The sequence below is a fragment of the Glycine soja genome, chromosome 2 (assembly GCF_004193775.1).
Source record: "Glycine soja cultivar W05 chromosome 2, ASM419377v2, whole genome shotgun sequence".
In the NCBI taxonomy this organism is placed as follows: Eukaryota; Viridiplantae; Streptophyta; class Magnoliopsida; order Fabales; family Fabaceae; genus Glycine; species Glycine soja.
In genome coordinates this window covers 185,061-257,149 of record NC_041003.1, presented here as the reverse complement: position 1 = coordinate 257,149, position 72,089 = coordinate 185,061, and the positions used below count along the sequence as shown (strand labels likewise).

At 31.0% G+C, this 72,089-nt stretch overlaps 7 protein-coding genes and 1 long non-coding RNA gene across 9 annotated transcripts; 3 read left to right on the top strand and 5 right to left on the bottom strand.

Moving 5' to 3' along the window:
• Nucleotides 1-2,017: 2,017 nt before the first annotated feature.
• Nucleotides 2,018-4,597, bottom strand: LOC114377447 (calmodulin-1-like). The gene is made up of 4 exons (XM_028335960.1): nucleotides 4,420-4,597; nucleotides 3,845-4,002; nucleotides 3,606-3,686; nucleotides 2,018-2,475 (listed from the first exon to the last, which is right to left on the bottom strand). The coding sequence occupies exons 1-4, from the start codon at nucleotides 4,493-4,495 to the stop codon at nucleotides 2,338-2,340; spliced, it is 453 nt and encodes a 150-aa protein (XP_028191761.1). The 5' UTR covers nucleotides 4,496-4,597; the 3' UTR covers nucleotides 2,018-2,337.
• Nucleotides 4,598-9,050: 4,453 nt separating this feature from the next.
• On the bottom strand, nucleotides 9,051-14,300 carry LOC114377441 (2-methyl-6-phytyl-1,4-hydroquinone methyltransferase, chloroplastic-like). The gene is made up of 3 exons (XM_028335947.1): nucleotides 13,566-14,300; nucleotides 9,916-10,222; nucleotides 9,051-9,608 (listed from the first exon to the last, which is right to left on the bottom strand). The coding sequence occupies exons 1-3, from the start codon at nucleotides 14,132-14,134 to the stop codon at nucleotides 9,453-9,455; spliced, it is 1,032 nt and encodes a 343-aa protein (XP_028191748.1). The 5' UTR covers nucleotides 14,135-14,300; the 3' UTR covers nucleotides 9,051-9,452.
• Nucleotides 14,301-15,598: 1,298 nt separating this feature from the next.
• LOC114377428 lies at nucleotides 15,599-19,157 on the bottom strand. Of its 2 annotated transcripts, none has more exons than XM_028335935.1 (4): nucleotides 18,621-19,157; nucleotides 17,072-17,769; nucleotides 16,583-16,773; nucleotides 15,599-16,203 (listed from the first exon to the last, which is right to left on the bottom strand). In XM_028335935.1, exons 1-4 carry the CDS (start codon nucleotides 19,057-19,059, stop codon nucleotides 15,804-15,806), a joined length of 1,728 nt encoding a protein of 575 aa, XP_028191736.1. In that variant the 5' UTR covers nucleotides 19,060-19,157; the 3' UTR covers nucleotides 15,599-15,803. The 2 variants fall into 2 exon arrangements, with proteins under 2 accessions (XP_028191736.1, XP_028191728.1); XM_028335927.1 differs by having other exon boundaries at nucleotides 17,072-17,763; nucleotides 18,621-19,106.
• A 1,480-nt stretch (nucleotides 19,158-20,637) lies between these two features.
• Nucleotides 20,638-21,126, top strand: LOC114369272 (sulfated surface glycoprotein 185-like). The gene has a single exon (XM_028326467.1). It carries the CDS (start codon nucleotides 20,638-20,640, stop codon nucleotides 21,124-21,126), a length of 489 nt encoding a protein of 162 aa, XP_028182268.1.
• A 2,740-nt stretch (nucleotides 21,127-23,866) lies between these two features.
• Nucleotides 23,867-26,042, bottom strand: LOC114377421. Its single transcript, XR_003659079.1, has 2 exons — nucleotides 25,807-26,042; nucleotides 23,867-25,434 (listed from the first exon to the last, which is right to left on the bottom strand). It is a non-coding gene; the product is annotated as an uncharacterized LOC114377421 (long non-coding RNA).
• A 15,387-nt stretch (nucleotides 26,043-41,429) lies between these two features.
• LOC114377413 lies at nucleotides 41,430-43,438 on the top strand. Its single transcript, XM_028335907.1, has 3 exons — nucleotides 41,430-42,235; nucleotides 42,339-42,531; nucleotides 42,620-43,438. Exons 1-3 carry the CDS (start codon nucleotides 41,870-41,872, stop codon nucleotides 43,159-43,161), a joined length of 1,101 nt encoding a protein of 366 aa, XP_028191708.1. The 5' UTR covers nucleotides 41,430-41,869; the 3' UTR covers nucleotides 43,162-43,438.
• A 16,760-nt stretch (nucleotides 43,439-60,198) lies between these two features.
• LOC114377407 (armadillo repeat-containing protein LFR-like) lies at nucleotides 60,199-64,194 on the top strand. Its single transcript, XM_028335896.1, has 8 exons — nucleotides 60,199-60,423; nucleotides 60,838-61,007; nucleotides 61,135-61,277; nucleotides 61,414-61,670; nucleotides 62,984-63,089; nucleotides 63,174-63,312; nucleotides 63,399-63,526; nucleotides 63,645-64,194. The coding sequence occupies exons 1-8, from the start codon at nucleotides 60,240-60,242 to the stop codon at nucleotides 63,898-63,900; spliced, it is 1,383 nt and encodes a 460-aa protein (XP_028191697.1). The 5' UTR covers nucleotides 60,199-60,239; the 3' UTR covers nucleotides 63,901-64,194.
• Nucleotides 64,195-68,604: 4,410 nt separating this feature from the next.
• LOC114377397 (3-ketoacyl-CoA synthase 11-like) lies at nucleotides 68,605-71,866 on the bottom strand. Its single transcript, XM_028335884.1, has 2 exons — nucleotides 70,846-71,866; nucleotides 68,605-69,567 (listed from the first exon to the last, which is right to left on the bottom strand). Exons 1-2 carry the CDS (start codon nucleotides 71,626-71,628, stop codon nucleotides 68,785-68,787), a joined length of 1,566 nt encoding a protein of 521 aa, XP_028191685.1. The 5' UTR covers nucleotides 71,629-71,866; the 3' UTR covers nucleotides 68,605-68,784.
• Between the last annotated feature and the right edge of the window lie 223 nt (nucleotides 71,867-72,089).

Sequence of the window (72,089 nt, the reverse complement as noted above, 5' to 3'; positions counted from 1 at the left end):
TTTTGGATTAAACCTGCGAAACTGAAAAAGAAAGAGGCAGGGAGCAAAGCATAGAAGTTTCACCCGAGCAATAATGTATAGTTAAGCTAGGTTCCTAAGTATTGTGCTCTCTCCTCCTTAAACCATGCATCTTTTCCTAGATAATTCATATGTTCATTAGTGAAAACATTTAAGCAAGTATAAACCCGATCCACAAAATAAGGGTTTAAGAGATCAAAGCCACACGCTTACAGAAACTAATTAATGGAGTTCAATTGTCTGTCACATGTTTGCACTGCTTCTACTAGTCCAACATACTGTTCTTTATTCACTGACGGTAGGTGTCACTTAATGGTTGATATCTAAATTCATAAACTTAAACTTTTTATAAGAAAGCAGGGTTTACGTCATACTAAGGGTCCATATCCATATGCAACAAGGTGTCAGATTTGCAGTGGCCTCAGCTGTTAATGACACATGAGAACACTAAACATATTAACAATGTTCAGGTGTCACCGGCTTCATGCCCTCAAGACAGCTAATTGCAAGCTCTCTATAGTTCAACTGGGACTATATTTAACCACCTATTATGACTTGTACGCATTATTTTTTTGGGAGTGTGTAAACATAAAGTTAGTGTAACAACTAATATGAAGGGGACTTGTTTAGTTGTTTATGTCCTACACCATAAGGATGAGTCCACTGTTGTTATAAGTCAAGAAAATGACAAAAATCCTACCATAAAATTTCTGATAATAAATCACATGGTCCAACTCCAACCCAACCATTGATTTTTAGGTCAAAGTCTATGAGCATCAGCTGTAAGTGTTCCCATTCAAAAATAAAATGCCCCCTCTGAAATGTGAGATATGCTAAAAAACCCACAATGGATTTTCATAAATATAATGTATCATGCAATTATGCTATGCTTGGTAACTTTTTTTTAAATTAAACGTTCACTAGTTGTAGAGTTTTAAAAGTAAAATATTTTCTTTTTTATAATTTTTTTTAACTTAAAAGAGATGATGACTTGAGAAAGATCAAGGAAAGAGAGGGAGAAATGTGGAAGAGAGAAAGAAGGGAGTAGACAAGAGTGAGGAAGAGAAAGCCGGGGGGTGGGTGGGGGAGGGAGTTGAAAGCTACCTCTTTTACTAAGTTAAAAATAACTACTCCCTTTTTGCTTTTATAAAAGGAGTTTATTGTTATTATTATTATTATTATATTACATTGTCAATTATATCAATAGGAAATTATAATGAGTAAGACTTTAAAGTAATTATTATGAAAGTGAAAAGAGAAGCTAAACAATGCTATATTAATTTTAAATAAAAGATCTTAGTGAAAATTTATTTTCGTGCAAAGCGCAGTATAATAGTTAAAAGTGATAAGTTTTTTTAATTAAAGACAAATATATATTAACGTTAGTGGACACTAATGATATTGATTATGGAACCAATAACTTTTTTTTTATTGAAAATCATGTTAGTGGACACTAATGATATTTTTAATAAATATAGCGTTATGGGTAATATAAATTTTTACCCTCGGGATAGGTAGAATTTGTTTTTATCTTTTATGCATGTGAATAATTTCTAAACTTTGAATATAGTTTGAGAAAATTAATTTGTAATGATTTTACATTAAAGATATATATAATATTTTTAACACCAAATTTCTCAAAATAAAAAGGTAGGAATAACAAATAAAAAATAATAAAAAGAATAAAATATACACAAAATTTATATTGATTCATCACAATCTTCGATTATATTCAATCTTTACACTTATAAGATTTTCACTAACAAGCATCAATTGTCACATTCTTTCTTTCTTAAAATCTCCTCAAAATTCCTACACTTGGTATTCTCTAAGCCTATACGTAGGTTTCCTTGGGTATTCTATTGAACAGGCTCTCGAGGCCACGACAAAACTGTTATATGAGAGGATCTTCTTCTGGACGCAATAGAAGTCTCTTTTGTTTAATTCTTGTGCTGTTTTTTATTTTTCTGAATGATATAAATAAATTGTAGCAATACCATGTTCACAAGAGAAAGAATAAATTGTAGCATACATTAATCTTTCAAAAAAGAGTCTAATTTCAGAAGTTCTTGAATAAATTCCATCTAATTAATTTTAAAACATAAGGAATGCTAAACTAAAACTGAAAGAATAATTATGGGTTGGAGTTTGAACAAATCAAATTGGCTGAGATGTCACTCTAATACATTGGTCATTCATATCATGTGCTACAAGTAAAATACACCAAAAATTGATTGGAAGACTTATTATTTCATGCGAGTGAATGAGATTGGGGCCCAAATGATCGAATTCGAACAATAAATTTGTTGTTTGAAAATTTCATCCAATAGTCATCATCATCTTGACAAATTCATCATAATTAACTTGACCATCACCATCCAAATCTGCTTCTTCAATCATCTGCTCCACCTCCTCATCAGTTAGTTTTTCACCCAGATTGATCATAACGTGTCTCAACTGCATAACACGGAAAGATTTTAATATTTAGGCACATGTGCATGTTTTTTAGCATATATGTAGTTATTAGATAATTCTATAAAAAAAAAGTTAATACTAATAAATTAAGAGAGAGTGAAAATTAAACTGAAAAGCAAGATTCTCTTCCTCTTATTTTCAAATGTCAAACCCCAAGGCATTTTTTTAAAACCAAACAGCTATTAGTCATAGGATGCGGAAAGGTACAAAGTACTGTCCTGAATGTGCATGTGAAATTAATGTACCTTTTTCTTTGACATATATGAATTTATGTACATGATATCCTCTCCTCTCACCATACAATTTCATTCCATTTTTTATATACAATTATGGCAAAGGTTGTATTATTAAAACGATGCATAGATAGTTTAATATATTTTTATTACTTTTTGTTCTAGAATTATTGATGTTTTTTTAAAAAAATTATTAATATTTTATAAATTTCAATTTTCTTTTTCATATAATCTTTATTTAGAATATCTAGATTTGATCTTTAAAAAGAATACTACACTTCTAACTTATTCAAAAAGCACTTTGACAATATTTCATATTAAATAAGGTTATACTTTAAACTAAATATATAAACATTTTATACATATTAAATACTCTTTAATCCATTTAATCATTAATTATTCTGTTATTCATTCAGTCATGCATATAAGAAAAAAGTGCTAATATATGGTTAAATTTCAACTATATGAATTATCTCAATCCTAAAACAAAGAAGTCATGTTGTATAAATTAATTCCAAATAAAAAGGCGACAACACATACATATCAATAATTCAAGGAAGAAATTTGACTAAGACCGGTTGAAAGTTGAAGTAGAAATTTTATAAGAAAAAAATTGCATGTGCAGCCTCTATTACACGTAGCCAGAAAAGTGAACGCACCATTTATAGAAAAAATATTAAAAATAATACAAAAGGGAAGATTCAAGAGTTGTAATCTACTTTGCACTTTGCAACATCTTGACCCTACTTGCTTTTTGTTCAAGTTTGAAGAAACCTTACTTTGTCAGAAATCATTAATACTTTGATTGGTCATTGCCATCAGAGAAAGAAAAATACAATAGAAAGTGAATAGAAAGAATTAAAAGTTTATATAACATACCTCACTTGCTGAAATGTAGCCATTTTGATCCTTGTCAAACACCTTGAAAGCCTCTTTGAGATCTTCCTCTTCATCAGTTTCCTAAACAAGAAAGAGAACAGAACTGAACTTAGTCTCTGGCTGTTGTATAATGAGAAGGATATTAATCTTTGCAAAAATGCAATATTAATGCTTTGGAAATTTAGTAAATAAATATATAATGTATATAATGAGAGAAATTAATTAAGAGCATAACTTACCTTCATTTTCTTGGCCATTAAGTTCAAAAACTCAACAAATTCAATGGTTCCATTACCATCTGCATCTACCTCGTTTATCATGTCTTGGAGCTCTTCTTCTGTGGGGTTCTGATCCAATGACCGGATAACCGTGGCCAATTCTTCCACAGTAATGCACCCTATTGGTCATACAGACAAATTATACCTAATAACATAGCCATTATGTGTGTAATAACATATCAAATATAATTTATAATCATTATTATATTTCTGAAATGGAAAATTGCATTTGAACAGAAATATACAAAAGAAGTTGTACAAGAAATACAGAAATAAATAGAAAAGAGAGAATGAAAAAGATTTTTTTATCCGTAAAAATGAAATAAAATATTGATGTGAAGGACGAAAATAAAGAAAATAATGTTGTAGAAAAAGTAATATATGAATTTGGTAAATGAATAGTTATCTTTTCTTAAGTGAATGATGAAGCATGAGGGACATTGGCACAACCACAAAAGAGAAGGATTAATTTCAATTAAACATGAAAAGGAGAAAAATCATAGGTAGTGCTTAAATTAAGGGGAAAGCTTGCTCACCATCTCCATCTTTGTCAAACAAGCCAAAGGCTTCTTTGATCTCACTAATCTGTTCTTCACTCAGAACATCTGCCATGGTGTTAATGTTTGAGCTTCAAATGAAAACTAAGACAATATTTTGTGACTTAGAAAAGAGAGAGGGAGAGAGAATTAAATGTGTAGAGTATAGCTAGCTCAATATTAGATGGGGGGGTATTTGTAGTGTGGAAAGGCTTGCAAGATTTCTTTTTGAATTGTAATTTTAAAATGTAGGAGAGTCAAACCACGTTTATGACTGTGTTTTGGTGTGATAGTTGTGGGAAAAGAATCAGATTGCAACCCCTTTGATATCTATCCGAATACATGGGGTGAAGGTGAGGGGTGGGGCATGCAGATTTAATGCTCTTCGTATTTGTTTAATATATTGCACATATATTATAATGGGGATGAATTTTTGACAGCTGGGGGACCAAAAAAAGGCATCAATTCAAAGGGTAAGAGAGAATAGGGTATGGATTATATGAACTATGGGGAGGTCAGAGGTGTGTAGAGTCCTCTGTTTTCATCAATTTCAAATTTTAACACCAGATATTATATTTATATATTTAGTTTTTCTTTTATCTCATTTTTTCCTTCTTTCGTCTCTAATTATAAAATTCTTATTAAATATTTATTTATCCATTTTTATAAGATATTTTTTAATTTTTAGATATATTAATTATTTTTTTCTACATATCTTTACTTAATAATTTTATTTTCAAACATTAATAAAAAATAATTAAGTAAATAAAAAAATATAATTTTAAAATGATAGTACAAATAATTAATAAATATAATATGATTAACTAAATTAACTATTTTTCTTAGCATAAATTAATTTAAAGAACCTTATAATTAGTGACAAGAAGAGTATATTTTATTTTTATTTCTTTCTTTACTTGGTATCATAGCATTTGTAAATATTAATTAATTGTTTTCCTCTTTATCTCTTTTTTTCTCACATTCCCTAAAATTAAAGTGTAGTCGTGGTTGGGTAAGTTTTTTTTTTTTTAATTGAATAATGATTTTTTAACAATCAATTTTTTAAACATTTGATCAATACTTTGTTTTTTTGTAACTTTCTCTTTTTATGAGATGATATTACTTAGCATACTTCTATTCTCTCTCTCATTAAATGTTGAATAGGGTTTTAAAAATCCTTTTTGTTTAGAATTTTCCTTTCAACTCGTCCAACCCAACCAAAAGACACGCTGGTTAGCATAAGATCCAGAGAAAGAATTATTAGAATTCATAAATTTAAATTAATAATTGTAAATATTTCATCACAACTTTTTTTTATTAATCCTCTTATTTATGAAAAAAATATCTTATATATTTTTAAAATTATAAATTTATCTTTTCTTTTTTCTTTGATAAAATTTGTATTTTCTTATTTAATACTTTATATAAAATATTTTTGAAATAATTAAAATAAAGATCTTACAAGATATTTAATATTTTTCAATTTAGCTTTCTTGAAGCTTATGCATGTAGTTTTGGTATTGAATTGAGAGATCACTGCCAAGGCGCTTTGAGAATTAGAAAAACACGCCTAATGTTGTAATTAATTATCAAAGGAAAAATAAATGTCATGTGCGTGTGGAGAATGTACTTTCATTAGAAAAGGTCAAGACTCGAGAAGGAGTCCCTAATTAAATTGCTTCGTTTGATTTAGCTTTCGGATCTCTTGTTCGATGACCGAGAAATACAACAACAATTAATTATTATTTGTGGAAAGTTTACTAAATTTGTTGGTTTACCTTTCTTTCTCATAAAAAATGGAGAAAAGAAATATCATATTAATTTCTACTTTTATTTTTTTGATAAAATTCTTTTAAGCACATGTAGCGTTAATTTCATTGAGTATAGTACGTATTCTTTTTTTAAATTTAAATATATCTTTAGTTTCTAAAACATAATGTTAATTTCATTGAGTATAGTACGTATATTTTTTATTTAAATATATTTTTAGTTTCCATAAATGAGTAAATTTTATTTTTGGTTTCTATATTTTTTATTTTTCATTTATCTAAAATTTAAATTCACTATTTAGAGTTTATCTAAAATGAATAAATTTGGACTTCGGTCCTTATAAAATATATTTTTATTTTCATTGTTCCAAAATTTGAATTGACTTTTTTATTCTCTAATATTTATTTTAAGATAGATAGATAATATTTTATTTTGGAATTTAGAAAAACAAATTAGAAGACTTAGGCGACAAGGCATGTTAGTTAACTTTTAGTTTTTTTATTAATTAAAAGTTTGTTTGACTATTCTAATGAATTTCTTAATTGAAACATCCGTATGATGTTTATGGTCGTTGGAGCATATATTGTTTGCACTAAATGTACACTGATGTGAACCTGATTAGGAGTGGATCGCTTGATACAGGCTACGGAGATTTGGATGACACTACTTCCAAAGAGGGAAGATAAGTCAGGTTAGACACCACTTCTGGTGAAGGAAGATAAATCAGGGTAGACGCCACAAGGATTACCTTGATAAGTTTGATAATTGGTTCAACAAGAACCCAGAGAGAAACTCTCATCAAATTTTTAAAAAATGCCAAAAGTTTTTCTTTATTGAAAATAAAAATCAATACTTATAGTGTATCTGAAGAAAAAGATAAAAATAGACATTGGCCTTCTAAACAGTTTGAGCCAAAATTACAATAAATAAAAATTATAACTAAAAACATATTTAACTTTGTCCTTTAAATTAGTTTGGGTCTTCAGCAACAATTAATAGTCTTGATAGTGTCTCTGCCTCTGGGCCTTCATCCTTCTCCACTCGGGGGCTTTATCCTTCTCCACTTGGGCATTCGTCCTTCTTCCACTTGGGCCTTTAGCCTGTATTTGGTCAGTTTTAGGATTCTCATCATACACCCTTTCTCATGCAATGAAATCACTTTGTTGGCTTTCGTGTAGAACAATTCAGCATAAAATCATTTTCCTTTGGTCAGAGTAGATCTGTACAATAGAGTGTATCTTTTGATGAAGATTGACATGGTTTAAGCATAAACATAGATATAAACATAACAAACTATCATCTTATAATTAATTAATCAATTACAGGAACTTAAATTTAAATTTTAAATACTCTTGCTAATTAATTAGAACCACTTAATCACATATTATGAAAACATAGTGTTATAGTTTGTCCCTTTGGATTTTTATGAAATTGGGATTTGGAGGATTTATGTGTGATTAATTGTAATTGATGTAACTTAGTTGTCCTCCTACATAAAAATAACTTTGTATGTGTTGTAATTGTGGAGGAAGATACTAGATATAAGATTGGTCTAATGGTTGAAAATATGAGCTTGAGGGTGAAGAAAAAAGGAGGGAAGAGATCATGAGTTCGGAAAAAATATATTCAAAAGAAATGTATCCCTAGATGTTATATATCTAACTCATGGCCTTAGAATAACTAAAAATTAATGTTTGTAGCTCAAGATATGATCATTTTAGTAAACAAAGGTATCATGATTATGCAATAAGTTCATGTTCTTTTTAATTTTAGGGATAATAAATTATAAAGTTAGATCTTATGACCAACATAAAAGTTATAGATAATTTCTTAGTTTTCAAATTAGTGAATCAACTTGATAGGATTAATATAATTTCAGAAATCATTTTACACTCTACAAAGGTCATAGATATGTAATAGAAAATGAGTGATGTAATGTCCAAAACTTATGAATTGTCTTTCCAAATGACTTTGAATGTAACATATCATAATATGCATGGAGATTGTGTAAGTAAACATTATGAGAATTGGGACTATGAGGATAAACAATGCTAGATGTACGCCTTGTGACATGGTATGTTGTACATGAATTGCGGGTGCTTGTGACATGAAATTGTAATGTAACTAAATAACGTTGAGTCGAGGGACCTAACTTATGAGATGACGAAAATGGGCATAGTTCATGGGATTGTGAGTTCTAATCATTGTAATGACATTGAGGCATGGGAATTTCTAATATTATATTTTTTTAATTTAAAAATTTATAATTGACATTTTCATCACATATAGCTCAGATTTATGTGTTGAAAGGATCAACATCTCTTGGTTTTTTAAGTATGAGTTGGGGGTACATAAAAAAGTTCATTGTAAGTCTTGAGATGATTTTAGTAGTGATTATGTTAGAATATTTGCATTTGGTGGTGGCTTTTATGTTCTTAATTATCTCAACCCGAACATTTGGTTTCATAATATGACGGAAATAGGATACATGAAGTCTTGAGTTCATGTGGTCTTGTTGTTGTAGACGACTTTTCAAGTTACTTAGGTAACTCTTGAAAGAAAAACAAGGATCTGAAGTGACGAAAATAACAACTTTTTTGTGTAGAGAAAAAACCATTTTAAAATATCAACTGGGTATGTATAGTAAGAACAATTATTGAAGGGGGCTCCATTAAGTGGTTATATACAAATGGCGACCAGAAAGACATTATTACTTCTCTCAAGAATCAAGATGGCAGTAGATAAACTAATGTACTAAACGAAACATGTGAAAACGATAATTCGTGCTTAAACATTGAACAATACTTGTCAAGGGTAAATAAATTAAAAATGTATTTGGGGATTAAAAAAGCATATTCAAATTCAGTTAAAACTCGCCACCAACGCACATATACAAATAAAAGCTAAAACAAACATATTTGAATGTTGTCATGGTTACCTTGTCTTGTCCATTTGGTACAAAGCAAAGCAAAAGAAGCACAACATTTTGATGATCCTGCCATGGTTCATTGAACAATTGGCTGCCAACACACATTCTATATTTCTCTGCCAAAGCAACAATGACAAATACAAAACATAGTGAAGCTAGTAATGGCACAAAACTAAGCTAATGGTTTTGAAGCATTTCATCCTTAAGTAACTCTTTCCTACTATGTTGGCAAGATGGAAAGATTCAAGATTGAATTATTATCCTTCACAAACAGTCGTTTAGAGATGTGTGGAGGGAAAACTTGACCTTCCTACCCGAGTTACTTTCTCCAAACTTAGATGGGCATGCCCCTTGGAACAATTTTGTCTTTGATCCACATGTAAATTGGCACTAGTACGAAGTAAGTGGATGCAATTGTACCAAGAATGAACCGATAAAGAAACACAAATGGATTTACAGGCTTCTTTACATCCTCTACCTTGGGACCAAGCTGCATTAAGGCAAATGAAAACATACTTAAAGTACTAAATTTAAAACAAGGGAGCATACTCTTCCAAATAGTGTAAATCATGCTTCTAGGTAAATACTTAGTATCCATTATATATAAAGAAAAGTGAGGAAAATTATACTAGTTATACATAATACTTCAGCTCCCCTTAAATTATGTGTGTTACTGTATACTCCTTTTTGTTTGAGAAAAGTAGTAAGTATGCATTTGTTTTTGAGAAAAGCAAAAGCTGTAATCTTGAATGAATTTAGAGATCAAAAGGAGAAGAAAGAGAAAATGCAATACATACCTGGAGGGGAGAGTCTCCAGACAAAGGCTTCACACCTGTGACTGAGCAACCCATGATAAGGCCGTGCCTGCGCACCCCACGATACCATTTTGGACCAATCCTTTTGAGCTTAACATCTTTGAAACCAGCCTTCTTAAACCATTCAATGTACTCTTCCTCCTTGGGGAAGAGCATCCACACATCTGCAAAGAACCTAGACAGCCAAAATGTTGGGTGTACAGGACCAATCACACAAGCTAGGCCTCCTATCCTTAGCACTCTGTATGCTTCCGTAATGCCACGCTGCGGATCTGGCCAGTATTCAATACTGAACAACACAATGATAATTCAAACACTGACAATGTTGTAGAAAATGCAAATTTATCATCTCTATTAGACTAATTTTCCAACCAGTAAACCTCTATTTTGGTTCCTGAGATTGTAAACTTAGTCCTTGATGTTACCAAACTTGGACTATTTTCTGAGTTTGTAAAATGTTATGATGTGTCATTCATTGTGATCTTTTTCTACTATATAATTTTACTAATTAACATTAAGGACTAAAGTGAATGATATTTTGCAACATTTTATAAAGTCAGGGACTAAAATATAAGTTTCATATAGTCAGGGATTAAAAGCTTATGCTTAAAATCTCACAACCAAAGTAGAGGTTTACTCGGTTACAACTTTTATTTTATTTTTTTCTTCTAAAGATCCTTAAGTTTTTCACATTTAATTGTATTTATAGTTCGACTTACATCAATAGCCCATCAGGCTAATCCGATTGATTATATAGCTTTTCATCAAAACTAAAGTGCAAATTCAAACAACAGTAGCAAAGTCTTATCCCACTAGGTGAGATCAGCTGCATAGATTGCATAACACCATTGAATTTGCTTAAATACCAATTTCTAAGGAATGCCATTCACCATAACATCTCTCTTAACAATTTCCTCCAATATCCTTCTTAGTCGCCTTCTCCCCCATTTTTATAGGATTAAAACCATGTAATTTACTCTTCTCATTAGTGCTTCTGGTGGCCTTCTTTGTACACGTCCACCAGACAGAAACATATGTTGTCCCTTTTTCCTTAGTTTGAACGGATGAAAATTTTATAGGATTAATTAATCAGCTAATATGATATAAAGATAAGGTCCAAATCCATACCAGGGAACTCATAGTAGTCATAGACTCATCATATCCTTAGATCAGATAAATTTACTAACAGCTGCGAGAGATCACAAAAACCTTCAAAGGCAAAAAGTGGCAGAGACATTATAGTTACCTTCCAGCAGAAACATATCTATCAGCATAATCAGTTGGAAATGGAAGATCTTCTTTCAAGGGTTCCTTCTGCTTAGCCTTGGCAAGCTGGTGAGGCAACGGGTCGAGAATTTTACATTTTTGGCATCAACATGCTTCACTATACCAAGAGTGGCAAAGCTAGTTCCTCCTCCAACATCCACCACTCTCATGTTACGGTCACAGAGATCAGCAGGCTCCAATGCCTCATCTCTCATATCCTTAGTTTATGGCCCGAAGTTTGTGACATAATCATACACAATAGATAGAAACCTATAGAACCAAAATGCCTCTTTCTTGTGTTGGAAGAACCGAGGCTGAGAAGCAGACCTAGAGAAGGACATGCTGAATGTGAGGGTCAAGTTTTTTTCTGATCCTGAACTTATTACCACAAGTCAGCACACGTACCCTTCTTGAAGAAGCACTTGTTGCTTAGAGTTAAAACTAGTGGAGCTATGCCACTAATGAGCTTTGGATTTTTAGCTCCATTGAGCATTAAGGAAGCATGGACTTATATATATGAAGAAAGGCTAGGACTATTACACTTCCAATGAACAGCACATTGTGTGGAATTACAACCAAAATCAATGGGAAGCAGCTGTTGATATATAGTTTGTCATGAATACTAGACAATGACAATTGACAGGAAAAGGATCAATTGAAAGAGAAATGATTTTTGGATATTTTACTTCTAAAGCACCTACTTAATACTCATCTTTTTTCTCATTTCTTTGTTGTCACGTTATATTATTTATCATATTTTTTTTTATCTCTCCCACTAAGTATCAAACAGAAATTTAGATGTACAAAAAATCATTTCTGCTACTGGAATAAGGAAAGAGAGTTGCAAAAGGGTGTTAGCGGTAAAATGGTGTTAGTTAGGGGTGAGCATCACCTTCTAATTCAATTCTTATATTTATAAATTCTTATATTTATATTAACAGTGAGAATCAAACTCAGGTTGAATATGAGTATATTTTTTTCCAAGTGGATCAACCTTTATTGGTTTAATGTGAATTATATATAATGGTTAAAATTAATATTACATTAATTAAAAAGTCATATTGATCCAATCTTATCGCATATATTTCTTAATAGGATTGAATTGAAATTTAAATAAATGACCCGATCCAAATTTTGGATCAAACATGAACAAAGACAAAACCATCACGCTCACCCGATCACCCCTATTGTTAGAATGGATTATGCAGAGAGACAGAGACAGACTGGTAGATATGCAGTTATGATTCACCACCTAATCCTGGCAGCTGGCGCTAGTAGTCAATGCTTGCCATTTGTGGCCTTCCCGTGATCCCATCACATTAATTGTGGAAGCTCTTTGAATTTTCTTTATTTACTAGTTTAGTATAGTTACCAGATAATATGCATTAATCTCTATTTCATAAATTAGAGTCTTTTTTTTTACTGAATAAATAAATTAGAGTCTTTGGTTCTTAAATTTACATATATAATTTTACATTATTATCTCATTCTCGAATTAAAGAATTTTTAGAAGGTACTCTATCATATATATATATATATATATATATATATATATATATATATATATATATATATATATATATATATATATATATATATATATATATATATATATATATATATATTAACCACTATTCTATGAATTAGAGTCTTCGTTCTTAAATTTACCTTGAATTAAAGAACTTTTACAAGGTAATATATAATATACATTAACCTTTATTCTGTAAATTAGAGTCTTGGGTTTTAAATTTACATTTATATTATAAACCAAATGAGAGATTAGATTCGAACCATATCAATAAATGTGGTGTATCTTAATTTTAATAATTTATTTCCATAATTTTCTCATTATTTTTAAAAGTGGTGTCTCTTTAATTTGTTCATATTTAATATAATAAAATATTCATTACTAATAATAAAAATATATATTGTTCTCTTTAATTTATTTTTAATTCTACATTTTATTTAAATTTGAAAACAACTATTGGCTTTGAAAATTCAAGATAAATATGAGAGAATGCTCTCAAATATGAAAATTGAAAAGGAACTTCACTTGATTCTTGGATGCAAATAACAATGAGAAAGACATACCTATATGGAGGCTTATTATTAATGGGTCTAACTTATTTGATTGAACTTTATAAGTGAGTTGTTATAAACACTTGACACATAAGTTTAATACCTATGGATAAGAAAAAGAATTCTATAGGGCTATTTTTGTCCTACAAGAAGCAGAAAAAATTATGGGGAAATTGTGACCACATTTGAGATTATAAGACAATTATATTATGATTCATCAATGAGAATTCATATGCAAGAAAGAAAGGCCTTCAAAAGCAAAAAAGTGGCAGAGAAATGAATGTTACCTTCCAGCAGAAACATATCTATCAGCATAATCAGTTGGAAATGGAAGATCTTCAGCATCCCCTTCAACAATCTTGCATTCTTTCAAGGGCTCCTTCTGCTTAGCCTTGGCGAGCTGGTGTGGCGACTGGTCGAGAATTGTAACGTTTTTGGCGTCCACATGCTTCACTATACCAAGAGTGGTGAAGCCAGTTCCACCTCCAACATCCACCACTCTCAGGTTGCGGTTGTAGAGATCAGCAGGCTCCAGTGCCTCGTCTCTCATGTCTTCGGTCCAGTGCCCCGGGTTTATGATGTGGTCATACACAATAGAGAGAAACCTGTAGAACCAAAATGCCTCCTTCTTGTGCTGGATGAACCTTGGCTGAGAACCAGGCCTAGATGATGATGATGATGATGCTGACATGCTGCCTTTGGGAGTGAAGTTTTTTCTGACCACCCTTAACTTGTTACCATGAGACAGCACACCCTTTTGGAATAAACACTTGCTGTGAAAGTTAAGGCCATTTGGAGCTATGCCACTAATGAGGTTTGGATTTTGATGAGCTCCATTGAGCATTAAGGAGGCCATGGACTGATATATGGAAATGCTAGTAATATTACACTTGCAATGAATGGCACATTTTGTGGAATTATAGCCAAAATGGAAAGCAACAGTTGATGATAGTTTATGTCATGAAAACAAGACAGGAAAAGGATCAATTAGAAATAAGCGTGGAAGTGGTAAAGTGGTGATAGTAAGGATTATGAGGTGAGGGACAAAGACAGGGGATTGGTGGATATGCACCACATAATCCTGGCGCTAGCTGATGCTTGCCACTTGTGAGTTGTGGCCTTACCATCACTTGAACTATATGCGCTTTGGATTTTCTGTATTTACTAGATAACCTCCAATTCATAAATTAGAGTTTTGGTTCTTATATTTTATATCATGAATCAAATTTCTGATTGTAGTTTTTTTCATACTCAAGTTTAAGATTTCAACAAGTGATTAATTAAAAAATACAAACCGTTAATAGTTATGTGAATCAATATCAGTATCCTTATCTACTTGTATGACTTCTTTTAATTTAAACATTTATTTTCTGTATAAAAAAACATTCAATTTTTATTTATAATTTTAATTCTTTTAAGTATTATTTCTTAAATTTAATTTTAATTTGTATCAAATTGAAGATATATTTCCTTTCTGAATAAACTGAATTTTAGATGATTATAATTGTAATCAATGGTAATTTAGATTAATTTTTAAATTTTGGACTTTTACATAAAGGTTATGCATCTTAATTTAATAATGTATTCTCATAACTTTCTCACTAATTATAAAAGTGGTATCAAATTAATTTGTTCACATTTAATATAATAAAATATTCATTGATAATAATATCTGCTTTTCTCTTTAATTTATTTTTAATTATACATTTTATTTAAATTTAGAAAGAACTTTGTAATCCAAACTTGCTATTTATTTTTTAAACAGTGAAATTGCTGTGTTATCAGACAAATAATTGATCAAATTTGCTGTTCTTCATTTCATAGGAAATGTCTATTATTACTTCCATGTTTCTATTACCACACTTATGCAAGTAATTATTTATAACATGCCCTTGTTACTAATTTAGTTAACAAAAGAAGGATATTTATAGAAGTGACAATAGCTATTGGAAATGGACTGACAACAAAAACTCCTCAGCATGAATGATATGCTTTAAAAATTAATACTCCCATCATTTCCCCTGTTAGGTCCGGTTTAAAAAAAATCCGTTAAACTAGTAATTTTATTTTCTTTCCTATAAATATCTTTTATAGAAGATAATCATGTCTGAATTACCGTCCAAGTATGAAATGTTGCGGGCCCCTTAAAGCAAAATTAATTGGAAAGTTACCTTACAAAAGTTTGCTTATAAATTGAGTAGGCAGAAGAGAGTTTTAAGTTGTTTATCAAGGTCGATTTCAACTTTTAACGTCTAACCAATGTTTAAGATAACCACAGAAAAAATATACAAACTAAAAATAAAGCCTTAGCCATAGAGGGGAATCGTAAGACAAATTCTATGAACGAAATATATGTATATTTTGCTGTTGTATGGGAAACAATGAACATATTATTCAGTCCTTAAAGGCTTAAAGTACTAGAAGAGCTTAGAAATGATCATCATACAAGTTGGCGTATTACCATACTAAAGACGATGGAGGTATGTAATAAGGTTCCTATATATTTTTTATAAGGTTTGAGCAAATCAAGGTTCCTGAACTTGCTGTATTTCCAGTATTTCAGATGGTTTGGGAACTTCCCTGAGCTGGACGGAGTTTTCGAAGCAATTGAAGAAACCATAATGAGGGAATTTCTCATACCAGGTATCTTCTCTTGCGTGTGTGTCCCAGTGTTCCCCAGAACTGCTCTGGCCGTACTTGTGAATCCAACCAGAGCCATTGTGTTGCTCACCCCAAGTTCGGTTCCAGCGGTCGCCATGCCTACCTTCCCACCAGCTCTCCCCCTGCTTCACACCATTAGCATTTGGATCAAAATTTTCATCCCATTTGTCACCCCATTTATCCCATCCACCATCCACAAACCGCTCGGCCCATTTGTCGGTGTATTTTATGCTCCCACCGTACCCGTCGTATTTGCCACCCCACCTGCCAAATCCATTTTATTTGTTTTCATTAGAATCTCAAATGAGATACACAGCAGATCAGTCACAGAATTGAATGCAAGCAAAGAATAGAGGTTACTCAAAATAATTCAGTCTGTCATCATGTTACAAGCTTATGGCCTGTTTGTTTTATTTTATTTTATTTTCCAATGCAAAACTGCATTGGACAGGAGAAACTGAGTTTTTTTTTATCAAATTTTCTCAAAAATTGTGCAAAGTACCATTTGCAGTCAAAGGAATCTTACACAAACATACACTTTAATAGATTATTAAATATTTAAAAACAGTGAGGAATAAATACTATAAAAAAAGAACATCGAAATTAAAGCTCAAATTCTTAATCTACTTTTCTTGACAATTACCTTTCATGCCAAACATGAGCATGTCCAGGTTCAAGCGGTGTGTTTGGGTCAATACTGCACCACTTGTGTGCCCATTTTTCTGTTTGACCAGCAGCATTGTAGCGCTCCCCCCATTTTTCCTGCCACTCATTACCATTAACATTTCGTCCCCACTTGTCTGCAGTTTTCTCAAAACTCATAAGCCCATTTTCCTGCAAGTGAAAACCATAGTACCATACTTGGTATTTATTTTAGTGAAATAAAAAGAATCTGTTGTCCAAGACTCTATAGGTCAGATCTATGAGCGCCAAGGCTACAGCTACAGTTAATGCATTAATAATTGGCAAGCTACACTAGTGACCAATTTCACAAACAGGTGCCCAATTCCACAGAAGAATAAATATGAATGCACACAGTGATAATGATACTAGAAATATGCTACTGATCATATTTTCAGCAAACTATCATTATAATAAGAAAGGCATTTAAAATGTGTCAAATTTTGCTGACCAGACACAAGGATTCTCTCCAAAATTCACGCCAAATATTTCCATTTGCATCACGTCCAGATTTCTCTGAACCAAGTTCCTTATAGCCAAAATCATCAGAAGCTTCCCAGTACTTCTCTTGCCACTCAATAGCTTTGTCAGCACTAACACCTCTGGTCATTGTCCATCTGCAGATCACGCCATCAGGTCTTCGCTCAATTCCTGTCTCTTTCCACCATCTCGATCCGTCCGGATTCACTCCAATAGGTGATGATTTATTTGCCTCACTGAGGGCATGTGCTGCTTCTGCTGCATAATCAAAAGACGATTCACCATGTATCTGTTCCTCTTCCAAGGAAAGTGACAATGAAGGTGATTCAGAAAGTGACTCTGGGTCTGATGTAGTTTCAGCTTCCTCAACCTCTAAAAATGACTGAAAGGGTGGAAGAGAATCACTACGCTCGCTTTGAGAAAGTAAACTCTCAAATGGAATGGAGAGAAATTGTGGTGTCCACTCCTTCTCCACAACCGCACTGGGCAAGGTTGGACGAACAGAAGACTTGGTATCTAACTGCAGCCCACTGCCATCATCTGAAGGAACATCACTCTCCACAGGGGGTGTCCAGGACCAAAAATCAGGGCCAGGCACACCATTTCCCCTTGTTTCTGACTCTGACACACGAATACCCTCACTCTGCACTCCCATTCCTGAACCTGATTCTATCACATGATATAAAAAAAGAACAAAAGAATACATCAATATACAAGAAATCAACACTAAAATCTCCCAAGCACAACATCCATTTACAAACAAAACTAAAATAAACCATTTGATTTCCTAGGGGATAAAATTCACATGTAAACTCAGAAATAGCATGTTCACAGCATGTTAGATTACAAACTTCAAAGATTGACGCAATTCACATACCAAGTAACCTCAATTTCAAAGGTAACTTCAAATTTTGATGAATAAATTGCAAGAAGTCAAAATACTAACATCTCCGAAGTACAATATCCATTTAGAAAGAAAACTATATTAAGCCACTTGATTTCTTAGGAAAGAAAATCCAAAAGGAAACTCAGCAAATAGCATCTTCACAGCTCGTTAGACTACAAATTTCAAAATTCACGCAATTCACAAACCATGCAACCTCAATGGCAATGCTAGGCTTCGAATTTTGAGAGAAAAATATTAAATAAAACAAAATACAAAGCCAGCCAAAACTTTATCGCAAAAGTAAAATAAAATAAAACAATAGAAGCATTTATTTCCTTTATTTTTTTTTTTCATTCTTGATTACAGAAGTCACGTGTCCGTATTCCAAGATTACTAACAACAACTAGAAAATTAGAAAGAATAAAAAAAAAAGACAGCCAGAATTCAATTCCAACAAATTAAAATAAAATAAGTCTTGTTTTTCTTATTTAGTTATTGCTTTTCTTTTCCCTTTCCACGATTATTGTGTCAATAACATAATAAAGGACTTAAAGAAAGAAAGAAAGAAAGAAAGAAAGAAAGAAAAACTACTATTTGCAGAGTTGAGATCGAAAGAGGCAAAATTCAGTTTTACCGTCACGTCGTTCGTCGGCGGTGGCTTCGTGGTGGCTGGAATCGGCGGCACTGCGTTCCTGAAGGAGTTGCCTGGCGGCGGCGATGGCGGCGGCGGCGCGATCGATGACCTGCATGCGCTGCACCCTGTCGCGCTCTTCGGCGGAGACTTGGAGGAGCTTCTGGAACTCACTGGTCTTCTTCTCCAGATCGTCGTCGTTGTTGTCATCAGTATTTGCCGCCACGCGGTCCGCTATTGAGTTGAAGCTCGCGCTCTTCCTCTCTCTCTCCACCGCCTTCTTCCACATGTCCAAATACGACGCCGTTTCGCCATCTCCTTTTCCTCCTCCAACACTCGCATTCGCTCTCACTCTCACACTCGCACATCTTCTCTTTCCTTCGTGAGGGAGAAGGTGCACCCAACGGTACGGTGCACCCGCGGCGCAGGTTCCTAGATTCATGAAGATCAGAGCGTGTGACTCAGGAATGGCTAACTGACTGTGACTGTCAAACACTTCTGAGTATTTATACGGAGTTCGATCAAAATGGGAAGGGTAAAATGGTCAGTGGCAGTCATGTAAATAAGAGAAAATACTGAGGCTTATTTTATATTGTTAGTTTTCGTAAAGGGATCCGACATTTTCTTGGGCTTCAAGAGAGGAACCAATGTATTTGGGTATCCAATAAACTTACTTTTACAAAGCTCCCAGTACTTAGTTTCTTTTTATATCTCCTTCTACAACAAAATATGTTTGTTCATATCTATCTACTATTTATACTATCAAAAAATATGTTAGTAAAATTATAATGGGAGCTGTCATGTTAATGTTAATAAAATTATTTAAAAGAGTGCTGTGAGATGGTGTTATTATTCAGCAAATAATTCATACACCCATCGCTTTTATTTATAAGCAAAAAAAAATCTAATATTCTTTATTTTTAAATATAACTAAATTCCAACTATCCATGTTTTATTTAATGAAACTATCTTTAAAATATTATTTATTTAATAAGAGATTTATACTTGACATCTGATATAATTTAATAAAGTTAACTAATTTCGTATTATCTGTGAAATCAATTTTTGTTGCTTATAAATAAGAATGGAGGGTGTAATTGTTATATTATATTTTATAATTATTTATATATTTTGACATAAAATGAAAGATAAATATTGTGATTAAGATTTTAAAGGTGAGAGTAATTGAATTCCAAGCACAGGACCCCGATATCATTTTCCACTTTTAACGGTTTTCATGATTTCATCTGTTGCCTTTAACTTGCTTCAACGTGAGGAACGTGAGATGCAAGAAGATGGACGGTGAGTGTGAGGGACGTAGAGACGAGAGAGAGAGAGAAAAAAGAAAAAAAAGGTGACAAAAAGTAATAGGTCATATGAAGAAACAGAAAAGAAAGGATTAGAATAAAAGAGCAAATATAAAATATAGTGCGTTTGCAATATTTTTTTTTTTTTTTGCTTTCCTTTATAATTGGGCCAATAAATACGAATAGAGTGAATCTACACATTCAGTTGTTGGACAAATATATTGGATTGGGCTATTACCTAAGTACCTGAATACAACGTGGAATTCAATATATGGATCAACCCATTCGGTTGCAAGCAGAAAAACTATGGGGTATTAAAATTTCAATATGCAAGTTGTCGTTTTGATTGCAATTTGGATATGCATATTAAGAGAGTGCGGTTAGCTGCTTGTGTGGTTAAAGAGTCATACTTAATTGGTGTGTGTTGGTTGGATTAAATAGTATATTTCCATTACACTCTATATAAACACTAGTGCTACTTCAATCACTTGTATCTGCAATTTTATTTTTTGGAAGATCGATCTACATCTACTTGATTAATTACATAATAGAATAGCAAGAATGATTCATGTGTTTGGCACGTGTTGAGTAGAAACATGCAAGAACATATCCATTGTGCGTTGGAGGGTCCTATACACTTACATGTGTTCCGCCATGCAACCCAATTCCCATTATATCTCACACCACTACTACTTAGGCGATTGAAGAAGAGAATGTGGTCAATTTCATCCTCTCTCTACACCGTGAAGAGAAGCATAATCCCTCTCTATCCCTGCACCACAAACATTAACTTTCAATGCCTTTTCACTTCATCAATCTCCATCTCCCTCAACAACCACCACACCCACAACATCATGTTAACCCGTAACCCTAATCAAATACCAGAAATACCCTCCGTGCCAAAAACCGAACCTCCTCCTCCGGTTCCAAAAGAGCAACCTGTGCTTCCAACCCCGGAAATAGACCCTTTTATGCCACCCGAAATAGTCACGGATCCTCCTTCTACTCCCTTTGAGCCGGATGCTCCCAAACCGCCGCTATCACCGCCCGGGCCTGACATGCCGCTTCCTAAGCCACCGGATACGCTGCCGCCACGCCCACCGGATGTGGTGCCGCCGCATCCTCCGGGACCGGATATTGTGCCGCCGCCAACGACTCCGCCGGATATTGTGCCACCCACTGGACCAGCTATTATTCTGTAGCGTAGGAATTTAGCATGCCATGCAGGATAAGAATAGCTTTGCTGTTTTGTTTTTAGATCATGTATCGTTACCAGTGTTGTGGGATCAATCAGGTTTGCGTCAAACTCTCTCTTTGGGTCTCTTGGAGCATGTAGTTGCATATCAGAATTTCATTTCAGGATTTCTGATTAAGCTAAAGTCTAGAAAGACTCATGCTAGTTAATTGTTGATCAACGTGCTCAATTCTCTGCTTTTGTTTAACAAGCTTAATTGCTTAATGCTTTTTTTTTATTCTATAAATACTCCCTCTTATTCACACAGATAAGGTCAGAAGGAATTTATATAAATTTAAACTAAAATATATTCGTTGATAATTTTAAAAAACTAATTTCTACACTATTGTTGGTTATTCTATTTATAATTTGTTTCATTTATAACTGTTGATATTTTTTTTTGTTTTTTTAATTTATGAAAAATATTATCAAACATTATTGTGAGAGAATCAAAAACAATTAAAATTTTGAGGAAAAAAATATAAAAGGAATATTGACTCTTAAGTTGTTGTAACATAATAGTAACTCTTAAGTGACTAATATAGTAGTATGATAATTCCTAACTGAACACACAGTTACAATCTAATAGCTAACTAATTTACTCTTAAAATTGATTTTCATACAAGAACTAACAGCAAGCTATATAAAGGTTGCAGGTATCGTTTCCCGAATGGCTTCTTGGCTAGAGAAATATTGGTGTGACTAATTAAAGTATTTCTCAACTTAATACTTGGTAGACTCAAATACCTATTTCATTATTCAACTCAAGCCCTGAAGAGAAGGAAGGATAATAAATGTTACTCTAGTTGAATGTACTCATGCCACCTTTTCTTTCGGTATATTTTTTTTAGGTAAATAACAATAATTGGAGCGAACTCAGAACTGTATTCACCTAAGGGTCGTGGATAAGTGTGACAGTTGCTTCCTGCATCAACAATGTTGTTTCTGCACCTTTTTTTAAATTAAGCTTTCCGAACATAATTTTCCATTCCCGAAAGATCTTAAAATTTTACTTCATTATGCACCTTTTTTAAACTTTCGGAATATAATCCGAAATGTAAATTGTAAAAAATTTAAAGCTTTCCGAACATAATCCGGAATATAAAATTACATTCCAGAAAGGTCTTAAAAATTTACTTCCTGCACCTTTTTTAAACTTTCGGAACATAATCCGAATTCTAAAATTACATTCTGGAAAGATTTCTAGAATATAATTTTATTGCAAGAAGCAAATGGGGGAGATGCAGGAAGTAGTTGCCCATTCTTTTTTTATCACCTGCAAAGAAAGCATGTGGTCTTGTGAACTTCATTTTATTTTCTAGCTCATTGTCGTGTTTAGTTTTTAACTTACACATGCTATATATTGTACTCTATGATTACGAGTCTATGACCCTTTAGTACAGGTTGACCCTTTAATAGAACGGAAAAACAATTGACAGAGACTTTTTTCTACACAAGCATTACATACACACAGAAGGAAGAGAGGGAAAAAGAAAAAGGTGAAATAATCATTTATGTAATTTGTGTATAGGAACTAGGAAGAGTCTGTTATGCAACTCAAGTCCATGCAATTTCTGCATGTGATCTGTATGTACAAGTAACATAATTCTTAATTAATTGAACGCATGCATGCATTCTATCTAATAGTTTATTTTTCCTTTCCCTTGAATATTTTCTGGTGATCATAATGTTTTATTACATGAAATTCCCACAGACAATATCACAACTAGCGTTTTAATTTAATAATATGAACATTTGAGCTGTCAGCTATGGATGTATTCACAATTGTTTATGAGAGCTCACTTAGGAAGCAAGTTTTACTGTGATTGATGTGTCAATTGTCATTGTAGTGTTAGGAGCTTCATGATGTTTTCAAATTTCAAGCATCGCAAGCATTGTACTCAGATGTTTTCAAGCTCAAGACTGTCACCATTTTCAGTAAACAAGAAATAACTCAAAATTAAAGAGATTCAATAGGATAAGAATAGAAGTTAATTACAATAAAAATGTAGCACATGATTTTCAACTTTTACTTTTAGTTTGAAACATTTCACATATCTACTTTTAAAATTCCATTTGAAAGTCCTATAGTACTGATAAAATCTTGTTAGATTAATACATATAGAACAAAAGAAAGGGGAGATTTTGCCAATATCAAATCATCCTACAGTTGAAGGTTAACACATCAATAACGTAGAAAATGCAATTTTACTTACAGAATTTTCTATTGAAATGAATGGAATATCCTGAAGAAGAAATTACAGTTTTCTAATTCTTCCTGTTATAAGATTTAATTTCGGTTGCTGCCTTGCTGGACTGCAAGCTTGTATGACCAACCATAGTATCATGATGCATGGGTAAATAGAATTCGGATATTTTAGTTGATGTCAAAATTTAGAACTTTGTAACTAGGGATGTGGTATTTTTTTTTGTCCGTGGGAATGAAATACAATATCAGGAGTTTACAATAACTCACAGATCATGTTCCACCAACTAGACTCTCTTAACTAAGGAAGTGGTATTAGTATGCGGTGTAGCTACGCTGTTCATCACTTCTCTTATTTGCTTTAACTTCTCGATAAGATACTGTCCACAATTAAAACAAACCGTAAGGCACATTAGAAGGGATTCACATTGACGTATAGAAACTGAAATTAACTATACCTTTTTGTTTGGTTGGCTTGTTGAGCTTTGATTTCTTTTCTTTCTTTTTTTTTTTTTTTTGATTTAGACCACAAGTATCTTCCACTGGACTGACTGAGTAGAATTACTATGGGTAATAAAGCTCTCCCTCAAGTATTTAATGTAGTTGCATGTCCAAATTTCCAACACAAGACCTCTGGTTAAGCTAAAAAAAACTTTGACTTCTTAAGACTAGAAAAATAGTTGAAAATTAATTTTATGTGCTTCCTGGTTAAATGACTAAACATGAGTCGCATGACTACAATATATAGCTTACGTTGAAATATTATGTTTATTTTGTAGTTGCTACAGTAGATCGCAGTACTAAACATCTGGACTGATTCTGTCTGTACAGTGTTACATACATTGTCCTATGTTTCATGTTTCAAAACGATGCAAGCACTTGGCCCTTCAAAAAAGAGATCGAACAAGGACATTTCTGTAACACTCGAAAAACAAATAATGGCCCAGCCAAAAGAGTCTAAAAAGTTTCTTCCCCATATACAACAACAACAACGCCTTATCCCACTAGGTGGGGTCGGCTACATGGATCAACTTCCGCCATAATGTTCTATCAAGTACCATACTTCGATCCAAACCATTAGTTTCTTCCCCATATATGAATTTAAATTATCTGACAAGTATGCTTAAAGTTCAGACTGTATATAGATGATTCATTGCACTGAAAATAAGCTACATATTGAAACTTCAGCGCACTCAACTCAGGTACAGTTAGTACTGCCTACTTTTCAAGGTAAAACTCAGGGCTTAACGTGCAAAAGGAGAAATATTCAAGGCTTTATGTATGAATAGGTACCCACATTGAATAAACTAGGCAAATTAAATTATTCTTGGTTTTCACTTTTCACTTAATACCAACACTAAACCCAGCTACCATGATGTCTAACTTTTGAATGTTAGACAGCAATCAATTTATAGTAAATAAGAGATTGAGCATCTGATTACAATGGAGATATGAGGCATGTCAATGATGGTTGCATGTTTTTTAACATAACCAGTTATAGAACTTAAAATAAAAAATCGATTTATATTACTCTGATACAATTGAGAGATATGAAGTCAGTGAACTGCAAGATACGGTCACTGATATGTCATAGTAATAAATTCTTTCTAATCTTCATCCAATTACCATCAGTGGACTTAAAGAATAAATGAGGGATTTTATTGAAACAATAAAAATTTGAGTAATGTACAAGAAATAATAGTTTAAGAAATTATATCTTATTTCAAGTTAACTTGATAGATGCAGAGAGACAGATAGAGCACGCTAGTCACTAGAGGGGGAAAAAACTGTACAGAAAGAAAAAATGAATATGGAGAAAAGGCTTGTGTGTGAGTAGTTTGAGAAATCAATGTCTCTCTTTTTCATTAGTTATCTTTGATTCTCATTAGTAGCTTTGTCTGTGACATTAGCACTCTATATGCTTTCAGAATAAACTTATCTTGGAGTGTGTTGTATTTGTGCATCATAAGTGACCAGGGTGGAAATGGCAGACATATGACATGAAATTCCCAATGTGGAGCTCCTCATCATCGGCTCATTGTATGCAAGGTTTTAAAAACCTGTAGGCAACTGCAACATCAAGGATTCAAGACTTTTTAATCTCTACAATATCTGTAATTTTCTTTCACACTATATGTGATATTGTTCCACGGCATACATTGTGTACAGAGAAAGTAGGCACAAAAAGAAAAGTAAGTAATAGTGATCCTACTATATAGGCTGAAAAAAGCAGTAGAGTGCAAGAAAAGTTTCTTGTGGAAGTGAGATGGAGCTGAGTGGTGACACAAATTGATGATCATCTAAATATTGTACATAGTAGTATGGATTCGAAATCAAAAACGATATGATGAGTAAATTAGGAAGGATAAAGAGAAAGGTATGTAGTAGCACAAGATAAATGAAGCAAAGAATAAGATAAGGGGAGGGTAAAGATTGTTTCACATTCTTTTAGCACTTCTCTGGCCAATGAGGCTACCATTTTCTGTAAAGTATCTTCAAAACTGCTTACACAAGGCTAGATTCTTATCAAGGTAAATGGCACCTCTAGTTTCACATTGCTAACAAAACTGATCTACCTTGACATCTCAAGTCTAAACCTCAACGGGGGCTTAAGACTTGTTCATTCTGGCTTCTTCGATGACATGGGGAGCAATCTCAATAGAACTTGTTATTCATTGCTCAAGGCCAGAAATTTGAATAGATAAGGGGTATATATATGTGTGTGTATGTGGGGGGGAGGGATAGAAAGAAAGAAAGATTGTCCTATTATGATGTTTTAGAAATAGAAAGTGTAGGTAGTGGAATAAAATAATCATATTTTATCAACACACCAAATAGTTTATTAAGTAAAATAATTATCTTATCTTATTATAAATAAAATAATGTTTTAGAAATTAACCCGTTATTAATATTAAAAACAAAATAAAATTGAATTATGATTTAGTAAAGTCTTATTCTTTGAACAGGTACCTTGCTTATTTTGTTTGTCTTCAAGACCAACCCCCCAAAAAGGTAAAAAGGGAGAAAAATAAAAAAAGGTAGAGTGAGTAAAGATATGAGATGTGTAAGTGTGACCTTAAATATGACCAAGATGTTTGAGTGTTTTGGCAGCACAACGATATGTCATGTTGCAATACTATGAAAAGAGTCTTTTTCGCTGCAGCAAATTGCAAATTCCTTAAACTGAAATGGAGTTCTTTAACCTCTATCCATTAAAATTTAAATAGGGTGCAACTACTCCTTTTGTTTTTTGTTCTTTTCTGTTTAACTTCAACGTAGAAAGAATATAAACAGAAAAAAAAAAAAGATGCATAGAAGAAAGTAAGAAGACAGGAAAAGAAAACTATATACATGTATCAATAGCTAGGAATGAAAGTATCAAATAAACAATGAAAGGAAAGAGATCTTATCATTTAATAATAACAATAAACAACTGAAAAGAAAGGAGCTTCTTATTTGTATATTAATTTGATTGATTCATATGCACATTCAATACATCTGTAAGTGAAGTCGGAGGAGGGTGCATTTTTTCTTATTTTTTTATAATTAATGAGGGTGCATTTTTATGTGCATGCTTGGACTCATGAATTATATGTTTGACAAAGTCCTAATTAAGTAAACATGTAAAAAAAATACTTTTATGTAATGATCGAGCCTCTTTTGAATTTTTTTTTACTAATAACATTTGAATTTAACAGTTCCTATCATGATCCTATTTCTCCACCCCACATATCAAAAAATTATGAGAAGTGCTAGTTTCTAACACTTTTTAAGGAGACACTTTTTCTTATTGAAATTATAAATAATGATCCTATTTACTCTCTTTTCTAAAGACGCTATCTCTTATTGGAGTCTGAGAATGAGACCCATAAAACTAGGATTTAAACCACATATTTATTACAGCACATATGAATTTCATCACAAAAAAGAACATGTTACTAATATATATTTCACAAAATTTATTGTTTTTGGATAAAGATAGAATAATAAGACGTGAGAGAGGGAAAAGTAAAGTGTACTCAATTGAAACCGCAAAGTGAAGTGGCTCTCAGCTTGCCACACATTGTCTCGAACTATCGAACTCCAAAAATGTAGAGGCCCTACAAATGCAAGTTGGGAAGAAGTTGAGAAAAAAACTTGAATTGAAATCACCATAACACCTGCTACGCTGCCAATTACTATGGTCACTTTGACAAGTGACAACATGCGGTCCCCTCATGATGTCAAGTTAATACCTATTTTTTATTTTTTTTAGTAGTGAGAGGAATTAAATTCATGACTATCAAATCAATATTATAATTCTTTAATATCTAATTGTTATACCCAAAAAAAAAAGGTTAATGTCCACTTGAATTTGGTTAATAAATCTTTGCATGAAGATCATTCAAAGTTCAAACTCAATATCTCATCATCATTCAACACTCCTAAGAAATATTTTGTTTAGATAATGGTGATATAATTTGTCTTCCCACTATTTATATATTAGTATAGGAATTATATTTTACAATCATCTTAAAATTTAAATGTGTATTTAATTTCAAAAATTAGTTCAGAGAGTGAAGATTGTTTCTTATCCTATTTATATATATTCTTTTGATTATAATATTAGTTAAAGTGAGATTTCTAAAATCTTTCATACCAACGTCTAAATATCTCAGTCCGTTTAGTTAAATGTTTACATATCTTGAAATCAGGTTTGTCAACGAATTCGAAGACTATCTTTGATGTTTGTTTACATTTATTTGTTAGATATTCATGAAAATGTGTGTCACCGCAACTTCAACCGAACCCAAACATATGCTCAAAGTTAAATATTACACTATTAAACATCTACAAATGATTTGATATTTGTCAAATACTCAGTAGCATAATAGACCTAAACAACAACTATATTAGAATAGGTTCTAATATTATTTTAAAATTTTGGGTTTAGACATAATTCAACATCAAAAACTAAATTATAGATTAAAGATTATCTTTCATTTATATATGTTATTTTGACCATATCATTGATTCATTGATTAATAGGTTATCTCAAAATAAAAAACTTTTACACAAAGATCATTAACTCAATATCTTATCATCACTTCACTCGGAGAAAATATTTTCTTTAGATAATGATGAAAGAATGTTTTGACTTTTTTTATATATTACTATAGGAATTATATCTTATAAGTAAAGTATTTTATTAATTATTTTTATAAATATTCGATAGTTCATAAAAATAGTCTTTAAAAATATGTATTTTCTGTTTTAACCTTAATAAAATTTATTCATTTTTAATGTTTATATTTACTAAAATAATATGATTTTTATCTTTTACTACATATGTTTTGTCTCTAGTAAGGGATCACAAACACGTTATTCTTATATTTATAGATGAAATGGGCACATTATTTTTAAAAATACAAAGAATAAGAATAAAATAGATTTTTATAAAAATTAAAATAAAATTGATAATATTTTTATAATTTTTCAAAATGAATCACTAAGTCATTGATACTGCTGTAATATTTTGTGGATGTTAATCTCTAACGCTTTACTTGGATTTTATATATAAATAAAGAAATCTTTTTTACATTTTGCGTTCAAGAAACATATTTATTGAGATAAACCAAATTTCAATGTGTTGAGTAATTACATTAAACCAACTTCTCCACCCCACATTGATAGCTTCGTAACAAATGAGCCCAATTCATAAACCCATTAAATGGCCCACAAATTCATGATCACCCTTGACTCTTTCAACCCGTGTTTGATTGGACCAAAACAATTAAAACACCCGTGAGTAACATCATCAGCAACGGTTAAATTGTGCCATCATTTGATCACAAAATCCAAAGCCTAAAATCAAATACAGGGAACAACAACGTTAAGATGAAGCCTTGTTTTAGGCCTTTGACATGGGAAATTCAATTAAGAAAACCAAAACAGGAATGTAAAAAATGGTTTTTGGTGACGATGGGGTATCATGTACTATATGGCCTTCCTTTTCAATAACCTTTATGTCCTCATGAGTCATTATCTGTTCTTCATTTTATATATCAACATAGAAAAACAAGGGTTTTTTTTATACACCAAATTTTGTAGTAATTGATACAAACAAATACAAACCTATTTTTTTTTAAATAGTGAAATGAACTCACAATGTGTCATTCGTCATGGAGATAGTCCACACATATGAATGTGGTGTACAATCAATCTCCCAATAGATACATTTTCTTTAAAAAATAATAATAAATTGAGATTTATTTCTTGGACGATAATTGAGAGTTTATTCGATAAAGTAAAACAGCCCATAAAATTGGGCCAAATGGCATGTAAGTGAGAAGGTCATACAAAGCAAGATTAGAAGAATTGCTTTAGGAACCACCATGTATAATTTACCCATTGTTTACTAGTTTGTATCTGCAAAGCACCCCAACAGAATTTTTTATGCTGTAGATAAGAAAGCAAGCTTAAATTAATAAATATAATCTTTGAACAACTTATGGCTCCCTTTTCATGTAGTGAAATTAACAAGGTCAAGCAAAGCATATCTTGGTTTTATATATACCTCTTAGGTAAATCAGACATTTTCAATCATTTTACGTGCGTGGGTCCATTCCCATGTGGCACATTGTATCAAATTGTATGAACATGATATTGCAAATATATCTATAAGTTGAGCAAGATATACACTTGACTAGGTTTGTGAGTAAACTATTAATGGCCTGGTAGGCCACACATTTGGGTGCTTTTGGGGAATATATGAGCGACAAATATGTCTGACAATGGCCTATCTAATTGGCTATGTGGTCAAATAGTGAATGACTTTTCTTCAATGTTGTGTTGGTTGCTTAACTTATTCATTCTGAAGATGGGAAATATGGACAATGACCCATACTTTTGCTCCTTATGACCATGCAGTTATTTTGTGATGCATATTAATTTGATGCATTCATATTATATTCCTCATGGTTGATTGGTTGTATCAAAGAAGAGAGATATAACTTACAGGAATTTAGTTTAGTTGTTCTCCTTTGTACTCAAAATTCAGTTTAGAATGAAAGATTTATTAAAGATGGTCATTAGTGAAAAAAGTTTTGTTCTCCTTTGTACTCAAAATTCAGTTTAGAAATTAATCATTAAAAAATTGATAAATATTTTACATTAGTGAAAAAAAATTGTATTTCATTTAACATGCCGTAGCATTATAAGCAAGGCCAATGGATGAAAGCTTCCAATTTGGTACAATGATTTTCTGCTACCAAGCATAAATTTTACTTGCACTTTTGTTTTTGACACTAGCATTATTTAGGGTGATTTGTTCAAAGATCTGACCCCTCATCTGCATAAATATATAAATACAATACCCGCACTATCATGCATTCAATAATAGGCATCAGGCTTCAACTGTAACGAGTAGACTAGATGGAAAATGACACTCAAGTACAGTATTCTATTTCCCCCACTATTTTTTCCTCTTATTTAATTAGCATTTTTCATTTTTATATAGCAAATTATCTTTATCTTTATCCAATTGTAGGGTAGTCCTTTCAAATAATGAATTCACAAAATATTATTTTTAAGAACTTCCTTTATCTATAAAATGAAGTGTTTGCAGATGAAAAAATAATAATCAAGAAACACAAAAGGTAAACATTTTAAGAAGAGTTTCTCTCCTAAGTTTCCTCCTCTAGCTCCTTTGTCTTTTACAATTGATATATGAGCGTATGGTTTGGGACATGCCTAGTTGAGCTAGTGCATAATTCAAGTACTTCGAAGACCATATTTAGAGTAGAGTTTACCAGTCTAGGACGGTGATAGTTGTTGGTATGAGATTAAGTTAAATTGGTTTAGTCTTTATGGCAAATGAGAGAGAATATAATCATTTTATCATAAGGATATAAGTGTGAAGAGACATCAAATTATACCAATATATATAATCCTAAAAGTGTTATACCCATTCTCATCCATTGATTTTAGGTTAAATTGATTTGAGAATTTTTTTTATGACATAAATATGTTTTTAATCTTTAATAAAAAAAATTATTTTTTATGATTGTTCTTTAATAAATTTTGTTTTCTGTTGAGTCTTTAATAAAATAATAATTTTGTTTTTAGTCATTAATATTTTTTAATTTCTAATAAATTAGTGAATTTTGTGTTTGTTTTTTATTAAAAAAATTATATTATAATTAGTTGAGACTAAAATAAAATGTCAAAGATTAAAAATAAAATTATTATTTTATTAAAGATCAATAAAAAATAAAAATTTATTAAAAAACAAACACAAAGATTAAATATTTATTGGAGATAAAAAAAATATATTTAAACCTTTTCCTATTAAATAAAAATTACATTTGCAATGACTATATACTGCTTAAACATTTATTTTTATAGAAAACATTTAATTTTATTAAGATAATTATATAGCTCACTTATTTTTTAAATTAAAGTACATTAACAACTTACATCATTTATTACTTTAACATATTCTTTACTTATAATTTGTTAGTGAAGTCTGATTGAAAAACAAGTGGGTGTACATAAGAAATCCCACAAATATTTACTCATATGCAGACATTTATTTTTTAGTTAAAATGCGTTAACAAATTACATTGCAGATATATTTTATTTAAGATAATATCTCATTACAACTTACTAATGTATTTTATTTTCTTTTATTAAAAAGAAGTACACGTAAGCAAATCTCATTTATATATCAAAATTTACTAACATACAAACTTATTTTTTAATGTATGAGTACGTAAATAAATTATATTATTAATGTATTTTAAAATAATATCTAACTAATTTAACTGGTTAACATACTTATACTTACCGTGTGCGTACATTAAAAATATATATTGGACATGACGGGGCTGCAAAGGACAACTTTTCACCATTTCTATATTTGCCTATCTCTTCAAAGATTTTAATTATTTGCCTTTCGTTTTAAATTATTATTATTATTATTTTACATACACAGATAAATTCGATTTGTGGGAGTGCACGAGTGAATTTACTAATTTGTTTACAGATTGGGAACCAAATAAGCTTATCTTCCATGCCTAGTCTTCCTGCTTTATTAGCATTCTCTTATACAAATTAGTTACTGCTAATGAAAAGAAAAGGATGGTCCTTAAAGATATGTTTTTTGGGAAATTAAAGTATGTACAAGAAAAAATGGTCATTTTGATATTTGTAAATTTTGAAGGGATGTAGGACCTGCTTAATGTAATTTTTAAGACTTCTCACCTAACCAATTAATGAGTGCAACTTTTCCCTCAAGTCGCACAAAAGTAAAACCATAGTAAAATAAAAGCATTTGCCTCTTTGAAGCTATAATAACCAACCCATGTTTCCAAAAGATTTAGAGCAAAAGATGGGATTTTCTCAAAAAGAAAAATCAATAATTTCAGTAGGATTCATCAAAAGATGTTCACTAAAGAGGCATCAGTTGTATTGCATCATGGAAAGATAAATTCAAGTGCTTAGTGGCAATAACTTAATCCATTGAACATGATTATGCATCTCTAATTGCCAACCCTTCCCCTTTTTAATATGTTAATCATGAAAAAGATTATAAAATTGCTTATTTTTAATATTAAACAATACAAATGTTATAAGTTTGACGTTTGAGAAAATGGCAAATTAGTATGTGATGAACTCTATTCATGTTACTAAAAAATGCATATTACAAATTGATTGTAATTTCTAACACTTTATTTTTTTTTCTTAATATATTTTAAGTTTTTGAAATTTGAGATAAATCCATTTTTCAAATTGAAAGAGAAAAACATTTTAATTCCTCAAACTAAGAAAAAATATATTTATCAGAGAACGTTAACATAAGTGGTACAATTCTTTTATTAATTGTGAGGTATAAAGGGTGTATATTTTTTACACTCAACTAATATTTCTCTTAGCTGGTCAATTCATTTTGAGATAAAATGATAAAGTAATACTAAAACCTTCAATTACAATTTCATCCCAACCTAAAAATCAAACTCCAAATTTTAATTAAAAGACACAAATATCAAATTACATCAACCAATTCTAATACTTTATTTTTACATATCAAGTGGTGGTAAGATCTGCATATATTGGTGAAGAAATTGTGTTTCATAATAGAGAATCTGAAAAATGGATTTGGATATTCCTTATACTATTTAGAAGAAAGAAAAATGTAAAAGCGAAGTTAATCATCGTCTGTATAAATAATGATTTTATGCTATTGATATGATTGGATGAGTATAAACAAATAAAAAAGATAAAAAGGAAATACTTATATTTTTTATTTGGTTGATTGCTATATTATAAGGAGGAAGAAAATGAGGAGATAAGACCCACAATTTTTAAAAAGAAAAAAGAAAAACAGTATCTTCCTCCCTACTGAGTTAGAAACGGAGGGGAACATGCCAAGGGAAAGAAATAGTTACATGAGCCGAAATTATATATGTAGTTCCAGTCATTTTTTTTATGATACATTATTAATTATTTTTTATAAATTAAAAAAAAAATAATTACTTATTATGTAGAAATTGATTGAAACTATGTAATTTAAGACTATGTAATAATTTATTGTTAAGGAGCTTTATTTTCTTCTTTATGTTTTAATTGTTTAAAAAATAAATTATTTTTGTAGCATATAAAAATAAATGTAAAAAATAAGAAAAATAATTTAATGAAAATTTTAGATTTTTTTAGCTAAATTTGAATTTTTCAATTAGTATAAAATTTCTTTTAGTATATCTATTTATTTCTTTTTACTTTTCTAATCATTTAAATAAGTAGAAAAAAAACTTCTCTATTTTATTCTATTTTTCTTTTATTTATATCCCTTGCATTTATTTGTTTCTTATTTCTTTGTTTTTAATTTCGCTCCTCATTTCAATAGTGAATACTAGGAAGAATTCAAATATCTTGAAACAGCACTTATGGGAAAAGCATACCTTTAAGACATGTTAAATAACAAAAACTTGGATAAATTATTATGTTAATTATTATGATAATGTATGGTTATTATTATCATAGACTAATATTATTTATTAGTTAATTACTAACTACTTTAAAAAAAATATGTGGAAATATTTTTCATAAAGTGAGGGGCCTTATCCACTTTGAGGTGGTCCACCCTGCATGCCATATGTACGATTATAGGCTTTGTTTCATGTAAATATTAATATGAATTATATGTAAGGACATTCGTTAGCATGAAAACTCAACTTCAAGTTGGGCTAGCATGGCAATGAATTATAAAGATCAGGAAGGTGAAATGTTAACTTTCATTAAAAGGGACGTTGTGATTGCACCTACAGACTATAGTAGTACACTTAAAATCCAAAAAAAAACAAAAAAAAAAAATCCAGAAGATGGTGTTGTATTAATGTCAAAATAAAAAAATACCTACCAAACGCCATAGAACTGAACTTAGCAGTTATAAGTTTAAAACTTTAAACATTGTTTCTTTGATGATATTATCGATGAATGCTGGGCCAGAGAAGTTCTTGTGATCAATTACAATGGGGTATATCATATCATCATTCATTACATTTACAAATTTGTGTTGCATTCAATTACATATGAAGCAGTCATATACATATATGAACAATTTCATTGAACAGAAATATATAAAGCTCTACAAGAAATTAACAAATTGAATTTTCCGAGCATGGAAAACTTTCTCAATCGTTTAAAATAATCGAATCCCCTTTTCACATCATTTTTTTATTTCTTTCAGTTGCTTGTCGAAAGATATTGGTATCTTGTTGGCAAGACTTCACTTCAATTCCTTCACCTCCTAAATTATTCTTTCTTTCTTTTTTTTCTCTTTTTCAAAACAAAAAGAGAAAGTGAGAGATTCAAATGTTGAAATCTATGAAGCTCAACTGCATCCCTTTAGCTTATCCTCTTGATTTTCTTTTTGCCACAAGTCCACAACGTTTGTAAGGTAAATGAAATATCCCTTTCATCTTTTTCTCCCTTTTCCTTTTTCTTTCTTTCTTTTGCCTGTTTGGGCAAAAAGATTCCCTTCAATTCTTGTTCCCTATTTCAAATTAAGTTAATATATCATACATTACTTGCATATAAATTATTCATAAGAATAATATTATTTTTATTCCACACTCACGATATTTTCTCTCTCTCTCTCTCTTTGTTGCATGTCATATTTCATCCCACGTTCCTCTTTCTCCTTTTCCTATTTTTTCCTTGTCGCAAATCTTATGTTTAAAATGTGAAATGAAAATAGCATTACTCTGTCCATAAACCATTATGTGAGTGTGGTAAAGAGGGCACACAAATCGAACTATACTACCATTTTATATAAGTAATGTGATTATATGATATGAACATTAAATGTATAAAAAATCAATACTAATGTTAACTTTGTCTCCTGTCTCCTGTCTCCTCTAAATGAGACGAATTTTGTGGCTAGGAAATTTGTACTCAAGATCGTACACAAAATTATAACAGGGATGTGTCCTTACTCTTTTACTGTAAATATGATGAGAAATTGGCCCGACATGCGTACAATTGTGGAGTCCTCCTCAATCTAATAACTCTTGTTTTCACCATTTTAACTCTCATAAACGACAATTTGTTCCATCATTTCAATTACTTACATTCGGCCTAACTTTCCACGCTCGTGAAAATTTGAGATGTCTGACTGGTAAAATGACCCATAAGCTACCTAGACTATCATTACAGTATGAATGAAGTCCATTAGGGCATCAATGATCTAAGATTTATCATCATTGTTACAAGAAAAATCATTATGGGTAAAGGTAACTATTTGGATGAAATTCCCAAATTGGTGGAGAAAACATGTTAAAATGAAGGACAATGTTTAATTGCACATTAGAAACGGAAGGGCAATGCGTAAAATTACATTGATTTGTAGAGTATAATGTAAATAAATAACATTTGGACTTACATTAATTATGGGTCGCTCTCTCTCAATGAAATGGAAGCACTAAATGTATATCATGAAACGAATCAATAAAAATGATGGCAATTTGCACAATTTTTTTCACCAGGTATCTCTTACCATTTATATGTGATACTAATTTAAGATGAAGTTTGATTACATGGAATTTAAAACATTAAAATATGTTTTTTTTCTTATAAAATTAAAAAAGTTTGTTTTCATTCCAACAAAAATATTTTTAAGTTTTTAATCCTCATAAAATTAAAATATGTTATAGATTCACTCAGAATTAAATTTGTGTTAAGTGAGTCTAATTCCAAGCCAAACAATGGTATAATTTTTTTTTTTCCTGAGGTAAAAAGTTTAGGTGAGTTGGATCTTGAAAACTTACTAGAGTCTAGACATATCTTAAGATTCAAAAAACGCTTACAAATTACTTATCAACAAGGTCTTTACGTGTTTGTGGGAATCGAGCATGCGTTTTTTTGGATATGAGTTCATTCTTTATCAATTGCATCAACATTTCTTTGTGGTATATTTCTATTTTACCGGGACTAAAACATATAAAGAAAATTACAGGAACCAAAAATAAACATTTCCAATTTTATATTTGTAATTAGTTTTTTTTTTTGTTAATTAAATGATAATAGTCAATTAATTGTCCTAGCCTCAAACCATGTTGCACTACCCACCCGAGAAGACCTCTGACACGACATTCAACCAGATTCACCTTAAATGTGATTAGTGAGATTAAACAATTTTGATTAACTAATAAAAATTATAAATAAATAAATTTTTCGTCCATATAAAATTGAAATGTTCATTTTTAGTCCTGAAAAAAATATATGTTCTTAGTCCATGCAAAATTAAAATTTATTATTGTTTGAGTTGAAGTTAGGCACGGTAATCCAAATTTAATTTCGAGCCAAACTATGACATATTTTAATTCTATGAGGACTAAAAATGTACAAATATTTTGTAGGAACGAAAACTAAACATTTTTAATTTTATAAGAACAAAAAACATATTTTAGTCAATTTAAAATGTCAACTGGATCATACTATTTCTCAAAAAAGAAATAAAAAGAAGTGAAAGATAGAACAAAAAACAATGCCCTAATTTGGAGTACTCCTAACACTCACTAATAAAATTTTCTTTACCAAATAAAAAATTGAATCTAACAATAATTTTGTACTCCCTTCATTCCATAATAGTATTTTTTTTGTCCTAATGTTTTGAAATCTTGTGATGTGCTTGAAGAAGTGTGTATCATGACCCTCTGGTCAAGTCTGACCAGGTATCAAGTGGGAAATAGGAAGGGTTGACATTGTCGATCACTGAAGAGATACACAGTAGGCATGACAAACAAACTTGTATTTATTGGTATCGCCCAGTCCCCGCCCTGAGTTTCACGGGGACTCCTCGCTTTGATCGGGTATGAATATAGGTACGGGTAATGCTTGATTTTAAAAAAGGAATATGATGGGTATGTACATACCCACCTCGTATTCATACCCATCCACATATTCAATATGTGTAACATATATTACTTAATTAGCATTTTGTTATTGTTTGCTTTTATAACTAAAGCGCTTACTTATGTCACTTTGAGTATCAGGCATGATTGATTCTTACGTTCATTTAGTAGTAGAATTAGACGTTTGAGATTGATCAGATATGTACATAATGGAGTGATAAAGTCTTTATTTTGTTATATATGGTGACACTATTTTATAGAAAATCAAATGTTATTTTTTTTCTTAAAATTATTTTTTATATTTTTATTTTTTTAAAATTATATGGTGCGTACGGTAGGGAATGGTTCCGCCCCTGATATTTGCCTTTATTAAATACATTTTGTTATTTTCTGCAGTGACTTAATTATAAGAATAAAAATTAAATATGATCACAAATAGTACTACAACAAAATAACAAAAAAGAATTATGTAATATAAAAGAATTATGAAAAACAAAAGAAGAATAAAAGAGAGAATAAAAACACACCCATAAAATGGAGACATCTGGAGGCCCCGCTAATTGATGATTGATTAACTTTCTCACTAATCAATTAATTAAAAAGAGTAATATATTTTGACAACTAAAAATATTTTTTGAATAATTTTGAGTTAGTTATAATTTAGCGAGAAAGGAAGAAATTATAAATAATTGATTGATGATGTAATGTGATAAAAAGAAAGATATAGAGAGAAAAAATAATTAATAATGTGTTTAAAATTTTTAATTATCAAAATATAATCACTCCATTAAAAAAATTAAAACTCCATTCAGCAAATAATTTAATTAAATAAAAACAAAACTTCATACCATCAAATCAAACAGTACTAGTTCGCTATCCAAAATCCATGACCATAACTATACTATTTTTTAATTTTTATTTATTTTTATAATCATCACCATAACTATACTATAAATTTGATCATTTGCATTATATTAATTCAGCGATTTGAAAAGTCAGTCTAAGACTTTTAATTTATTGCTATGTTTAGATAGTCTATGGTAACCTTACGCATAAGTGTTACCCAAGCTTTAACTTAATAATAATAATAATGTGTAGAAAGTTTAGTAACTTTTTAAAAATATCATTTATTATGAATAAAATATTAGACATCAAAACTAAATTAAACGGCTAGTATTGCATTGTAAATTAATTTACACTAATAATATAATACACTACACAAAATATTTGAAATATAATTGATATATATATATATATATATATATATATATATATATATATATATATATATATATATATATCAAGTTTTAAATTTAACAAAATGATTTCTAGTACGTTATATTCTAATATTTATATAAACATATAAGGTGTATGTTAGTAGTTTAATTTTTGTTTAACAAAAATTATCTTAGTAAAAAATAATCCGATATCAAGTTATTAGTATGTGATTTTTTTTATTATAATTTTAAGTACTCATATCATTTTATTTTATTTTATTTATTTCATGAGTCTCACTTTTTCATAATTAAATTAGATAGTTTTTCTATTTGCAGAATTAAGACTTTTTTTTTAAAAAAAATTACTTGTAACTTTTTATGAGACTATTTTAAAATTATTTCTCACCTTACCCATCTTAGGATTGTGATCTTATTCTATTATTTCTCAACTCAATCCATAATTTTTTTTCTTTTCTTTTATACTTTAAAGCTTTATTTTAAAATGAGTCAAAACTAATTACAAGATTAATTTTTTTTTCTACCATACTTTAGGCCTAAATGATATCAAGGCTCATTACTAAAGTCTCATACATCAACTAAAAGTATTAAAAATAAAACAACCTAATGAAAGAAACTTAAGCTCAATACAAACAATAAAACCCAACAAAAACTTAAATATAAAACATGTATAATCTCTTTCGAGTGAAATTCCTTAAGCAAATTTTTATCAGTATCTACCACATGATAAAAAAATTATAGATTCATTTGGTTAGAGGAAAACTTTTATTTTTTGTATTTTTTAAATGTGTAAAACAAGAAATTTACCAAATTATATATTATTTTATCAGACCAAATATATCTTATAAAAATCTAAAAACGGTTTTTGTAAGTCACAATATCAATTTTTTAATATGTTGTCAATGTATCATTGATATTTGTATAAATATGTTCCAAGGTAAATCTGGACTTGACATGAAAGAATCATCCTAAATAGGTGATTGACATAAAATTGATTTAAGATATGATCGCCATTACAATTATACCTAAAGTAAGGGTCCCTAATGCAAATAAAAAGCTGACATGTGACAACAGTACCTGCAACTATTATAGATAAAGTAACACTAATTATATGTAACTAATTATGCTCATTTATGCATAAACGCCAATCAATACAAAGAAATATTTCTCTCTAATTCTATCCACTTTCTATTCTTCTTTAAATCTCGAATCTTCTATACATTGTGTCGAATACCATAACAAAATCCATACACACTAATTATAAAAATATAATACATACTTAGGTTAATCATTGATTTAAATAAATTCCAAAATGCTACAAGGACAATAAGCAGTAAAATAAAATATACAATCAAACTTTATCCAAAAAAAAAAAAATGAACAACGGAGTTTTATATGGTTTCATGGATATTATTATTTTACATGGTTAAAAATGTAATTTAACTTTTTCCTATAAAAATGCATATCATAAAATTTATGTTTTTTTAATAGTTTAATTTCATACATTATCAATGCAACGGTTATATTATTAATATGATTTTTATATTATTAATACATTAAAATTACTTTTTAATAATAATATGACTATTATGGATATAATATACATGAGGTAACTCTCATGAATTGAATTTGTATACCTTCCAATCATTCAAAATACATATTTTTTTACAAACTAATAATATTTTAATATTTTATATGTATAAAAATATAATCTGATAGGTCGTAATAAGGTAAACCATTGGTTTGATGGACACGCGTCGAATACTTTAGGCGCACACATCTGTGACAGCATGGACTTCACATACACGCCATAAAGATCTCCATCTCTCCATCCACTTTCACGCATCATTAGTTTTTGTTTCTTATCCAATTTAAAACCTTAGGTAATTAATTAATTAATTTCTTTAGAAAGAAATAAAGAAAAAAAGGCAAATGCTAAGATAGCATTTGTTAAAAAAATTTAAAGTCAAAATATTTTTTATTGAAAGATAAAAAATTATATTATTTATAATCTTTGTTAAATTCTTTTATGACTTATATAATAGATATTTTTTTAATTCACTAACTAATCCCTTAAGTTTATTAAAAACACTCAAGAAAAAAAATATGATATGAGCAATCAATAAGTGACTCATAACAATAAAAAAATTATAATTTTTTTTATCAAATTTTACTTATCTGAATTCTACATTAGTTAGAATATTTTTTTTATAAAAAATTAAGAAAATAAGGGGAAGACCGTAATTTCACTATTTAAGAATCAAGGCAATCATTCTCGACACGCGTCGTGCAGTGGGAGAAGCTTTCGGTGCAAACCGGGTGCGGTTAGCAAACAACGTTGTCCAAATGACGGGTGCCACATCGGACATACGTGGCGAGGAAAGTCCAAGTCAGCAACTTGACTCCTTATAAAACCCCCAATGTCACCAAGTCACCTAATCCAGAACGCTTTCATACACATCGAAAGAAAAAAGAAACAATAACAACTAAACAAGCACCATAAATTTTTTAAAACCTCTCTTCTTTCTTCTCCATCGCTGCCGGAGAATGAACATTCCGGCGACCCTAACTTCCCCGTCGATGAATAATGCTCGTCTCTCCGACCACCGTCGCCACGTCTTCCACGAAAACACTCACCTCCAAAAAACCTTCACTCCCTTAGCCTAGAAGAAAAAAAAAAAACCGTACATAACTACGTATAATCCCCTCTTTAATTCTTTTTTTCTTTTTCCTTTTTTTTTAACCTTTCCTCTCTTAAGAACACGCCGAATCCGTTATTCTTGACTGGTGTAGGAAGTAGGAACGATGATTATGTGTTGACTAGGGTTTTCCCGTTTTTGAGAACAAAAAAAATTAGAAGCTCTGAAGAAAAAAAGCATGGCTCCGATGAAGGTTCAGCCAATTGCAATTGACATCGATTCCGAGAAGGTGAAGGCGACCACGGCGGCGGTGGTGGTCCGGAACGAGTCGGTGCTGAAGTCGCGCCTGAGAAGGTTGTTCGTCTTTGACCGCCAGTTACCGAAAAACAACAACAAAGATGCCGCAGAATTCGAACCGAGCTCGTTGTGCTTGGCGAAAATGGTGCAGAATTTCATGGAGGAGCAGCCACCGGCGCCACCGAAATGCGGCCGCAACCGCTGCAACTGCTTCAACGCCAATAGCTCCGACGAGGACGATTTCGACCTCTTCGGAGCCGCACCGGCACCGGAATCCTCCAACGCCGACGCCACCGAATCACTCAAGGTATATATATTCAATTAAATAAACAAAAACTAACCAATTTCATTCCTAATTCAATTTCAGTTTTAAATTTTCATAAAAATTATAATAATTCTGTGGTGTGCAGAGCTTGATCCCCTGCGCGAGTGTCGGCGAGCGGAACCTGCTAGCTGAGGTGGCGAGGATCGTTGAGAAAAACGGCAAGTCGATTAAGCGAAAAGACGATTTGAGGAAGGTCGTTGCGGAAGCGCTTTCCTCTCTCGGTTACGATTCTTCTATATGCAAATCGAAGTGGGAGAAAACTTCCTCTTGTCCTGCTGGTATATAATAATAATATCATTATTCAATTAACTTTTGAATTTGACTTTAGATTTGGATTTGAGTTTGACTGAGTGTGTTTGTGTTCAGGTGAGTATGAATTCATCGATGCGATTGTGGAAGGAGAAAGGCTGATTGTGGATGTGGATTTTAGATCTGAGTTTGAGATAGCGCGATCGACGGGAACGTACAAGGCGATGCTGCAATCGCTGCCGTTCATCTTCGTCGGAAACTCGGAGAGGCTGACGCAGATCTTGGCGATTGTTTCCGATGCGGCGAAGCAGAGTCTAAAGAAGAAAGGGATGCACGTTCCGCCGTGGAGGAAGCGCGATTACATGCTTGCGAAGTGGCTCTCTCCATCTAGCATTAGGGAGAAGGAGAACAAGCAACCCCCGTCCTCTTCCGTGCAAGCCGCCGCCGTGCCGGAAATGGTGTTTTCTGATAACGCGGCGTCAACGACGACGGAGAGCGATTGCGGTGAGTTGGAGCTGATTTTCGGCGGGGAAATGTCGCCGGAGACTGAGTGCGGCCAGGTAAAGTCGGCGACGACGCCGGCGGTGAAGCCGAAGAGTGTTGAGAGAGGGACTAAGGTTGTGACCGGATTAGCCTCTCTTCTCAAGGACAAACCATAGAACAAAAAAAATTGTTTTTTTTTAATTCTGGATTTTTAAAAAATTAAAATATAAAGAGAAAATATCGGATGAGGCTCTCCTTTTTTTTTCTTTTTTTTTCCCTTATTAAGTATTTTTGTTTTCCCTTCTTTTGTTCGCAAGGGGAAATTTGTAAGAAGTAACTTTTTTCTTTCTTTTTTTTAATTTTTGGTTCACACCAATTGTAAGAAGCTGCTATATGTTTTGTAATGAAATAAAAATAGCTGAAATTGAGAAAAATCTAAAGTTGAGAGAAAAACTGAAAAAAAAAAACTTGAGGATGCATGCATGGCGCCGAGAGATTCTTTTGCTTCGATTTCCCAAATGTCAGTACTATGCTTCTGCTATAATCAGGATTTTCTTTTTTTTAAAAAAAAAATTGTTTTGAATAGTAACTGCTTTTCACTTTCTCTGCTTTTTTTTTCGGTGAGTATTGTGTTAGTTTGGTTCATGATTGAGAAAGTGCATAGAGGAGTTACGACTTACACCCAGCAACTTTCAAAAAAAAATTTGGCAGCTATAACTTACAACGTTATGGTCCCTTGAAAGGAGACAAGGGAGGATGAAACTTCTCTTTCTTAAATTTTCTCATCTTTTCATGAACACCAGATTTATTACTTAATCTAGTTCCCCTTTTTTAAAACTAATAAAACTATTATTCTTTTGTGTTTCTAATTTTCATTCTAATATCCATCGAAGTTTCTAGAAGATAAAGATCAAGGAGCATTCAAAAATGTCAATCAATTTTATGTTGTGTAATGACATGTTAGATTGTAAAATAAAAATTTGGACAAAACATTATAAAGTGAATGTGGTTTGGTGACTGTGAACTGATCAGAACGCAGGATGGAGCTGCAGAGGATGGAAGAAGGCTCGTGCCATCTCGAATTTCGTGAGTATTGGGAAACTTGGGAAGAAATCACTTGAAGGAGAAGAAATAGATAGATAAGATAAATTATTTTTTAAATAAAATAAATTATTATTGAATGGGTATTAAAAATAAATTTCTTTATTCTTATTTTATCTTAAAACTTTTGGAGTACCACAAAAGCAAAAGAGGAAAAGTGAAAATCCCTACTAATATCTTCTAATCCCATTCTTATATTCACATTTAAAAAACATTCATACTCGATTTTATATATGTGCGGTAATAATTTTAATCATCATTTCCATATTTATTGAGTATCTATATACTTATACCTACATTCGTAATTTTCATTTTAATAATGTATAAAGTTAACAAATCAATAAAATAATTACTACAAATAAATTAAAAATACATTATTAAATTTAGAAAATATAATATTAACAACAAATATAATATTGATTCATCCAAATTTAAATCATAAATAAAAAATATTACAAAAATAATTATTTAACATAATATGACATGGATGGGTTGAAAAAAAGGAAAGAGAGGGATGAAATTTCTCTTATTTTTTGCATAGTGAGTCCCAATGGGAGGTCTGCACGACGGACTATTAATGAAGACTCTCGACCACATGAATAGTTTAATGTGTTTATTGGTGCTTGATCCTGAGATATGGATTATCCAAGGCACGCTAGCATTGGTGTACTTCTCCTGGTTTAATTGGGTTTGAAACCAAACTTGTCCTAAGAGAATAGATAGAATGATTCAATTAAAATCCAATATAGATGATTATTAAAGTTAATGTTCTAAACACTCAATAAAAAATTATAATTAAACTTGTTCTTACATGATAATAGTACTCTCTAAAATATGTCAAAAAAAATATATTAAAATTAATTAACTTATAATTATGTATCATAACATAAAAAATAAATAGATAAAATATTTCACCTCATTAGTTAGTCATCATCATAATCAACTTTTCAGTAATTTTACAAACACTTATCTCCCAAAGTCTATGTATTACTTTGGTCCACTGATACTAATAGAAATTAGAACATAACAAAAAGACTAAAAATTAACAAAAATAATTAAAACTTTTCAATAAAAAATAAAATAACTCTAATTAATTAAATAAAATAATGTAGTTTTTATTAAATTAAAAAAGTTATAATTATTTTTCACAAAAAAATTATATACATAATATATATTATTTACTTAAATAATATATATATATATATATATATATATATATATATATATATATATATATATATATATATATGGGGCATAAGCGGGACGGATTTAATCACATAATACTTTGGGTAATTATTTTTTCTATTTATAAACATTTTTTTGAAAATCTATAAAATTTAGATATATTTTGTCATCCCTCTGACCAAGCAAATCCTTTAAATAAAATGAATATGCTTAATTATTTTTCAATAGTGTTAATACTTTATAAACAAATAGTAAATGAAAAATAAATATATTCCATGTCATAAAACATAAGATTATTTAATATTTTTTATACTCAAGAAATAAGAGAATAAAAAAAATATCACAAGAGAATTTAGAATTATTTTTCAATTCTGATGATAAAACACAGTTCCTAAAAATAAAAAATAAAAAAAACCCAGATTAGGTGAGCAGCTAGTTTGACTAATGAAAAATCGATAGGGTCACTTGGGCTTGACAATGGGAAAGTGGCATGGAGGGCACAAAATCAGATATGGTTGTAGCAGTACAATATAATTTTGTCACTTCCTTGGCTCTTGCTCTATAGTCAAGTTGGTGTTTTATAATTTTTCCATACCAAAACCTTTATTTTATTATATTGCACAATTAGATTATATTTTTATAGAATAAATAGAAGAGAGAAATTAAAAATGTAAAATAAGATAACTTATAGACCGTGAAGAGAAATAAAGGCTAACATCATAAAAATATTATATAAAAAATTTAACTTTTAAAAAGTTATATCTTTTGTACGAAGATTTCATCTAACAATTACATGGAAAGGAAAATGAATTATAAAAAAGTAATAAGTAGAGAAGTTAATTAGAATTACGGATAGCATAAAGTTATTTTTCTATTATAATTTAATTATATATTATCACGTATAGTAATTTTTTTAATAATTATTTTAAAAAACATATTTAATTTTTTTAATTGATTGGCAATAAAGAATATTTATTCTAATAAAACATGAATATTAAACCTAAAATTTTTAATAAAACTTAATATTTTTTATTTTCCATCCGTGGATATATTATGAAAATTTTCCTTTAACTTGCTTTGATGGGATTCCGAATTTACGAAACTCTAATGAACTAAACATAAATAATTCACAATCATTGCAGTGGGCCCCTCAGTAATCCATTGCGTTGCGCAACGTACAGTAGTATAATATTAAATGTAATAGGCATTTAATTTATTTATTTTCGTTACTGATTTTGCAAAACTCGTTTATAAAGTGAGTAGGGTCCATAACAAAGCTCCTATCAGAACAAAAACATACGGCTCCTTTTCCTACTGGGCTTAATACACTAAGAAAATTTAAACATTACTATTCAAAAAAGGAATTTATTTTAAAACTTTGTAATAACAAATACTTATAAAATGATAAATAGCCTTATGAAAGCAACCCCACACCTAACCTCTAGGCTCTAACATAACAATACTTTTATTTTTTTTAGTTTCATTTTTGTTTGTTGGGCATTTGATGGTGAGAGATTACTTAGGAAGTGCAAATTTGATTTTTACGGAGCTTGCCCAACCCACACGAAAAACCAAATCATCAGCATGTGCCCGTGACCACATCCCTATGGTGAGGGGCTTTTCAATTTTCTTATAGGCCATTAGATGTTGTAACCCTTTGTTCTTTTGATGAACATCATATGTGATACTATTTTTTTCTATAAAAAATTCAGGTGGGTTGAGTTTGAGAGTTCATAAGAATTAAAATATATCTCAAAATTCAATGAATATTTACAGATAATTTGTTAATAATGTTCTTACATCTATAACAAGAATCCAAATTTATGTTCTTGTGAGATATGTGAGTTTGTTGTTTAGTAACTCAATCAATTTTTATTGATATATTGGAACAATAGTTTATTAATTAATATATTTTGAAATGGGCAAAACAAAATAAGAAAAAGAATCATAATGAAGTATGGAACTTTATGAGGAGTGGCACAAATGGTGAGGAATGTACCTAACCGGGGGAGAGAGAGAAAGAGAGGGGAAAAAGAAAAGAAAACAAAGGGAAGAGACTTTATCCAATCCAATGGTGATTTGACATGTCTCCTTTGTTTGGAGGAGAGAGTGTGGTTTTTCTTTGTTTATTGCACACTGATATGATAAGGATCCACTCTGACATGGCCCTATGTTATGCATCACCTCATATGTGGTCCATTTACCGTGTTCTCACTTTTTTTTTTTTTTAAAAGAAGAAAATTGATTTGCTACAAAAAAAAATAAAAATTGAATAGAAATTTATAGGAAAATATCAACGTCTACTTTCTTTTGGCTCGACATGATTGGTACAAATAAACTAGTAAAAAGTAAATCACTCCTTTATAATGACTCACTACATTAGTTTTTCAAAATAATTAAAAAAATGCTTTACCAAAATAAAATAAATAAGTCTCTAAAATTTTTCAGTTATTTTTTCTGAGTCTTTAAATTTAAGAACTTAAATGTTATGTTGGTCCTTAAACGTATGCTGATCTCATCACTTAAAGTCATATAATTTTCAAATTTTGAACAAATGTAATGGATGAATTGCACTTTTAGAAACGTATTTGAATTTTTCTTTATTTTATAGATTAATCATATAGCAATACTATACTATTTTAGGAACTAATATAATACAGTGGTTTACTAAAGAAGAAGTATAGATATGACAAATGATAACATAAGAAATATGACAAATAAGAAGAAAAATTATAAAATTAGAATATATAAGAAATCGAACTAATTTTGATAAAACTTATATTATAAAGAGATAAAATTAATATTGTGTGTTATAATCGACGAATAATCATATCAGTTCCTTAAATATATTTTAATACTTTGAGAAATTAATTTTTTACTCTTGGATAGGAGATACCCCAAGTTCATTTCAAAAAAGTAAGACAAATAATAAAATGTAAAATATATAGAAAAAAATAATTAATATAATGGAGAGAAATGAAAAAAATGTTATAAAAAATTATATAATTAATTTTAATATATAAATAAGTAATTTTTATTCTTTGAAAAATATTATCATTAATTAATTAATTAATTAAATTTTCAATATTATTATTAAATACCGATTAGAAAACAATAAATTTTAATTAGCTTATCAACTTGCTTAATTTTTTTATATAGAAAGTATAGAATTAACTTATCAACTTGCTTTCAATATTGGTTTAAATATATGTGTAACAGGAGAAAATACGCGTTAAGTGTGGCATATATTATAGATACTCTTTGAAGGTGAATACCGCGTTAAGTGAGGCAATATTTTTGGGTCATAATAATGGCTTATACAAAGCATAAAGCAAAAGAAGTGGTGAAAATGTTATTTTAAATTCTTCATTTACATTATGTGTAGATGTAGCAAAGTACGTGTCCTTCATAGTTCGTCATCCAAAACTTAATTATGGAGTTATCTTGCTTCTTCCCTGTTGTACAAATAATCCCACAAGACATATTCCAAAAAATGACTTGTAACAAGAGAATTCTTCAACATTTATTGCGTCAAGCAAACACATTATCATATGAATTTACGCAGTACAATCTAAGCTTATAAAATTGAGATGATCAATACGTTGCCTGCATCAAAGATGGTGCAGCTTAATTGGTGGTTACGTTCTCGTTTATATATATTCTTATGATCCTTTTATGATCTAGATTCCAAACTTGATGATCACCTATCTTAGTATTTTGCACTTGGTATAATAATATTAGCTAGCGACAAAAATGTTGTTTTCGTAGAAGGATTATTTTTCCTTTTCTTTTTTTTGCGTGCAAATCTCGGAAGGAATTTCTAAATTTCAGATGGAAAATAACGTTATTACTTTTAATCTCAACCAACAAATCATTAGGATGTTGAATTTTACGGCAATCAAGATAAATATCTTATTGATAACAAGTCAAATAATGCAGTCTTTAGGATATGTGTCTGTGGAAGAGAGAGACCCCTCAATTCATATGCAGTACTTTTTTTCAACTGTAAAAGGATCTTTACCATTGATATAGTAAAAGAAATCTCATGCAAGTGGGCAAAATTTCATTGAAACATTCATTAATAGATTCATGCTTATGTAATTTAGGATTAAATGATTGTGTTTTATTTTTTTTTACATTGTTGGTACATTGTAATTCAATTTTTACTTGCTTTTTATTTAAAATTATTTTTTTACTTACTTAAAAATATTATATTTTTTACTTTTAAAATATAATTTGCATACTTTTTAAAATTAGATTTTTTTTTACCAATTTTAAAATAGATCTTTAAGATTGTAATAAGAAGAAAGTACATTTTCTTTTATGAGAGGTTCACGACTTACTGAAGAGAATATATGTTAAAATAATAGACAACATCGCATTAAATCCCAAAATCAAATAATCCAATTGAAAAACTTGATTATACTTAAATTAAGCTACCAGAAAAACCTTTATCACGAGATACAGCTAGAAATCGTTCAAACATTGCATCAAGAAAAACTCGTTATGATCAAATATATAGTTATATGGAGAATATTTTATATTCAAAATAATTTATAATTAAAATATCATTTAAAAATCCCTTTAAAATAAATACTTTAATAATTAAACAAATCTAAAATCGCGTCTATGTAATCTAATGATTATTTCTCTGTTTTCTGTGGTGCAAACTTTTCTACGTGGTTTAGTTTGTAGTCAGAGTTTGCTATCCTTGTTGCATTTAATTCTAAAGTTTACACGCATGTAATTTAGTGTAAAAGATTCATAGTTTCAATTTACTAATATATGATATATTAAACTATTTAAATAATATGTAATATATTTAAATAATAATAAAAAATTATAACGATAATACATTAGTAAAATTTGTCTTAATTATACTATATTTAGCTTGAGATATTTTGTTCATGATCTCATTGACATAATTAATTGATCCAATAAAATATACGCCAATGAAATCAAAACCATATCTAAATTATTAAGGGGAAGAAAGTATTAGTTGACTTAATTAATAAAATTATGAACTTGTAATGAATGTAAGGATTTAATTCTTGATTTAATCATACAGGAAAGATCCCCAAGAAAATTAGAGAATCAGTATCTCTTACTACTATGACTTGTTACATTCATGAAAAAAATATTGCGTTCAGAGTTGTCTTAATATATACAATTTACCAACAAAAAAAAGTTACATTTATTTATGGTAAATTTTGTGGTTTGTTATAATAATAAAAAAAAATCGGCTCTAGCACTTATGTTATATTTGATAAAGGGCCAAAAAAGAAAGTAGAACACACACATTTTTTTGTTGATTGTGAAATAATATTAAAAACAACTAATTCTTCTTTTACCCCCATTTGTATCAAATTGCCCCTTGGTGTATAGTTTGGTTTTCATATAAAATAAAACTTAATAGTTTTGTTTTACCGTAACTGAAAAGAAGGAATAAGTTTGATACTAGAAAGTAATTAAAATAAATCCACCATTTTTACTCACTTTCAAGGAATTTTAAAAAAAAAAAAACAGCTTAAAATAATTTATATTTATATAAAATAAATTGAACATTTTATCGTTGGAGTTGGAGGCGCCTATAGTGTAATAATTAATAGGGAAACAAATTTAGCACCATCCAACACATCATATTATCATGTTTTGGGGATGTCATGTAATGTCTATGAAGCATATGCAATCTTATAGAAACAAAAGTGCCCCAAAAATAACTCACATCACACCAAGATTTCATAATCAAGAGAAAAAGTAGAACTACAACGCTCTCAATCAAGTTCAAAAATCAACGTTTAATGACCCCACGCGCACAAAATGTTTTAATCAATGTGTAATGTTATAACATTTGATTATACATAAAAATTCTTCCATATTTTTCTATTTACAATATTCGAATTTTATACTTTATTTAAGAATATCAAATTTAATATTATTTAAACCCATAAACATATAAATATGAATTTCACTTGCTACTTTATTTGTTATTATTATTATTATTATTTTACATTATGATTTTTGTGGGGGTGAATACTAAAAAATTATAATTGGTCCTCTCTTGTGCCATTTAGACCACAAGTTGCAACCCATTTTACCAATTAATGTTACTGGGGAGCCACGACTGAGTACTCATTGAGTCATATGCGACAAAATTGATGCCATAGGAGAGAAAATGACAGCTTCCTCGAATTGAATATCAATAATCAATGGCCAAGGACGATCAAATTAATGTCATTCCATGCCACCCCAAACGTAAATAAAGACTTGGGTTATTTTCAAACTGTTTAAATTATTTATTAGTTTTATTTCAAGATCGTTTATTTAAATATATAAGTTTAAATTTGATCACACAAATGTGTTAAGTTTGAGTTTTGTAAGCTTAACATTAATAGTTTTCAATTACCTTATTCATATATGTATCACATAGTAAACACAGTAATTACGTAACATTTTATTCATTATATTTAATTGAGAAATTATAAATTTATATAAAATATATTATTATATAACTTTTTTTAACATTATAAATTTATTATTTTATTTATGTATTATATATATATAGCATCTACCTAATATAAATTATTTTTCACAGAAATCCATCTTTTTTTATTTCAAAAACTTCATTTTCGATCTTAAATCATCTTTATAAATACAAAATAATATTTTATTACGATTTTACTTCTTATTTTTTAGCATAAATATATCTGTTGAGCACTAAATTAATAAACAATTATATTTGGTAGAATTCAATAAAACAAAATTAACTAATCCATAAAAAGGTTTTACAGTTAACTTGTTCAAATAAGTGAGTTAAGTGTGAAACTATTTTTTCATAAGCCTAATTTTTAATCATGAGTTTGACTTGATTTATTTACACTCGTCTTATTTTGTTTCTTTTCTACAAAATATTTTTTTCTCTTTTTTTAAATCACCGTACCAAACGGCAAGAGGAGAAACACAGTTGATAAACTCTGAACCAAACCAATGAGCAGCACCCGGTAATAAAAATGTTGCTTTCTAAATGTATGCAATGAACTAGAAAAAAAAAAGGGGTGAAAGGCAAAAGTAAGGTGTTGCTTTCATTTAAATTATTACTTAAATTAGATGAGATTGGGGGCTTTAGATTTTACTTATTGTTACCCTATGAGGTATGTTTATCTCTCTCCTAGCATTGAGCCATAAGTTATTTCTGTGTGTATAGTTAGCGTGGTGAAGCAGTACAGTCAACATCAAGAAGAAAATAGCATAAGATTCATTAACTTATTGAGCAGAGGACAGCTTGCATCACTTCTTTAGGAAGTGTATATATCACAGGAATCAGAAACGTCCAGGGAAAATTAAATAAATTAACAAAATAATGATATTAGTCTTAGGAATTAGGATCACTTGGATCTTGAGATTCTGCATATAATGCTTTCCATTTTATGTTCTGCTGCTCCACTGAAGGAATCTTAGAAACCTGTGGCATAATCCCAATACAGTGAATGACATTTTGAGATGAGCAGCAGCAGGGGAAAACAAAACATAATAAAGGGTGTTAGAAAATGAAAAAGGCTTTCACTTCTTTTAATTCATTACTTTATACATAGTTGTACTAGAACCTCTGTGTGTATGACATAGTGCTAGTGCATCTGTTTTTACTGCCTTTGCCCTTTACCATGTTTGCCATAATGAAATGACCATTATCTTCTTTCTTTTTATGAGATTATAGATATCTTTTCTTATGAGTAATCTTATTTGAATTAAATAAGATTATTATTAACTACAAAATTATTTTTTAAAAATATTTGATATAATTATATATTTTAAAACTCAAACTTTAAATTACTAATTAAATAAAAATAATCTCAAACCAACTAATCTGTGTGTTCTTGATGATAAATGATAATTATTTATTAAAAATAATTCTATTCAAGTTGGATAGATTTATTACAACAAAATTTTCTTTTTAAATATTTAAAGTTTATCATCAAGTACAACCTAATTAATACCTAATAGATTATATCAGTTTTTTAAGTATGTTAATAGAAATTTGATTTTCAAACAATACGTATAATTTTGTTTTTTTTATTGAGAGAAATAAATCTCACTTGGATGATCTCTAATCTCAATCATTAATCTCATGTGTTTGGACTACAAGATACTTTACTTTGATTCCGAAGAAAAAGAAAATTTAACGTTTACATATTTAAGACTTTTAACTAAAACGATTATCTGTTATCACTTTGATGATTTAGCATATGGTTGATGAAGAATCTGTTTTCTGCTACTGCGAATATGCCAAAGCAGCAAGTCGTGTCACATTGACATGGACCAGAATTACTCTCTAGCTCCTATTATGTTACGTTATATGGTTACCTTTTCGGGTACTGCCACTGCTCAGTGCTCTACTGAGATTTTGATAAGATAACAAAGCTTGAGTGCCCCCACATATTCTACACTATTAAACCATATCTAATCCACAATTGCCTACCTAGGCTTCTAATTTGTCACTAGCGTTGTACATCATCATCTTATATAGTGGGTTTTTTTTCTTTCTATTAATTAACATTATTATGCCACCCCTTGAATTAAATAAAGAAATAAAAAAAGGTGTAAGGGAATTTGTTACCATGAAATGTTTTGACTCCAAGAAATTGTGCTTGAAGTCGTATTGGTTCGGTTATCTCTATCGGATAATGTGAGTTGGTTGGGCCAATTATTCAACATTAAACTGACATTGAAGAAAAGTTCTAGATGGGTTGAATTTCCTTGGAAAGACCAGTAGCTGTGAGATTATATTTCAAACTTGAAAATCAATGTTATTATTATTTTACTTTTTTTACTGAAAGCGATGTAACAAGCGTGGAATCAACCTTGCATACCATGTTCTCGACGTTGTTGAGCTTTAAGGTATTTTTTCTGCTCTCTCTTTCCGCCCCCTCTTTCTTTTTATTTAATGAAAAAAGAAAATATGTTCACCCCAAAAATTACAATGGAATGCACCACCAAAAGCGATGGTTAAAATCTTGGGATGTAGAAGAGACTCAAGAGAGACGCCTTTTCATAATCAATAATTTATTGGAGAATGGAAGAATTTGGAAATAAGGAAAAATTCTCATGTTTTGATTCTATTCCATCCAATCCAAGATGAATTTTGTCATTGATTATCTTTTACAGAAGAATTTGTGTTCCTATATCACTAACAAACTAAAGGCTTTATAGCAAATTCTCATGTCAGAATTCAAATTAGTTCAAGAGACTAATAAGTCAAAAATTGAGAAGAAATTGCAGTGTATTAGCCAATTAAAAGCAAGTGGTTAACTGAATACAAATGTTGGATAGCATCTTAAATTTGAGTTATCCAATATATACTAAAAAGTATGTGTATGATTGAGCTGTGAAACCTTAAATTAGCCCCCAACTAGTACCTGTGATTTGAAAATCAGAACAGCTTTAATTTATTATTAAAAAAAATTATTTATTACAAAAGCCTAAAATAGATATAGATAAGAACAAAGCAGATGTGAGCTACCCTTATAATATTAAGTTCATTATTTTGAATTATATTAACAGCAAAAGTATAGGGATATGTATGAAGTAACATTATTATTGGAACAGCTAATGCTACAAGACATGCAGGGTCAAGAAAAGTGCCTTTTGCAAAAAAAATAGTAATCAACATTATATGCTACGAAAAACATAAATTATACATGCATATCAGCTGGCCCATATACCAGCTGGTAGAGGGAACTATATGTTTTACATAATTTGGCTATTTTTCATGATTAACAAAATAGCAATAATGTGTCAATTACATTGTATTTAGCTCTTTCATGATAAACAAAAATTTAAGTGGTCCTCATTATTGCAAGAAAAAGCTCACCCATCTTTTATTTTCCTCGTCTACTCCCGGCGTTATAGCTGACTAGGCAGTGCTGCAAAGGAAAAGATTAGAAAGAAACTGAAAAATCTACATCATGTACACTTTCTCAATCAGTTTCAGCCTTTCAGGTCCCACAAGTCCATTAGACGGTATTAAACACTAATATTCTTCTTCATTCATGAATTTTGGAATCCCAGTTGATAAATTAAAATAAGCATTTACAAGTTTTGAAACTTAGACCCAGTTTTGAAAATTGGAGGAATAATTATATGGAGTCTATATATAACTTTATAGCCATAAGTAGAAGCCCACATATATATGGAGCTAGAGTGCTAATATTAATATACCGTGGTTAATTCATGTTCAATTATGTTTTTGTGTAAATTTTTTTTAAGTCAATGACAATCATTGCACTGCGAGCGAACGAGATATGACCCAATGAAATGGGATACATCATGGTCTCTATTGAGGAAAAAAAATATACTGTGCTTGTTTCATTTGGATTCACAGAACTACAGCTTGCACCTGACCATGCAGCCTAGCTGACATTAATACTGCGTACCTATTTTGTCATTTCTGTGTAACTGAAGGCATGGTGTGCACAACCAGCTATCAGTGTCTGATTTAGGCCTCAATCATACCAGAGAATATTGCAGATGCATAGTCCACAACAAAACCAACTAGTGATATCAAATTTACCAACTCATGAGAACAACAGTAAACAAAGTTTGCCATAATATAATATACCTATGGACACAACTAAAGGAGAGGGCGGTAATTTTATTCTTTTATATATAAAATGAACCATCATGTTCATACTACCAAAGAACATGCCAAAACCCACCTTATATTATTAGTTTTCTCCAATGTTTTGTACGTCTCAACTCCTAACCAAAACAGCAAATGGTTGCAACTTTAAGTACCCAAAATGAAGCCAAAAACAAACCCAAAAAGTAGGTCCTCTACGATCAAACACCTCAGAAAACCTTAAAATATCTAGTTGAGGAGTCCTTGATTGGTTGAACCACTTGTTTGTTCGTGGTCCTTGTAACCATCATAAGCTGCAAGCGTCGTTTCCCCCCCTCCTCCTATCCTAACTCAAACCAAACCCCTTATTAGAGCTAACACCAGTCTTTAGACTACTAGAATGTTTAATTGCATTATTTAAATGTTATTTTTGGTATTCCTCTTGACAGTTGATTTTGTTTCTAAGGACATGGTATTCAAACCTTTAATTAAGAGTAAGAATAATATATGCACTAATAGTAAAAAATATACGTTGACAATGAATAAAAATTAAACCCTTTAATTGATGTTGAAGACGTATAGAACTCCCATATGTTGTAAATTAAACTAGAGTAAATTACTTGTTTACTTTGCCAGATAGATCAAAGTATCTTAGATTAAATTGATTTTTTGACGTACTATGTGAAATGTAAAGGTAGACAATGGCTAAAAAAAGCAAGGTTAGAGACAAATACAAATCGGAGGCTTAGTTACTACCAGCATTGTCTGAACAAAAAATAACTGTTGGGCGACAACTGGTGGAGTGTCAGCAGGTGGACCTTGTTCAATTACAGCCTCAGTTGGAAAAAAGTATGATATGTTGTTCAATTATAATCACACATTTGAGGCATTCTAAGGTCCACATGCTTGATCCCACTTCATTATTAGTTGGGTGGGGTTAATATCGTACAGTGTCCTATTCACTCATGTAAAATGTTGAATTTATTGGATATTTTATTTATTGGAACCGGGGGGAGTTATTTTTCTTTAAGGTTTATGTTCTTTCATGGTCCATTATACAAAGATAGGAAACAAAACAAAGCCCAAAGGATTGTATGATGTTCGAAGCCTAATATATTGAACTAATGGGAGCTACTATTCACACTATCAAAATTGCTTTTCTCATTACTCATGTGGGTATTTTCATTTTACTTATTTCCAAAAATATCCTTGGCACAGAAACATGATTTCATTGTTCACTTGTACAATGAGATCATAATTTTTGTTCTATATAGTTGGAGTGACAAAAAAACAAAAATGATTCCATTTTTTTTAATTTTTTTCAACACATTACCAAAATCCAAACTTGTGGCTCAACAACTCATGTACTGGATCAACAACCACCCCGATCACCATCCCAAACCCATTGACAATCACAAACCCAACAACATAGATTCAAAACACCCTTTTTATGTCACTCTCTTTGTTATGAGTTGAAATTTATTAAAATTTACCTATTTTGGTGGATATTACATATCATCTAATGATTTTCTCTTCTAATTTAGTTGTGGGATCTACTAAAATTGATTGTTTCTAATAAATTTCAACTAATCATATAAAAAATACGAGAAAGAACATTGTCAACTTTTCTCAAATGACAAAATAAATCCAATACATTAATTCACCATTATATATATATGTATGTATAGAGACACTACTCACTAGCTAATTCACATATATGTACATATAATTAATATATATATTTCTTCTCTCAATCAGTTATCCTACCATTCAAAAGCAGTGTCCCTAAAGGTGCAAAATTAAATAATTAATAATAACTCAATCTTGAACTGAATAATAAATATACACACATACACCTTTATCTAAATATTAAGAGACCCCAATATATACAACTAATGCTTGTCATCATTCAGGGAGATAGAAAAAAAGTGAAAGTTAACTTCAATTTCTCCAATTAAAATACTTTGGCAAAATTTTGAAATGCCAAAGCTACACACACTTCTTCATTTGTACTCTAGGAATAACATAGTTTGATTCCTTTCAGGTATATTAAAGTTCATATGCAAAAATTTGGTGTAGTGATAGAGATGGAAAAAAATGTATCGAGAACATAACGCACTATGTGATTTAACCATAATAGTTACATTGAAGTTGCAAAATATCTTTTTCATAATTATACCATGGAAATTTAGGAAAAACATGTTTTCCTCGCCTCTTGAAGCAAGAAATTTGTACTCTTCATTATTCTTTTTCTCCTTTACCAATCGTGTTGAAATAATTTTTTTGTTTTCTTTCTTTTTCTAAGTCCTTGAGTAATCCACTAATACCAAGAGAGGTTATTTTTTGCATGTGATTCTAAGAGAATGAACTGTCTATTCTTATATAAGAATTGTACATAACTTTAAATTTGTTTAACCAATCTTTCTTTATCTATTATTTCTATTATCTTTAGTTATAATTATATTTAACCAATCTAATATATTGTTATACTAACATCTTTTCAAAATAACAATATAATATTTTAAAACAATTTAATCTATTTTTTCCTTTACAAAAATATATTTAGATATCTTTATGTAAATACTTATTGGATTATTTTTGGGGTGTTACAACCTACATTAGATTATATTCAAACTTAATTTACTAGTTTTTTTTTTAATACCTCTATGTATCAACACAAGCACAACACCTGATCTTCAAGGAATATAAATGCATTACAACCATTGATATTAACCGTCTACTTGTGACTAACTACTCATAGTTTATCATGTGTGTGTGTGAACGTGCTAGATATAGTAGTATGTTTGGCTTAATACCCTTGAGGTTCATTCATGAACATTGAAAGATATTATCCATTAATGCAGATGACATAAGTGATTCTTGGGGATACTTAGCTTTGACGCATGAGGTTGATGCATTGTTAAAATCCATGAACTTGTATTTTCGGATACCACTTCACCATATCCCATTCTAGAGAAGGTAAAAACAAAGGGTGTACCAAAGTCTATGAAATTTATTAAACCCACACCTTCAATGTGAGAGCAAGTCGATGCAATAAACACGATGGTAGATAATTTAGGAACTTCTAACGAGGTTCACAAATTTTTTTTGTGACAATAAGTAGAAGAAAATAATGCCTTATATGGATGATTTTTTTTATGAGTTGCAACAATTCATCCTCAAATTTATTGATGTGAAATACATGGAAATTGCGATTACAGGGAAATTGTAGCTTTGCTAGGTATAGGTGAGAAGTCTTGTGCTCTAATTTGTTAAGACTTGATTTGAGAACTTCAAACATCACACTCTCTTTATGTTGAGCTCTTTGACACATAAAGATTGGTTGAATTAATCACCTCTTTGTATGTTTAAAGTGGCCCAATAGACCCAGTGAAAGTGAGTGAGTATTCCCTAGATGAGTTATGTGATTGCTAGTCAGTTTAATGTTGTATTGGTTCAGTTATCTATGTTGTAAAGTTGAATTTTCTTTTTGCTTAGGAGTTAGGCACCATCTATTGCACAACAACGAGTTATTGTTATTCAATTTGTTAACAGAAATTACTTTGTGAAGGTATACATAGTTTACTTATGAGATCATTTAGTATTATAAGCATGTAATTTGTTCACTCTATGAACTTCCCCCCTTTTTTTTTTATCGTTATTTAGCTTTACTTTAAAGGATGATTGTGTCCTGCCTCCTATTGCACCACAATGGAGAAGATATTGCATTGTTGAAGGTCGTTCATGGAAAAGATCATACCTACAACCCATACAAGAACTCAACTTAATACCATTTTCAATATGTAGTAGATATTGCTAAGGACTGATTTTACTTAATTACTCTTGTATTAATATTGTTATTGCTATCATCTCTTTATGTTATGTGTATTGATTTTAGTGATGTTATAACTCAATTGCTATGATTTTAGTCCTCTAATGTTGACTACAAAGCTTGTTGCACATTTTAGCCAATGTTATTGTATTATGATTTATGCGTTATTTTTGAACAAAATTACAGGTTGTTTGTCTAACAATACAACATGATTTTGTTATACACTTGTACTATGAAATCATGTTTTTATTGTGATTAATATTGCAAGAAACAAATATATGCAATATATGTGTGATTCAGTTGTAAATGTGTACAATGAAAATATGCTTCTGTGGAAAGGATATTTTTGGAATTTAGTAAAAAGCCACCCACATGGTGGTGAGAATAGCAATTTCGGGCAATGAGAATAGCCACGGCCAGCATCATGGTCTGCTTGATCCAAGATGAAGCCCAACTAATATCCCCAAACAAATCAAAATCGCATCGCAAACTCGAAAATCCCTAGAGAGAGAGAGAGAAGGATGCTGAAGAGAGAGCAAGGCAAGTCCGGCGGAGCCGCCGGAGGAGTGGCGGTGACACCGGCGAAGAGAGGCCGTCCCTTCGGCAGCGGTAACAACAGTGCCTCCGCCGCCGCTTCCGCCGCGGATTCGGCGGCTCCGTCAAACCTCCTTGGTCCTTCCCTTCACGTTCACAACTCCTTTGCCGGTAAGTTCACAGCTTCTTCTTCCATTCGTGTGACTTTTGAAATTCTTCATACTCTTCCCTGGGTCTCAAATTTCTCTTTAAAAACGACAATTTTGTTTGAATGTTCCAGAATTTACACAACGCACAAACACTGGCAGCAAAAGTCCACTTGTGAATTTTAAGAAGCAATTTACTTATTGTTAATTAAAGTGGCAGCAAATTCCACTTAATTTGAATGTGCCAGAATTTCATTGGGTACTATTATTGATGCATAATTATAGAACAATGCAAGTCCTCTTAGTAGGGGTGCCTTTGTGGCTCGGGTATGTTATGTGTGCTATCTAAGGACAATATTGGTTTCTTAAGTCTCTGGCCGCATGTTGTTTGCAATGACTTGTGTGTTCTTTTGAAATTTTGTTTGTTCTTCTTTTGCAGATCAGAACAATAAAAGAATTGTCTTGGCTCTTCAAAGTGGTCTGAAGAGTGAGCTGACCTGGGCGTTGAATATTCTTACGCTACTCTCCTTTAAAGAAAAGGATGACATGCGCAAGGACGCAACTCCCCTTGCAAAAATTCCCGGCTTGCTTGATGCGCTCCTTCAAGTTGTATGTGCCACCAATCTTGTTTTTAACTTCTGCAAAATGTTCAAAGAAGACTTGTTGATGTTCTCCCTGTATTGTTGAAATTGTTGCCCTTTTTAATATTAGATGGTCATGTTGAAATTTGAAACAGATAGATGATTGGCGTGATATAGCACTCCCAAAGGAATTAGCCAAGACAACGAGGGTGAGGACGTTAGGTGCAAGTTCTGTTGTAACTGGATTTGGGTGTGAATATCAGGCGCTGGGCTCAACTGGTACTCACCACCGCCCTGGGTAAATTTTGAATATCATCTTTGTTTTTGAGTTTTCAATTTTCAATGGATTGTTTGTTTTCTTTCTTGGGATTTTTTTTGAGGGATGGGGGTTATGAGAGAATGAATCTCATTGTAGGATGGTGCTCTTTGTGCAGTGTAGGATCTGGCTCTGCTGGTATAGAATCAACGCAGCAGAATGGCGTGACAAAATCTCGTTTTTCGGAGTTGTGGCTTGATGAAGATAGCCTATTTAATTTAGATGATGAAGGGCGAACAGAAAAACAGCAATGTGCTGTTGCTACTTCAAATATCATCAGGAACTTCTCTTTCATGCCAGATAATGAAGTTATAATGGTCCAACATCGCCATTGTTTGGAAACAGCCTTCCAATGCATAGAAGATCATCTTGTAGGTTAGAATACTTACATGTTATAAGCTATAATCTTTTTTTGGATTGAAGTATATTTTAGTCCTTAGAGTTTCCCCTTATTTGGTTTTTGGTCCTTACATATATATTTTTTTGGTTTTTGTTCTTATTTGTCCCTGTCATTAAGTATCAGTTCTTATATTTTTCAGTAATTTAAGTTTTAGTCCCTTTAGCTTTTATTCTTCAAAATTAAATGGTCCTTATATTCCATGATGAACAGGTCTCTATAGTTTATTATTAAGATATCGGTCCATGAGGCACCAAAACCTTAATAGTATGAAACTACAAAGACCTATACCTAAAAAAAAATTATAGGGACCAAAATTTACTCTGAACTATCTTAATTCCGTTGATTTGTCATATAATTTAGAAAATTCTTGTACTCTGATCTGGACTTGGTTGGGTGAATGTGGATGTGAATAAGATATTGATGGCAAAGTTAACAAATTCATTATGTTATTGTTTCATCTGTCATGATACAATGTGTCTGGGTGGAATTTACAATGCCATGGCTGATGTAAATATTGTTTAGAGCTTTTCTTTTGAGACAACTAGGAAGTAGACATAATGTATGGGAATATTTTCTGGGAGATAAAATGCTTCTCTTCTCTTCACTACTTACAGGCTGATGGACCTATTTAGTAGTTAGTATGAGTGCTAGAAGTTCAAATCCTTGCAGATTAAAATTTATATTGAATATATAAGTATAATCATAATTGTTGGTGGGCTTGTATATGGTTAACAGTCATTTATGATATGTGATATGTCCAGTGTGAGCATTCTGTTATCTTGTATTATGCCTGCTTATGGTTTTTAATTTTGGGAAATAATTATTTATTTGTATACTTGTATTTGATATATTTATTGCTTTATAAATAAATTAGTACCACTATCTCTCTCTTTAACTTTTGGAACCTTTTCATCATTTTTGAAACACGGGCTAATCCATTTGCCTGAAAAATGAGCAAAATAATTGGTTGCTTTGGTGTTCAGAAGTTTAACAGGATGGTATTTTTCTATCATATATACTAGCATTCCGTTTCCTCGTATCAAAACCAACCTTGAATTAGACTTTCTTGAAAAACAGTTTTATATCAAATTCTGTCTTGATAAAAGCCACCCAATTATCTGAATATCTGTTTTTTTGTAGGTTTCCAGAAACTCCCTAAATATGTGGATAAAGTTTTGTTATTATTATTATTATCATCCAATTATGTGTTGCCCCTTCATTGTATGAGTTCGTACAATATTTTGTTATAAATTGTCTCTTAAAATGTTCATAATGTGGATGATGATAGAGGACGAGGAACTTGTAACAAATGCCCTAGAGACCATTGTTAACTTAGCTCCACTTCTGGATCTTCGAATATTTAGTTCTTCCAAGCCTTCATTTATTAAAATAACGTAAGTGATTGATCTATCTTGAATGTTCTTTTTTGCATGCAATTATTATTCTGTTACTGATTGATAAGTTGGTGTTACTTACAGAGAAAAACGTGCAGTGCAGGCCATCATGGGGATGTTGGAATCTGCAGTCAAAGCCTGGCATTGTGCTGCTGCTGAATTACTTGGGCGTTTGATCATTAATCCTGACAATGAACCTTTCTTGCTTCCATTTTTTCCACAGGTTAAACTTTATATTATGCATGTAACCTTGTTTATTAATTTGTTGCATGCTCCAAGAAAATGTAATCATCCCTGTTGTTACCGCAGATACACAAACGCTTAATTGATCTCATCAGCATGCCAGCTTTAGATGCTCAGGCAGCTGCTATAGGTGCACTCTATAACCTTGCTGAAGTTAATATGGACTGCAGGCTGAAGATTGCTAACGAGAGATGGTGATCCCCTTATTCCATTTTTTAAAAAATATTTAACATATTTTTGGTTCTGCGAAATGGTAAAATTATGACAGTAATTTTCTTTAAATAACACTAGTCAAATTTCCTCCAAACACAGGGCTATTGATCGTTTGCTTAAAGTGATTAAGACACCACATCCGGTTCCAGAAGTTTGCCGGAAATCTGCCATGATATTGGAGAGTCTCGTGTCTGAACCACAAAACAGAAGTTTGCTGCTAGCCTATGAGAATGCTTTTGCAGAGATAGTTTTCACTGATGGAAGATATTCCGATACATTTGCGAGGATATTGTATGAACTAACATCTAGACCAAGTAGCAAAGTCGCAGCGGCTCGTGGCATATGGGGTATGTAAACATCAAACTGTGAAAAGACTTTGATTAGTGATCAGTGCTATATATAGTTCTGCAACTTGGATAGCGTTTGGATGACTGATTCATTTGAAGATTCAAAATGTACATGTGTTCTGCCTAGGATTGTACAATACCTTGAGTGCATTCAAGTTGTCATGTACTCCAGTTGTATGATGATAATATTAGAATTATTCTTCTATTTAAGACGATGTGAAGATTAGAAACTTCATTTCCTAGATGTATGGTTGGAAAGTGTTGTAGCACCTATATAGAAGGGAAATGCTCAATTCGTAGAATGAGCAAATGGTCTCTCTCACACACATTCACACACAGACACAGAGGCTTTCCTCTCCCTAATTTTTTTTAAGTGCCGGTGAATTTTAGCATGGGGACTTTGAATGTCGTTGTAGTTTTTTAGTACTTCTCACATTTTTGCAAGAAAGTATTTTTAGAGTTCTGAAAATTACCTATAAGTTCTCCTTAAGTAGATAGACAGCAGTCCTTTAGAATTTACACATTTGAGGTAAAGGGTTAGCACGTGCCATTGCGTAGAGCTGACTGACAGTCTGAAATAGAGAATGTGTAATCTACCAACTTGTCATCTAGACCAGCTGACACGTAACTGTTGATGTAGTTATATGTATTCAAGATGAACACGGGCTTTGCTAGGTTCACATCTAATCAGTTTATTAGGACAAAATTTAAAACCCAATTCTATTAAACTGTTAAATTATTGTTCATGGGATTTACCAAATATCATGGTTCTACAACGAAGGTGAAGGAAATCTAACAAGAATTCCAGAGTGAGTTTTGCTTACTCCCACATATAGCAGCACGAGTTCCTATTAGTCACCAACTCCCAAGTGTCTCCTGCTCTCCTTCGTGGTTATGTCATTTTCGGCCTTGCTGGTTATTTCTTCGATACTGAATAAATATTGAATCAATCACTTGTTTCTCAACATACAGTAACAATTTTAGATCAATCATAGTATAACAGAAAGAATGGCTGAATTCGTTTCAAGTATGGGATCAAACATTTCATTGATATCTTCTATGCAATTTTCCAAATAAACAAAACCGTTTATTTCAATCTAACACATTCACCGCAATATATTTAACATCAAAATAACTGAAAAATTCAATCAACGATCAATATTAAACAGCAACCAAGTTTGCTTCATATGCATATGCTAGTAATCTTTTTCCCACAACCATCTTCAAAAATTACCCTTTGTTCTCCTTGCTTCCCTCCCATTTATCGACAAACAATTCTGGCAGCTAACAAATCCTAAACACTAAATTAACAAATCATTTCTTCTCTCTATCGCTGTACGTGTCAAGTAGGATATGGGTGTACAACCATAAATTTTTCTACCTTTTATTTATAATAGAACTTATTAGCAATATGCAAAAAAAAAATTCAACTGACCACCTATACAAGTATCTAATCAATAATCTTCACCGTTCAATTTTGGTAAAAAGAGAATAATGCAGGTATCCTGCCCTTCTGACCAAATGGAGGCCATTTTTTTAAAATTAAATTGCGGGGGTAGTTACAAAATCATGAAAATCAAGGGCATTGGTTTTAAAAAAAAGGTATTTATTAAAAAATAAAATATTTATTATAATAAAAATATTAACAACTATTTGATATTTATCTTTCATTACATTCAACATTCGAATCAATGTATTAAGTCAAGGAGGAGTGTTGAGAACATGACTGATATCTTTAGTTTAGAAAAGAATAATTTAAGATTTTTTTATCCTTTGAAATTGGAAAGAGGGTTTGAGGGTTTATAATAACTTACACATCTTGCTGAACCAATTGAGTTAGATCCTTGACTATTTAGTTTATCTTTTTTGAATTTGATATTTGTTTCAAATTTTTAGGATATTATTTAGATTTAAAATATTATGATTTTTTTAGATAAAAATAACTATTTGATCTTATCTTTTAGATTAGGAGATTATGAATTTGATTTTAAGATTAAGATAATGTTGAATTTTGTTACACTTTTATTCTACATATGTGCAGCCCATGAATAAAAGTAGTTCTCCCAAACAATATATCTTCTTTTATAAATATATCTCTCCACACAACACATGGATAACAAAAATGATCAATGGTGTAACTTTGGTAACTATTATATCATTCTATAACTTTCAATTGAATAATATTTTCTTAAAACTTACCGTTGGATTAAAGTTCTTTTCACATAAATCAAATATATAAAATTTCATATTAACTCAAAATTATTTGTTAATTGATTTTAATTAATATTGTCATAGAATTAAATAGTTTCATTAAAAAGTGATTGTATTTAATATATTTTTCACTAAGTGTTACTTAAAATGTTAATAGGTCAATGAATATAACTACTTATGAAATGCTTAGTTTCTCATTAATAAATTTCATGATAAATTAGAATATAAAAAAAGTATACTTAACACATTTTTTACTGTAAAAAAAATACATTCGAAAATGAGTGTATATTTCCGTAGTTAGAATAAGAGAAATGTAGTTATTGTTTTTTATATAAAGAATCAAAGATAGTATTATTTTTTTACGTGATATAGTTATTTTTAGTTTCATTTATAAAAAATATTAGATATATAATATATTAAAGTTTTTTTATATATTTTATGCATGCAAAAATTAAAAATTTATGCATTAAATTATTTTTTTTTCTTGGTCTCCCTCGAGCCAAATTTCTGGCTCCATCTCTGCATTTCGAAATGTAATTTACATTCTGGTTGATATTTTGAAAAGTTCAAGAATGTAAAATTACATGTTGAATCAGGCTTTCTAGAAAATTAAAAAGGTACATGAAGTAATTACCCAAAATAGATTGGGTGATTCAATCTCTATAACTCAATCCACGTAACTTGTCAACCCAATGAGTCAATGTACGAGTTGAGTTGGGTTGACTATTAAGTTGGTATTTTTTTTATAAATTGATTAGTTAATTATTGTTTTATTGGACAAAATATGTTATGAAATATTACAAATTTCATGTTATTTTGTTGCTTTATTTTAACTTACAGTGTTAGTTTCTAAAAAGAATTCGTGCAAAGACAATTTAGTAAGATAACGTTCTCGGGTATGTGATATTAAGTTTAAAGTATTTATATTTATTTATTTATTTGATAAGTCAACGTATGAATAATTTATTTTAAAAAAAATTAGTAGATTAACCTAATCCAATTTGTAACCCACCATAGGATCGATTGGGATGATATTTGCAACCCAATCATAAAACAAGATAGTCTAACCTAACTAATCATTTTTTTTTGACAAGTTAAGCCTATATTGGGGTTAGTTAAGCATATATTTACCCTCAATCTCACTCTCTGTTTGACTCCCCTTTTTTCTTTTAGGCCTTCCCTTCTCCCCCTCTCATTTTCTTTTTTATTTCCTCTCTTCCACACTTTTATTTTTCTCCCATTCTCTCAAGAAAATATTAGGTAGTTGCAAACCACGATGTATCCATACTCCTTGTGAATCTGAATGTAACATGTATTCAAGTTTTTCAATTGAGGAGAACAAATTGATAACGTAAACACTCAATTAATTCAAACCATGATGATCCCAAATCACTTTTTCATCCTCGTCTTTTCCTCTTCTACACTGTATCTCCTTCCTCCCCTTCTTTCTCTTCAAGACCCTCTTTGTTTTTGCTCCTTCTCTTTCACCTTCTACATTCTTCTCTTGGACTTTTTCCTCACCTTTCTTTTGCACCACTCCTTCCTTTAGCCTCTCCTCTCCTTCGTTTCTCTCTTCCATACCTTTCTCCATCTCATACTTTTAAGATTGCTAAATACCCGAAGGTACTTTGCCTAAGGATACATCAGGACGAGGTCTTGAACACTTGCATGACCAAATACATATATTCGAATTACCGAATGACTGAATACACGAGAATGCCTCAACCTATGACAAATCATAAAGATATAATAACGAGGATTATTCATATAATATAATTGTCGTCATAATGATAAATAAATCTAGACTAACCAAAATGATAATCATGAATAAGGCCCATGGATGGATCTAGAGGCGCACTAAGATATATATATAAAAATTGGTTAGATCCTAAAGAAAAATTAACTATTGATTCTCAGTTATTATATTTATTTCTCTTAACTTTAGATTGACTCGGATATTAAAGTGTCTTTTCCAGGTCTATCACTCCTTATACATTCGAGAGACTGAAGACACATCTCATTGACCTGCGAGGCTAAGAACTTGGAAGTGAGTTGTCAATGTCGTTGTACACACACAAAAGGAAAATAGCCTCAATGTTTGATTTCGTATTTATTGATTATCTACGAAAAATAATTTAATTAATCATATAATTCTTATGCAGAGCTTTATAAATTTGAAACTATTTTTTAAATAATAAAATTACTTAATCCGGATAAAATGTTTTAAAAATGAAAAAAAAAATCAATTTAAATAATTAAATTTTCATACATTTCAAATTATCCGTGTATGAGAATTCATCGACATATTATACACTCTGAGGTGCTGTTTGGCTCGGCTTATTTAATTTGGTAGATTCGCATTAGCTGTAGCCAGCCAATAGCGATCAATTTCAAATCCAATAATATCTTTGTTTTAATCAAACCTTATCAATTCCCAATTTTCCATTTGTAGAAAATTTGAACACCTTCAGGTGGTCAATTGATACATTTATTGGAAATAATGAAATAAATAACAGGGGAATAACTGTATGCACACTCTTTTAAATTCAACACAATGTTACAAGACCAAAGAAACTGGAAAAGCTACAGGAGTAATAATTAACAATCTTCTCTTCTGTTTCATGAACAAGTTTCTTTAATTTTAGAATCATACTAAAAAGAGAAAAAGATGTTTGATTAATTTAGGAAGCAATTGGTGCCACTTTAGGCACATGAACAGGAAACTCATGAATCTCATCCATCCAAGGATTTTTCTCCTTAGCAGGATTGATGGTCCTCAAAGCCCTCCACACAGCACTGTTGCACTTAAACCCTGACCCAAATGCAATCTGCCAAGTCCTGTCACCTTTCTTGATCCTCCCTTTGGCTTCAGTGTAGGCCAATTCATACCACAAGGAACTGCTAGAAGTGTTACCAAACCTATTTAGTGTCATCCTTGAGGGCTCCATGTGCCAATCAGAGAGCTCAAGATTCTTCTCCAACTCATCCAACACTGCCCTCCCTCCAGCATGAATGCAAAAATGCTCAAAGGCCAACTTGAAATCTGGGATGTATGGTTTTATCTTCATCTTGAACACTTTCCTAGCCACCAATGTGGCAAAGAAAAGAAGCTGTTCTGACATAGGGAGGACCAAGGGTCCTAGTGTTGTGATGTTGGTCTTTAGGGCCTCTCCTGCCACAGCCATTAGGTCTTTTGAGAGTGCCACACCAATTCTTTTTGTCTCATCTTCTTCTTGGAAGACACAGCCGTAGGACTTGTCATCTGCTCCTTTGTGAGTCCGCACTGTGTGGACTAGTTGGTATTTGGCGCGGTGGCGGTCGCCGGAGCGGTTGGAGAGGAGGATTGCTGCTCCTCCCATTCTGAAGAGACAGTTTGAGACTAGCATTGACCGGTTGTTGCCAAAATACCAGTTCAGAGTGATGTTCTCCATGCTCACTACCAAGGCATAAGAGTTGGGATGGACCTGTGTATTGTATCACATTATATGTCAATAGTGAATGTTATAGAGTTTAATTCACAAAAGTGTATATAAATTTTACATTGTAAACTAATTAAAAATTATTATTATATAGTTTTTAAGATATTTATTATAAAAATCAACAAATGTAATAATTTATAATTAAATTAACGATAGTATAAATCTCTTTACGTTATTATTAGTATATAGATATTTACTCACAAATATATACCTGATTGCCTTAGCTCTTAACTAATACAAGGAATCAAATGAGATGCACAAAACTATCATTTAATTTGGTCCAATCATTATGTATAGATTATGAATTAGATGTCGTGAAATATTAAGATGATGAGTGATTAATTTCAACAACTTTGGTTTCCCTAACTAGGTAACTTGTAAGACATGGCTAGAGAAATAAAAGAAAAGGGTCCATGTCTTTGGGAGTGTATTGATTAGGTTGGCTAACCTAACAAAACTGCCAACAACCTGTACCGTGAATACGGAGCTGTTATTCACTCACCATCATAAAGTGTCTCAATATAATTTATTAGACATGCTATAAAATTTGGCTCCATTAATTCCCCGTGGGTGGCAATGGCCATGCACCATGTCCTCGCCAGGAAGCAAAGCAAAGTAATAAATTACTAGTTCTACATACTAGCTAGCTGGGAATTGATGTTACATATACTAATTACTCCATAAGGATTGCAAATTTTATGTGTATAACATACTTTATATTCTTTAAGGGCTCCACACATTTAACCTTGATCATGTCATGCGAAATTTAAACATAATTAAATTCTGGATGAAATGCGATTTTTGAGGTAACGTTTTATATCTATGCAAAACATCAAGTGTGTTGTATGTATAGGTACAACCTATATGATAAGAAATTATTAACTCTTTCAGCAGAATTTGCGGATGAAATGACATGTGTTAATTTTATTGTCCTAGATTAGAAATCACATGTGTTTTTTAATCCACTGAGTCAGGTTAATTCTGATAACGATGCATGAATATTACTGACCAAAAAAAAAGTTTTACACGCAGAAAGAATCCAGCATCTAAGAATTTTTTTTTTCTTCTTAAAATTAGAAATTTTAATTTGGTATCAGATAATGATTGATGATGATAATGAGAAATATGTACACTTAATATCTCATATTATATATCTGATAATTTTTCCAACACCATTAATAAAATATAATTTCTAGGCAGCAGATAGTGCAAATATATAGTTTTGAAATTTGAAAGAGATCATATATATTAAATTTGAGAAACCTGGAGGAGGTGCTTGGCAAGGTCAATAGAGATAAGGCCAGCACTGCAACCCATGCCACCAAGATTATAACTGAAAACATTCCCTCTCAACTTGTAGTGATTGACAATCATGGCAGAGAGTGAAGGTGTGGGGTTGAACAAGCTGCAATTGACCACCAAGATCCCAATATCCTTAGCCTTCACACCAGTCTTTGCCAGCAGCTGGTCAATTGCTCCAAACATGACTTGCTCAGCCTCCTCCCTGGCCGCCGCCATGCACGGTCGCGGCGGCAAACTCAAGATTGCGGGCGGAAGATACGTCTTCTGCCCCAAACCAGACCTCTCAAGGATCTTCTTCTGAAAGGACAAGTTCTCCTCCGAGAATGAGCCTGTGAGACCAGACCTCTCCACGAAAATCTCCCGCGTGCACGTGCAATCCACGTCAGGCTTGTAGCATGCAAAATCTACTAAGTACACCCCCCTTGGACGGGTCATGAAGTAGAGGGTGGCGAGGAACACCGTGAGGCTTGAACATAGGGTTACCGAGACAAGGTTGAACTTGAGATTCTCCCATAATTGGAGAAAGTCCTTGATGGAAAGGGTTGAAAGATGAGCCGAAGCTATGCCTAGAAGGGGTATGAGCAGAAGGTACATTGCATTGGAGATTACGTAATGGTACCCTAGCTTCACATACTTGAGTCTCACTGATAGCAGGAAGTTGGGAAGTTTGTTCCTTCTTTTTTCTTTTGCTGATTCAACACTAATGGTTCCTGAATCCGGGTTTTGATTCTTCTGGTCAGCCATCAAGGAACACTATTTTTATTTTTTTTATAATGACCTAGCTAGCTAGGCTAATTGAGTTAAGAATTTGTATAAAGCAATACGATACAATACAATACCCAAAGGATATAATATTAATAGAGAATAAATAAGCCAGTGACAAAGTTTTTGGTTATGATGAATGGGAGAATATAAGGTTGTATGTGTTGGGCTTAGAAAATAAATTAGAAAAGGGAGAGAAATATGAATATGAATTGGGTTGCAAAAATGTGGAAGAAGGGAAGGTTTTAAAGGATGGATGTGAAGTGGGAAGAGAGAGGGATGGATACAACTACCCCAACGAACTTTTAATTGTGAACATGCAGTGGCATTCAATTCAATTTGCCAACCGGGAAAATAGCGCGTCTTGATTTTTCTTTTCACACAAGAGTATTAATTCTACCGTGGGTTCATTGTCGTTATTGCTGCTTTGCCACTTGTTGTTG

Bases quoted from the DNA above. Each gene is read 5' to 3' on its own strand.
- LOC114377447 (XM_028335960.1), bottom strand. From the start codon at position 4,495: ATGGCAGATGTTCTGAGTGAAGAACAGATTAGTGAGATCAAAGAAGCC. The intron at 4,003-4,419 runs GTGAGCAAGCTT...TATGACCAATAG, and splicing joins GTTTGACAAAGATGGAGATG to GGTGCATTACTGTGGAAGAA. The intron at 2,476-3,605 runs GTATGTTATATA...CGTGTTATGCAG, and splicing joins GCTACATTTCAGCAAGTGAG to TTGAGACACGTTATGATCAA.
- LOC114377441 (XM_028335947.1), bottom strand. From the start codon at position 14,134: ATGGCCTCCTTAATGCTCAATGGAGCTCATCAAAATCCAAACCTCATT. The intron at 10,223-13,565 runs GTAACATTCATT...TGTGTTGTTCAG, and splicing joins AGATATGTTTCTGCTGGAAG to TATTGAATACTGGCCAGATC. The intron at 9,609-9,915 runs GTATGTATTGCA...GCCTTAATGCAG, and splicing joins CTGGAGACTCTCCCCTCCAG to CTTGGTCCCAAGGTAGAGGA.
- LOC114377428 (XM_028335935.1), bottom strand. From the start codon at position 19,059: ATGAATCTAGGAACCTGCGCCGCGGGTGCACCGTACCGTTGGGTGCAC. The intron at 17,770-18,620 runs GTAAAACTGAAT...ATCATGTGATAG, and splicing joins CGCCGACGAACGACGTGACG to AATCAGGTTCAGGAATGGGA. The intron at 16,204-16,582 runs GTAATTGTCAAG...TGGATTTGGCAG, and splicing joins GCTCATGTTTGGCATGAAAG to GTGGGGTGGCAAATACGACG.
- LOC114369272 (XM_028326467.1), top strand. From the start codon at position 20,638: ATGTGGTCAATTTCATCCTCTCTCTACACCGTGAAGAGAAGCATAATC.
- LOC114377413 (XM_028335907.1), top strand. From the start codon at position 41,870: ATGGCTCCGATGAAGGTTCAGCCAATTGCAATTGACATCGATTCCGAG. The intron at 42,236-42,338 runs GTATATATATTC...TGTGGTGTGCAG, and splicing joins ACGCCACCGAATCACTCAAG to AGCTTGATCCCCTGCGCGAG. The intron at 42,532-42,619 runs GTATATAATAAT...GTTTGTGTTCAG, and splicing joins AACTTCCTCTTGTCCTGCTG to GTGAGTATGAATTCATCGAT.
- LOC114377407 (XM_028335896.1), top strand. From the start codon at position 60,240: ATGCTGAAGAGAGAGCAAGGCAAGTCCGGCGGAGCCGCCGGAGGAGTG. The intron at 60,424-60,837 runs GTAAGTTCACAG...CTTCTTTTGCAG, and splicing joins CGTTCACAACTCCTTTGCCG to ATCAGAACAATAAAAGAATT. The intron at 61,278-61,413 runs GTAAATTTTGAA...CTCTTTGTGCAG, and splicing joins GGTACTCACCACCGCCCTGG to TGTAGGATCTGGCTCTGCTG.
- LOC114377397 (XM_028335884.1), bottom strand. From the start codon at position 71,628: ATGGCTGACCAGAAGAATCAAAACCCGGATTCAGGAACCATTAGTGTT. The intron at 69,568-70,845 runs GTTTCTCAAATT...TACAATACACAG, and splicing joins TTGCCAAGCACCTCCTCCAG to GTCCATCCCAACTCTTATGC.